The 55,053-nt window shown below is 34.1% G+C and overlaps 6 protein-coding genes and 1 long non-coding RNA gene across 14 annotated transcripts; 4 read left to right on the top strand and 3 right to left on the bottom strand.

Annotated features, from left to right (window-relative positions):
* The first annotated feature begins 10,838 nt into the window (after positions 1-10,838).
* On the top strand, positions 10,839-19,043 carry LOC122592623 (histone-lysine N-methyltransferase ATX5). Of its 4 annotated transcripts, none has more exons than XM_043764903.1 (24): positions 10,851-11,686; positions 11,785-11,840; positions 11,939-12,143; positions 12,354-12,440; positions 13,239-13,364; positions 13,452-13,520; positions 13,611-13,679; positions 13,742-13,833; positions 13,908-14,000; positions 14,135-14,270; positions 14,454-14,535; positions 14,653-14,752; positions 14,937-15,061; positions 15,384-15,529; positions 15,624-15,728; positions 15,884-15,948; positions 16,114-16,330; positions 16,417-16,503; positions 16,808-16,864; positions 16,934-17,023; positions 17,531-17,617; positions 17,814-17,888; positions 18,347-18,447; positions 18,658-19,043. In XM_043764903.1, the coding sequence occupies exons 1-24, from the start codon at positions 11,195-11,197 to the stop codon at positions 18,746-18,748; spliced, it is 2,853 nt and encodes a 950-aa protein (XP_043620838.1). In that variant the 5' UTR covers positions 10,851-11,194; the 3' UTR covers positions 18,749-19,043. The 4 variants fall into 4 exon arrangements, 3 of the variants coding, with proteins under 3 accessions (XP_043620839.1, XP_043620838.1, XP_043620840.1); XM_043764905.1 differs by having other exon boundaries at positions 11,596-11,686; positions 11,946-12,143; positions 18,658-18,985; XR_006322741.1 differs by lacking the exon at positions 18,658-19,043 and having other exon boundaries at positions 10,839-11,686; positions 16,941-17,023; positions 18,347-18,429.
* Positions 19,044-21,356: 2,313 nt separating this feature from the next.
* LOC122591072 (probable F-box protein At3g61730) lies at positions 21,357-24,451 on the top strand. Its single transcript, XM_043763268.1, has 8 exons — positions 21,357-21,436; positions 22,339-22,538; positions 22,623-22,667; positions 23,356-23,520; positions 23,617-23,664; positions 23,742-23,912; positions 24,125-24,232; positions 24,362-24,451. The coding sequence occupies exons 1-8, from the start codon at positions 21,357-21,359 to the stop codon at positions 24,439-24,441; spliced, it is 897 nt and encodes a 298-aa protein (XP_043619203.1). The 3' UTR covers positions 24,442-24,451.
* On the bottom strand, positions 23,150-28,694 carry LOC122591074. Its single transcript, XR_006322673.1, has 3 exons — positions 28,604-28,694; positions 24,726-25,409; positions 23,150-23,963 (listed from the first exon to the last, which is right to left on the bottom strand). It is a non-coding gene; the product is annotated as an uncharacterized LOC122591074 (long non-coding RNA).
* LOC122591073 (putative RING-H2 finger protein ATL21A) lies at positions 26,335-27,682 on the top strand. The gene is made up of 2 exons (XM_043763269.1): positions 26,335-27,037; positions 27,241-27,682. Exons 1-2 carry the CDS (start codon positions 26,335-26,337, stop codon positions 27,678-27,680), a joined length of 1,143 nt encoding a protein of 380 aa, XP_043619204.1. The 3' UTR covers positions 27,681-27,682.
* A 128-nt stretch (positions 28,695-28,822) lies between the features above and the next one.
* Positions 28,823-31,557, bottom strand: LOC122591070 (replication stress response regulator SDE2). Its single transcript, XM_043763267.1, has 3 exons — positions 30,826-31,557; positions 29,639-30,221; positions 28,823-29,189 (listed from the first exon to the last, which is right to left on the bottom strand). The coding sequence occupies exons 1-3, from the start codon at positions 31,485-31,487 to the stop codon at positions 29,043-29,045; spliced, it is 1,392 nt and encodes a 463-aa protein (XP_043619202.1). The 5' UTR covers positions 31,488-31,557; the 3' UTR covers positions 28,823-29,042.
* A 4,212-nt stretch (positions 31,558-35,769) lies between these two features.
* Positions 35,770-41,624, top strand: LOC122592530 (DEAD-box ATP-dependent RNA helicase 31-like). The gene is made up of 10 exons (XM_043764782.1): positions 35,770-37,113; positions 37,470-37,576; positions 37,914-37,969; positions 38,285-38,509; positions 38,604-38,810; positions 38,913-38,999; positions 39,095-39,190; positions 39,766-39,981; positions 40,198-40,380; positions 41,276-41,624. Exons 1-10 carry the CDS (start codon positions 35,876-35,878, stop codon positions 41,501-41,503), a joined length of 2,643 nt encoding a protein of 880 aa, XP_043620717.1. The 5' UTR covers positions 35,770-35,875; the 3' UTR covers positions 41,504-41,624.
* A 418-nt stretch (positions 41,625-42,042) lies between these two features.
* On the bottom strand, positions 42,043-49,887 carry LOC122591082. Of its 5 annotated transcripts, none has more exons than XR_006322674.1 (10): positions 49,324-49,883; positions 48,770-48,958; positions 47,656-47,748; positions 47,398-47,580; positions 47,122-47,224; positions 46,849-47,034; positions 44,340-46,408; positions 43,287-43,786; positions 42,451-42,525; positions 42,043-42,363 (listed from the first exon to the last, which is right to left on the bottom strand). XR_006322674.1 is itself a non-coding variant. In XM_043763281.1 (10 exons), the coding sequence occupies exons 1-10, from the start codon at positions 49,561-49,563 to the stop codon at positions 42,516-42,518; spliced, it is 3,432 nt and encodes a 1,143-aa protein (XP_043619216.1). In that variant the 5' UTR covers positions 49,564-49,887; the 3' UTR covers positions 42,043-42,515. The 5 variants fall into 5 exon arrangements, 4 of the variants coding, with proteins under 4 accessions (XP_043619216.1, XP_043619215.1, XP_043619214.1 ...); XM_043763281.1 differs by having other exon boundaries at positions 42,043-42,525; positions 43,287-43,404; positions 43,546-43,786; positions 49,324-49,887; XM_043763280.1 differs by having other exon boundaries at positions 42,043-42,525; positions 43,287-43,404; positions 43,498-43,786; positions 49,324-49,886.
* Positions 49,888-55,053: the final 5,166 nt, after the last annotated feature.

Raw genomic sequence — 55,053 nt, 5'->3', positions numbered from 1 at the left:
TTCACTTTTGAATTTATACCGGAACTCCATCCCGAAAGAATACAGACAACCCACAAAACCAAAATGTTTATTGCACCATAAATTAACATCAAATCAAGCTATCTTGAACCTCCAACCAAAAATACAACGTGTTTGTAAGCTATAAATTCTGAAAACTTAGAATGACATCTCAGAAAAATCTGCAAAAATATATTTGGCACTAAGGGGCAGTAGCTAGAAATGCAGAATCATGCTCTCGTTACATCAACTCCCGTGTTGATCCTCGCAAAAATCTGCAATAAAAAAAAATACTTACAATCAACAACTTAACTTACTTAAAAACATAACTCCATTCAATCTCATAGCCTTAAAACACCTTCGGTGTCCAAACCAACCTAGCATTATGTACTACTATTACTACTTGCATAATAAGATCATAATATTATACGGACAAATATTATAAATTTTTTTAAAAAAAATATTATTCAGGACAAGTCTACAACAAATTACAATAATAATTATTCTATATTCTACATCATATATTGTTTCAACTGTAATAATTATTTAGTGATACACTTGTATCCGATTCATTGTTATAAATTTCTTTGTAGAATAGAAAAGATGGCAGTATCATACTATCATGAATTCATGATGTCATCTCTCTTTTTGGGCTTTTGTGTTATGAAGAGGCCCCTTTTCAAGGTTTTGGGCCTATTATATGACAGGTTTTCTGTAGGTTTAAATTTATGAGTTCACACTTCACGTGTTAAGTTAACCCGCCTCTTTTTTTCTCTTCTTGAAATGGAGTGTTTTTTTCTTTTCCTTTTTTTTTTTTTTTAAAAAAATCGTAAGTGTTAAATGTAACTTTTTTTTGAAAGTTAAATTTCGTTGGAAACTTCGTGTCACGATTCGACAGCGAGAGGTCTAGCATACTTTGTTTTAACCGGGTTCGCGCTAGATAGTTCTCTCGAAGTAGAAATGTCTATTTCAAATACACGAGGGAGGAAAAACTCTCTATTAATCCGCCCGAAGACACGACGATTAATAGGGGTAAATCATGTCCTTTCATACTTGAACCTGGATATACCCAAACTAATAAAGGGACTTAATTCATATGTCATTCTCAAGACTTGAACACAATACCTCATATAAGGAGATGATCTTTCAACCACTGAGCTAAATCTCAAGGACAAGTGTTAAATACTTAAATGTAACTAACAGTGATATATGCATGTTTAATTTACACATATCGGGGATGGGAATATAAGGCTGTTAGGTACCTAAGCTTAGGTGTAGAACACTCACATATTGTTTTTTTTAATCCATAAAATTCATGGGAGCCCAAACATTTATTCATTAATCAAGAAATATTAAAAAAAATTGTATGTGAAGGGTTTCACACCTAAACTTAGGTGCCGGACAACCTTATATTCACTTTTCCCTACACATATTGGTAAATAATCTATACTTATGATTATTCATAATCTCTTATAAAAAATAATTTCCAGTACTATTTACATTTTATATAAATTAAGTGAGGATATTTATATTACATCTTAGACTTTTGCTTACTTGTTTTTATTTTAATCGTATTTAGCGTCTTTTATGTCATGTACATTTATTAAAAATTAATTTCATTAAATTAATTATAAATAATACTAAGTCAAATGCGTTAGCACACATACTAGTACTAATTTTATGATTTAAAGTTGTTACCTTTAACTTAATAGATTTAAAACTTTACTTTGTTGGTGTACTAGATTATTTTTCCGCATAATACGTGAGATAAATATATTAAATTTTTATAATATTAGTATTTATAGATAAAACATGTAGACATACAATAATATTTAAAATAAATATTTTGTATCAAACAATATAGATAATGTGAGCTAAAAAATTATGATATTATTATTATAAATTTGGTTTAATTGTATATGGTTTTGTAAGAATTGTTTGTTATATCGTTATATAATAATGATATAAAATTAAATATCAATAAAATTTGTTTTTTGGAAAATGTTTTGTACTGGTTAACTTGATTGTTTATAAACTGCCTAAATAATCCACCCTTATGTTTGAAGTAATGGTGGTGTTTGTAACACCCCGACAGCGGCGGAAAACTCGGGATGTAAGATAAAGCACACGCGCACATTGATGTTACATAGGAATACTAAATGAGTGCTTAGAATAAACATAAATAGTCAATTTCATAACCAAACAAGCATAGTAGTAGTTATTACACACAAGTTCAACAAAGATGATCAAATCAAGTACGAAAAGTCCCACGCAGGGGATACGATTGGGCATATTGCCACCAACCACAAAGTACAAGCATGCAAACTCCAACCCTAAATCCTGAAGTCTGCTAATAGTCCCATGCTACCACTCATAGCCACGATTAGCCTGATTACCTGAAAGGAATACTTAAAAGAGTCAACACAAAGGTTGGTGAGTTCGTAGGTTTGGGTATAAACAAGTAGTATAAAAGCATTTTATGTCGTCAATGGATCTCAAGTGTAAAGTAGTATGTAGTGGCTAGTGACCAACTTGCACATAAGTAAGCGAGCACTCACAATCCTCGATAGGACCGGCTAATAGTACCAATAGAGCACACACAATCCTCAATAGGACCGGCCAATAGTATCAATAGAGCACACACAATCCTCAATAGGACCGGCTAGTAGTATCAATAGAGCACACACAATCCTCAATAGGACCGGCTAATAGTATCAATAGAGCGCACACAATCCTCAATAGGACCGGCTAGTAGTATCAAGTAGTCAAATAGCCGAAGAGTAGTAAAAGTAGTTACGGCATGTATAAAAGCATGAGTAGTATTCCTTTCACCCCGAAATAAGTAAAGAAAAAGGGGCTACGAAGACTCACAGTGATCTGCTACAACGTAGTTCTGCGAGCACAGAGTATAAGCACAGATATAGTAAAATATATCTACTCGAATCCAAGTATGTCTTGATGTCAACCTAATCACAAACCATTGAGCATAGATGGATACATGTATTAGTTCTCGTGATTATTTATTCACTAAGTGTCCTTGATGTACTGATGATTTGGTTCACTAAAGATCTTTAAACGTTTGACTCAACAGTGTTTTTCATACACTAGACTCGTAATGAACGTCTTTGAACTCGCACTTTGATAAACAAGATCGAATATGTCTTGATTATACCTTAATTAGGGTTTCCTTGTACATGATAGACTTGGATTACAACTAAGTATAAAATCTGATTTCTACAACTAACGAAAATAGACTTTAAATTCGTAAGGTGTATCTGAACGAAGATAGACTTTAAATTCGTAAGGTGTATCTGAACGAAGATAGACCTTAAATTCGTAAGGTGTATCTGAACGAAGATAGACTTTAAATTCGTAAGGTGTATCTGAACGAAGATAGACCTTAAATTCGTAAGGTGTATCTGAACGAAGATAGACCTTAAATTCGTAAGGTGTATCTGAACGAAGATAGACCTTAAATTCGTAAGGTGTATCTGAACGAAGATAGACCTTAAATTCGTAAGGTGTATCTGAACGAAGATAGACCTTAAATTCGTTTGAGGACTTAAGTTTGTTTGGAGCTTAAGTTCGTTTGCTAAGTTCGTTTTGAAGCTTAACTTCGTTTTGGAAGACTTAAATTCGTTTCTAGGATACTAAATTCGTTTTAAGTGTTTTTAGGACGAATTTGGGACTGTTCAAACAAAAACGAGGGTTTTGAAGATTAAGACATGTTTACGACCCAAATTTGATCACGAAAAGGTTACTAACCACTTTTAGACACAAACCCCACTAACTTTAAACACGATTTTTACACCAAAAATGGACCAAATCATCAAGAACATACACTTGAAAAGTAAACTTTTATTTTGATGAAAATCTTGAAATTTGTTGTGGTTACCTGAAAATCGATGCTAGAAATATGTTTTGATTATCACAAGGAAGCTAAAAATGCAAGAAATCTTGGTTTAACAACTCAAAATCAAATGATGAATTTTTGTGGGTGAAGATGGTGAATGTATGTGTGTGTTTTTAGAGAGAGAGAGAGGTGAGATGGGGAGAAAATGGTGAAGAAGTGGAAAAATGGGGTTTTCTAACCCTTTTATAGTTTTCCCTTAATTAATGATTCTAATAAATGTAGAGTCTAAATGAAACATTTTCGGACTAGAATTTCTTGAATACAATCGCTTACGTCTGGAAACCTAATATTCTTATCACAATAGACCATAGACTCGTCTTATAATTCAAGATTTAAGATTGAATAGACCTTCATGTGAGCACATATTCGAAACTAGAACATATCATGGATTTATTTAAATTATTTCTAAGGCGGTTGTTACAGTGTTACCTACCATTGTGTGAAATCTTTCTCACAAATTAATATTTTAATTCATTAAAATTATGAATGACCAATTATTTATTCATTATATAACAAACATCTAAAAATTAAGATGTGACGGGTATTTCATTCAATTTAGGTATTTGATAACACCACCTTTACTTTTTTTTACTACATTTTTATCATTATTTTTTAGTAAATGGTTTTAAAATGTAACTGTGTACGAAGTATTAAGGACATTATGGTTAAAAATAAGAATAAAAAAAATATTGACATTTTAAAATTTTATTCTCAAAAGTGAATATTATCTAGAACAATCTAAAATATAAATCTCACACTTTTCTTTAGATGGATATAATGTTTTTTTTATTTTGTTTTTTTCTGTCTAAAAACAATTTCATGTTTGTATTGGTAATACTTAGTAGTAAGTTTATATTTTACTCATATTTATATATTTTTTTTAAGCAAACTATCTCTCCTTTTCAAAGACAAGTACCATAAAAGTTTAACACACTCCTAGACAAACAACTATTTCATACACCCAATTAAGTAATATTCAATGCTCTTAATGAAATAACTTATAACATACATTTTTTAACTTTTAAATTAACTACAATACCCTCTTTTACATAAATTATTATTACATTAATAACTATACCACCACCATCATCTCCATCATTTTATTTGGGTACCCTTTATTATATTTTAAAGGCTTAAACTGAATGATTATAGTGCATTTTTTTATAATATCTATTTTTATTCATGTACTTATATATTATTTGTTTATATCGTTGTATTTCTATTTTGAAGTCCCGTGACATTTATGCATATGTGAATGTTAATACAATTCATTTAGTTGTTTAAAGTTCATAAAAAGAAATTCATTAAATATATAATAATTCTAAATATAATTTTAGATGATTTAATTATTATTCTAAAAGTACCAGACCAATAAAATGATCTTGTTGTAAAAGATACTTTATTACGATGTCAATATGAAATATTTTATTGATGCATGTCAAATAAATTCAAAAATGTGTCTTCATAGAGGTTATTATTATGATAGTAAAATAGGATGATGTAGTCGTTTTTAAAAAAGTAAAATAATTAAGAAGTAGACTGAAGTAAATCTTTTGAAAATAATTAAATCAAACGGAGTGCTATTATATTTAACTAAAGAAATTTAGTAAGAATTTATAAAAAAGGAAGTTGAGGTCATCAAAACCATCTAAAAATTATAATTAAAAGTGATTTTTCATATAATGATTTGTGACTTTTTTATAAAATAATTTTAAGTGACTCTTTTATAGTTATTGAGAGATTCATTTCTTATTTTTTTTAGTTACTTGAACTTTACAATAATCATACCTATGATGAATTAATTTTGATTTTTGAGATTTAGTATAACTTTAAAACGTTTTTTCAGTAACTATGGATTTAACTTAAGTTTATCATTTATGAAATAATAAATTTTGTGAATTAAATTTTCTTCAAATAAAGGTCAACTGGTTTTACATATTATATAAAGATAAATTTATATGTTTTTAATTCCTCCTCATATTCTAATCGGATAATTGCTAGTAAAAATTTTTCAAAGGCGTGAGCGCATTTGCGTGAGGGATGTTAGCCCAATTGGATGTCACTGTGGTGTCTCGAATGCTAACTGCTAATTACTAACTACTAAATCGCTGTTAAAAAAAATAATAAAAAAAACCATTAAATTAAATGGTGTTAGAAATATAATTATCATGCAAAAATTCAAAATTATTATGAATAAATATTAGATGGATGTCCATATATGGTAACTAGATATTTGTATTGTATTTAGAGATTTGTTTATTGGAGAAGACTCTTCCTTTGTATCTATATAAACATATGTATTGGTGATGTTAATTATAGATTTCTCCATTGTTTCTACTTCTCTTGTCTTCTTTATTGTTTCTTTTTTATAGTTTCACAACATGTTATCAGCACGAGTCTCTAACCCTAAAATATTTTTCTTGCCGACAATATTTTTTAAGAACTATTCATTCGATCGGTGACTGGTTATTTACTTAAGTGTTTTTAAATCTTTGTGATTTTCTTTTTATATCATTACCCACGATTGGAGTATGCAAAGACAAGACCAAAATTTTTTTCTGTTATGTTTCATGCTATAAATCTCTGAAAACAAGTATGTTATCTAATTGATGAGGCATCATGTATTAGTAATATTTAAACTTGATCATACATATTTTTTTTATTTGAAGATTTAAGATTTATGAAGATAGATCAGTTATTGTTTTTATTTTTTTTAACTATTGGTTTCAATTTTATAAATTACGAAGGTGGTTATCGATTTGATAACTTGAGTGAGATTTATAATTAAAGAAATAGTTTTATATATTAAATCTGGGTATAGATATCATGGAGACAAGGGAGATCTCTGAATCGAGGTAGTTCAAAAGGTATGTGAGTAATACAATTTTTTTGGTTTGTACGGATTTATCGACGGCTTCGAGGGATAAGGCAAACGAATATTGTATTACCTTCCAAAATTGAGGTACAATTTTTGACCTTAAATCTTTATCAGCTACACTATCCTACATACTACAATTTAATCGAACTAATGATATATTATTTGTAGTTTGCATGCAAATATATGTGGCAATTTTCTATGCTTATCTTATATATGTGGCCATCTGATAAAGAAAAAAAATAATAAATAAAAGAATTTACTTTAGTTTATATCATATAGATTCAAAGCTTAATATGCGAATATTATGTTAGTTTTATATTGAAATTTATGGTTCATATTTATATAAAGCATGCAGTATTAAAACCTATATTTAGTTGCGCCGATTTTGTCGAATATGCTTAATTTTGTTTGATTATTATATAAAGCATCGTGTTGGGTTTACACAATACATATCTCTGTATTCTTAGTATTGAAATTTTTGAATCATACTAAGTTATGATACTACAGAGAATCTCTTGTATGCTTGTGCTTAAGTAATAAATAAAGCATCATATTAATTGCGTGAGTTATATCATACACCTGTTATATGATTGTATGATTTTTTTTTAAACTTTACGGCATGTTAAATTTACTGTTGCTTTTAAACATTAACTTGTTAACAAGTAGTTCTGTACTTATGTCTTATAATTTTAAACTCCTTGGGTGGGATGTGTAGAGTAAATGACAATATAAACTAATAGTTTTAGATTCTCATTGCTTATGTAGTTAACATGCCAGTTTTATGAGTTAAGTTGATAATGAGTTTTACTTTATTTGATCATGATAATGATAAGAGTAAAACATGGTGTTTTGCAAAAGAATATTACACATAATATATGGTAAACTAATGGATGAAAGTGAGATCCACTTGTCAAAGTTATAAGTAGTAAATTCATGTAATTGTGGTTGTTTATTACATGTCTAAACATATGCATATAATATATTTTTCTTCTACCATTATATTGGTTTTAAAATATATGTTTCGAATATTTGAGATGATCTTGCTGTCTATTTTTCGTTTGTCAAAAGTTAGGCAGACTACAAGTACATGCAATCTACAAAATTAATTTAAATAATGATCGATATATAAGATTTGGGATATACGTATTCGGTCGCATGCAACGATACTGAACTTTGATCAATGAATGTAAAGGTTAGCCTATTATATTGCTCCTTAAAGATATTTGCTAGTGTATGATTTATATGTATCATGGCAAGATGTTGATATGATTAATTTATCAATGAAATATATGTAAGATGAGTTATATGTATTTCGTTGAGATATTGCGGAGATGTTTTATAGTGACTCGTTTGGACAAAAATGTTTTGAGATTTGATAATACATGTGACTTGTATTAAAGTAAATGTGAGTTTAAATGAAAGTTTATAGACATTGATTAGTTGATTAATTGGCATGACCGGTTGGACCATTCCGGGTCAATGATGATGCAAAATATGTAAAAGAACAACAAGGTTCTTCGATTGATTATTTGGATTGTACTTTATTGCTCTATAAGAAAGTATATGCCAAGTACGATAAGGATTGTATCTTTTTGAATTGTTGGAACATATGCAAAGGAGATGTAAGTAGGCCTATACATTGTCCATATTGACCATTTAGTGTTTTAAAATCGATGCATCGTCTAAATGAGTCATCAAAGTCGCAACATGATGTTTGCGTAATTAATTGCTCATCTTGTAAGATTGAGAGCATGTTCCATATTGTATTGGCAATGATGATTAAATTGATAATGATTATTTAGAGCAAAATGAATATGATATGGGGCCATGTTATGTAACATGCAATAATATGAACTCGCATCATGTCAATAGTGTTCCTCCCCATTGAAATTGGTTTATGGTCAGAAACCACATGTCTCATAAAAGTTTTGAATGTGCAATATATGATTAAGTTGCTCCACCACAACGCACAAAGATGAGACTTTAATGAATGTTGGAAATAATGTTGGGAAAATAGACGTGCCTTGGAAATGTCTAGCCTCATGCTTTGATTCAGTTCGAAACGGTCTGATTTAACTAGACATTAGTATGGCTGTTTTGGGTATGAGTTGAAACATGAAAGAGGTGTACGTATTCAATAAATCCATCGTTGAGATATTTGTTTATGGCTTAAGTTTTTCATTGACATGATTTAGTTTTTCTAACATTAGGGGGAGATGTTCCCAACATTAGGGAAAGTGAAAAGCAGGTAAAGAAATAAGAATGAATTATCAAAGATCTTCACACCAATGAATATAATCTTAAAGTTTGTGGGATAACTCATTCAGAATATTTAGTAATTGCCAGCAATGATAATTGACCAAAAAAAGCTGCTTATGCTCCGATTGATAATGAGCGATAGAAAAGTCGATTCCAAAATTAAATCCTCGAATTAAAAGGAGCATAAAATTAATATGGTCAAAGTCGAGGTAGAAAGACCCCAAAAGAGATTGATGATGAAAAACTAGACATGAAGGTTTTTGAGAACCCCGGGTACCTAGAAATAATGAGATCTCAATGAGTTGTGACATGTCTAGAGACTTATATGGAATCGAAAATAAAAAACGACGTCGAGATTGATTGAATATGATAGCGCTAAGAGTATGAAAATTGTGAGGATCTTGAAAGCATGCATGCACAAATTGATATGATATGGAAAATTGGCCAAAGATGAAAAAACGCTATTAGTTTGAGACTGAAGTCCAAGCACTTGAGATTGAAGAATTTGGTGGAAGCAGCTAAATAAAAGTCTGGCAAAATGGGAAAGTATTGATTCGCGCCTAGTATATAAAAATAGAGCTCATTTGAAATTGAGATTCCATGAGAAATTTAAAATGCATGAAGCATGTCCCGTGATTAAAAATGATTGAAACACGTGTGGAAATTCTCGAGAATATTGTTTGTCGTTGAAATTACTATGGTTGAACTTTATAAAGAAATCTGGATTTGGTTATGATATAAATTTCATGCATTTTTTATGATTTGAATATCAATGAAACTCTGAGAGAGTGTTCAAGGGTGATTGAATTAATGAATGGGAGATGAAAGATAAGGTTTGATTTAAGAATTTAATATCTTAAGAATGAATCAATGTACATCATGACAAATAAGAGAGAAAGATAATAAATATATTTGATATTAATAATAAATGACGCTGATTATTATGAGGTCACTTGATGCTTAAAATGCCCCTTTTATGACTTTTTAGATAATGATCACATTATTGGTATTGAAACACTAATTATTCTCGCAGTTCAAACATGGATTATACATCATTTACATTGAGTTTATTTGCAATGTGTAACTCATGAAGTACGAGGATGTACTTAAATAAGATGCATGATGTATTACTAATCCTCAAACATGGTATGTGAATATATGTGAAGAGTCTAATATTTGAGGATTTCATTTGTACGAGAAGCAATTAAATTTATATTGTTAAGATACTTCATATGTCAAGCATTGAAAACATTTGGTAATAATGAGAATTTTTAAGCGATGTGATCATGAGGGGGAGAAGATACGCGTTGCACTCTTTTTTCCTTGAGCAAGGCTTTGTCCCACTGGGTTTTCCTGTCAAGGTTTTTAACGAGGCAACATCCCCAAGCGTATCAAAAGAATTATGTACTTTTTTCGCTTCACTAGAATTTTGTCCCATTGGGTTTTATCTAGTAAGGTTTTAACGAGGCATAATGTTTTTAGTCGATGGACATCCAAGGGGGAGTATTATGAATAAATATTAGATGAATGTCCATATATGGTAACTAAATATTTGTATTGTATTTAGAGATTTATTTATTGGAGAAGACTCTTCCTTTGTATCTATATAAACATATGTATTAGTGATGTTAATTATGGCTTTATTCATTATCTCTACTTCTCTTGTCTTTCTTTATTCTTTATTGTTTCTTTTTTATAGCTTCGCAACAAAAATAGAAATATGAAAATGGGAAAAAGTACATATAGTAGTCTTTTACCATTACAGTAGTATATTTTGGTATTTGCGTCTGAACGTTTTGATTTTCATCCAAACTGCCACCATTTTCAATCTTCATTTCTCGCTCTGTCCCTCCGTTTACACACACCCACCCACCCACCCACACACACACAATACGAGCTCCATTTCTATCGTTAATCTCACTTCAAGCAATTTCTTGATTTCGCAATTCAATCCCTAATTTATCCGAACATTTTCAATCCGCTTAATTGAAAAATCACCCTCTCCATTTTCATCAGTTAGGGTTTTGTTGTCAAATAGAGAATCTAAATCCCAAATTCGATTAATTTTGTACCTATTGGGGATTAATATCGGGGCATGAAATTAGGGTTTTTGATGAACATCCGTTGTTGTAATTAAACAACAAAATATGATAAAACAGACTGTGAGATCCAAAATGCCGAATATCAAACGTTGCGAATTGAAAGAAGAAGCAGCAGCTGAAAGTGAAGAATTTTACTATAGTTATTCAGATGCAGATTGTTTACCTGGTTCTTACTATACCAATACTATTATTTATGATAACAATAATACTCAGTTTTTAGATTTTAGTACTAATAATAATGGTGATAATTCTTGGCATTGGAGTAATCGGTATATCGATAGGGAATCGGTATCAAAGAAACCCAAGTTGTTGAGTAGTGATAACGTGGATAGATGTAAGAAGGATTTGAAAGGGGCTAATGGCCTTCAAGATTTTCTTGCTGGTGATATTGTTTGGGCCAAATGCTCGAATAGGTATCCCGCTTGGCCCGCTATTGTCATTGATCCGATTCATGAAGCTCCTAAAGCTGTATTGAATGCTTGTGTTCCTGGTACTGTTTGTGTTATGTTTTATGGGTATTCGAAGAAAGGCCAAAGGGTAGTCCTTTTTTGTTCCCTACCTTTTTATATATTTGTTTATGAGAACTTAGTTATTGTTTATACGTGAAATGGTGATTTAGAATGTTTTGATGTTAGGATTATGCATGGGTGAAGGATGGAATGATATTTCCGTTTTTGGAGTGTATGGAAAGGTTTGTACTTTAATGCTTATATAAATGTAAAATTGTGTATATGAGCTAATGTGTTAAAGGAGACAGATTATATGATGAACTTAAATTTTTTGGTTTAGTTTTCAGGGACAGACTCAGTTATATGGCTGCAAGCCTGATGATTTTCGTGCGGCAATAGAAGAGGCTTATGAAAATAGCTATTTGAATTCAAGCTATGTGGACAAGGAAGAATATCCTACCACAACTGATTTTTTTGAGGTCCCTGTGACTTTTGTTTCGGATCAGCATTACGTGTCTTACAACTCTTATTACAACTATAAGCAGGTAATCTGTTGCAGACCTATCTTCTTTAATTGTTGAACCAGAGTTTTGGTGAGTTATATGCTTGTGTGAAAATGTAAATGTGTAATGCCTAGATTAGCTAGATACCTAGAAAGAAAGTGAAATTATATTGGTATATATATACGTCTGTGTTTTTATATTCTAAGTTCTTTATTGAGCCTGATATGTATACTGAGTCATCTTTTTCTCAAGGAAGAATGTTCTACCGAACCCGATCTTTTTGAGGTCCCGGTGGCTATTGTTTCGGAGCTGCATCCAGAGTCTTATCACCGCAAGCAGGTAAGTAGTTGTAGACAAATTTTCTTAATAATTTTTCATACATCTAAATGTCAGAAGTAAGGTGAAATATTTTTGGCGTTCATGTAGCCCTGTATTTTATATAAGAACTTTTTGATAGTTAACTTTTTCTCAAGCCTAAATTACTCATGTGCTCACTCTCGGGTAAAAGTATTTAATGTATCACTTCAGCTTGAAGTATTTTTGATGTATTGTTGTCTGAATAGACCTATGTTAATGTCCACTATGAGCATATGTGAGCAATCCTTGCTTTCAAGAATGGTGATTAGCATCTGTTTGGTGCATGTTAGTTTTACCCATTACTTTGTATGGTGGTTCCCTTATCAGCTTGTTATTATTAAATTTTTTTATTGTTTTGCTAAGGAAACTTCTTTTTACTTAGTAGATCCCTAGGAGAATTTGGGAAGTTTATTTTTTTTGTTTTTTGTTTCTAGATTGTGTCTTTGTTAAGTAGTGATGTTCATGCAAAAGCTTTGTTTGTTGAACTTGGAGGCCATGGGTGGGTGTTGAGGAATTGTGTCCCTAAAAGGAGAATTATAAGTTGGGTTCTACCCATGTTGAAATTCCGGTCAGTCCTCTGCATATGCATACACAAAATCTGTGAGACTTGTGCCAATGTGGATGTAGGTCATTACTTAGACTAAAACCACTCAATTCTTTCCTGTGATTTTTGGATGTTTACCTTTTTATTACCATGTTAATATTAATAACGGTCACTTGTCAGTTCAGTTATGATCTATAGAAGGACATCTTGAGTTGACGTATATACATGACTTGCAGAGTGGCTATATTAAGAAGGAAAAACAACCTTGTGGTGGCTGTGGTTTGTTATTTCGCTCTAAAGCACTGAAGAAAGTCTATGGAATAACCTATCAACAGGAGGCTTTGTGCGAACATTGTTTAAAGGTTTATACCATTATTTGGCACGCCTCATTGTTTCTACACCTGTCTCCTTTCTATGCCCGTTTAGTTACAAACTTTTTTACTACACAGTTACGAAAATCAAAACAATATTGTGGCATTTGCAAGAAAATCTGGCATCATTCTGACGGCGGAGATTGGGTGAGATTCTATTGCATCATTTAGATGATCTCCATTGTAGTCTATGTTTGATAGCTTCTAACTACTTGTTTGGTTATCTTGTTTATCTAGATATTGTGTGATGGCTGTAACGTTTGGGTACATGCAGAATGTGCCAATATTTCCAGCAAAATTTTTAAGGTATATAGTTTTAAATAACACTTAGTTCTGGATCTTTATCTTACACGATTTATCACCTGAAGGATCTGGAGGAGATGGACTATTACTGCCCAGAATGCAGAGGAGAAGTAACGGTTGAGCAACTAGTTGTAGATAATTTGGAATCAGACCTCAGGTATCAATATTTTTCATGAATGTATCTGTTTTTCTGGTTGTTATATATTTGATGATATTGTATATCTTCAACAGATTTACTGAGAATATCAATTGGAGTATATTGCCTGACAAAATAAGTGTCATTTGTACTGGCATGGAAGGGATATATTATCCAAAATTTAATCTGTAAGGCTTAACTTGATCAACTTGTTTCTGAGCGGACCTATATTTCTAAGTTATTCCAATATGTTTGGTTCTCATTACATGTTATCTGTATTCTAAGATAATCTTATAAATATATTTTTCTCGTATTTTTTCAGAGTCGAATGTAAGTGTGGTTCATGTGGATCAAGAAAACTACCCCCCAGTGATTGGGAACGCCATACTGGCTCCAACGCAAATAACTGGAAGACTAGCATCAAAGTCAAGGGTTCTATGGTAACACTGGAGAAAACGGTTTGTTCCACTGTCTCATCTAGAATGCTTAGAAACCATTTGACTCTTTACTAGTTTGTGACACCAACTGTGTGCTCTTCGAAAGATATTGCATTTGAAATAATTGTGAAACGTTGCATTCTTACTGCATATTACCTATTACAGATACCATTTATATATCTATTAACTTTTAACCCATTGCAGCTTTCTGGGCATAATGTTACTAATGATATGGTTGCCTCTGCTTTACCTTTCGATGAAAAACAGTTGTACTCATTTCTTCAAGGTAATTATATTTATGTTTTATATTTAGCTTGTTATATTCCTTTAGTTGCATACCATTGTTTGTTTGGAAGCTGAGCATCAATTATTAAAGTAGCTATCAACTCTTCAAAATCTGCAGAGAAGTATGAGCCCGTTTATGCAAAGTGGACAACAGAACGATGTGCTATATGTAGATGGGATGAGGATTACGACGTTAATGCAATTATTATCTGCAACAGGTCTTCCTAATAATTAAGATTGTATGCTTTTTAAAACCAGACATAAATATGCTAAATAATTTAAACCTATTTTCTATAACGACAACGATACGTAGATAGTCATACCTCTACCCGAGGGTAAAGAGGCTATTCTGTAAAAAAAAACTTATGGCACTCAGAGCTTATTGTTTTCTTTCTGGAACAGATGTCAAATAGCTGTTCATCAAGAATGTTATGGCGCGAGAGATATCCATGATTTTACATCATGGGTTTGTAGAGCATGTGAAACGCCAGAGGTTAAAAGAGAGTGTTGCCTCTGCCCTATTAAAGGCATGTCATTTACTTTGCATTCAGTCACATTTACTTTTGAAATAGCCTTCTGGGTTGTGCTAAATTTGATATGGGTTAAAAGTTCATGATGTTTATGTTTTTATTTCCTATAACAATAATTAATCATCAGTTATGTACAATTGTTTGTAAAGTTTAAGAATACACACCCCGCCTTGTACAAAATGGCACACTTCAAACCTAGCTTGTGCTGACTCATTGCAATGCTTGATTACTCATTATGCTGCCTTGGTTTTATGAGATTATTATGACAATCATCATATACAAATGTTGTTTATGATTTTTTTCATTGTATTAACAACAGGCGGTGCTTTGAAGCCAACTGATATCGAAAATTTGTGGGTTCATGTTATCTGTGCATGGTTCCGGCCCGAAGTTTCTTTCTTAAGTGATGAAAAAATGGAGCCTGCAACTGGAATTTTTAGGATTCCACCTGATTCTTTTGAGAAGGTAGGAATACAATCAGTGTAAATGTAAAGACGATGCATAGTTCAATGTAACATTATTGTCTAAATGTTCCTTTTTTATTGTTGTTAATTTGCAGACATGCGTCATCTGCAAGCAGGTTCACGGTTCTTGCATTCAGTGTTGCAAGTGCACCACTTACTTTCATGCAATGTGTGCTTCAAGGGCCGGGTACTGTGTGGAGGTAGGTTTTCTAACTTTGCATATGTATTTGATGATATACCTAATACTAGCTTTATAGATATTTTTATGTGCCTAACTTGAGCTAGTATGATATGCCACTATGAGCTTAGAAAGTAAAGCCTCAGTTATTTTGCCTTACTTCCAACAATTATGCAGTTGCATTCATCAGAGAAGGATGGGGTATATAACATTAGATGGACTCCATACTGTGCCGTTCACAGGTAGTGCTATGACTCGAGTCATTTTTATGGCTTTTCATCGTTATAGCACAAATAGTAATTCTGGGGATCATTGAAAAAAATGTGCAACACATTTCAAATCTCTTTAAACGATCAATCATTTATTGCTAAGATCACATGTCCGCCATTCTCTTGGTTTTGATGCAGAACCCCAGCAGATACTGGCATTGTCATCAGGACGTCTTCCGAGGTCTTTTGTGCAAAAAGTTTTCTTGAAAAGCAGAATCAAAAACAGAGTTTTAGGAGTTCAAGACTTTCATTGTCTACCAAATTGGAACTCTCTGATCCATCAATGGCAGATAATGATGAGCCTGAACCACTCTCTGCTGCCAGGTGTCGCATTTACAAAAAATCAAGTACCAAGGTTGTTCATCCCAATCATGTCGTTTCATTATATTATTTTTAATGGAATAATCTGGTGCTCACTTATTAGCTATTGTTTCGTTTCAGAATGGTGCAAAGGAGGGTATATTTCATCGGTTAATGAGGCCAATCCAGCATTCCATTGATGCAATAGATAGTTTAAACTCACACAAGGTAATTGACTCTTCCTTATATATCACCAGTAATTTTGAAAGGTGGAATGAAGAGCCACGTTGTGTAATACATTAATTATTGTGAACTTGTAACCCTCTAAGATCGCTCTTTAGTTCATTACCGAGGCAAAATAGTGATTTTTGAAATGTGTGGCAGACATGTACACTTTATACAAGTAGTGTTCTTTTCACGGGATCAATGCTATTTACAAATTAAGTGGCCGGTACCATTGTTTCAAAAGTCAATTCATTGTATACCTGTGTGACAAGACAGCAAGTCATTTTAGCTTGTTTTTTATCTGCAGGAAGTTCAAGATTTGAATAGTTTCTCTACATTCAAGGAAAGACTTGATGCTTTACAGGTATATCTTCCATTGGCCAATATACCATTTAGGCTTATATGGTGTTTTGACAGATCTGTTATAATCTAGAGGACAGAAAAACATCGTGTCTGCTTTGGAAAATCCGCAATACATGGATGGGGTCTCTTTGCACGACGAAAGATTCAAGAAGGAGAAATGGTACCTGCATTGATTTTTCACTACTCTTGAAAATTACTTCTGAAAGAAGAAAGAATGTTAATATTATTTTCCATTTGGCTCATCTAATTAGGCATTGTTAACAGTTTGAAACTAAAATTATATTAAAGATAAGTTCACAATATTGTTTTGGTGTTCTTATTGACACAAATATGAAAACGGTCTGGATATCAAAGTTGTAACTTATATCTTTTTTTGATGTCCTATAATATTGACTAATTTTCCAATTTGAAGTTTCTGATTATATAATTCCCAATTATCATATTATCAATTTTACACAAAATGGATGATAGTTTGGTCATTTGACTGACGCCAAAAAATTTTATAGTTCGCACTTCTCATGTTATGGAGGGATTGTAGTAATCCTTTATAAATTCCCATATCTGCTTGTAATGGTAAAATTCTAGGTAGGGAGGTAGTCTAATTCAACCAGGGAAAAAATGCCTATTTATATATTCTTGTAACATTTGTTTCTAAATGTGTCTGCAGGTCCTTGAATATCACGGTGAGCAGGTGAGGGGCAGTGTTGCCGATATGAGGGAGTTGCGCTATCAATCCGAAGGCAAGGATTGTTATGTGAGTTCAGTTTTTCCTCTTCTCATCTTTCTTATTGCCAGTAGCTATATTTACCTGTTATTGGTAAGGTGACGTGTAATATAGAAAGAAACATTTGTATAACTATTGATGCTCTATTTTAAGCATGAAATTTCACGGCCAAGAGTTTTTCTTTTTTTTTTTTGTATTGTTGTGACTGAACTAAGATTTTATGCAGCTCTTTAAGATCAGTGATGACGTTGTAATTGATGCCACAAATAAAGGGAATATAGCGCGATTGATCAATCATTCGGTATGGTTTCTATTTTAAGTACCAAGTCTACTCATATATATATATATATATCCGAACACATGATAACCATATAACATTTGCAACGTTTAAAACTTGTTAACATAAACCAATTTTTTGGCATTGTATCTGACCACTTTTTGCTTACATGTCCTACAAAAATGAAGTCTCTCTAACAAGTTTACGTTGATGATTATTTAATTTATTATACTAATTAAGGTGGAATGTACAACGGGTGATTTAGAAGTTAATTTTAAGGTGCATGAACCAAAAGTATTTGCGTCAGTATATGAGGTGCTATACAAAAAAAAGAATTTTAAGCATCAATATGTTAGAAGTAAAATTTTTATTTATTGTTATTAACAACTATCGTTTAAGTTGTGTAATTTTGATGCATTTTGTTGTGGTTAATTGTTCTTATATTACTTGATAACATGAAAAATGGTCAATTTGATTTGCAGTGCATGCCGAACTGCTACGCTAGGATATTGAGTATGGGTGCAGATGAGAGTCGGATAGTTCTAATAGCCAAAACCGATGTAGCAGCGGGCGATGAATTGACGTATGTCTTTCTCAATCTCACAGCATCTCACTTTGCTCAAGTGTTTATTTGTCATACCATATCTGATTATCTGGCAAAAAAGGGTCAAATGGAGAAAACAAATGTATAGACTAATTAATAATTTAGAGAACCTTGAGCATTATGTGATCAGATCACAGACTCGGTCAAGTGGTGCATTAATCCCTTAATTATGTTTTTTTTGTGTGACAGGTATGACTACAAATTTGACCAAGATGAACAGGATGAACTTAAAGTTCCTTGCTTATGTAGAGCTCCCAATTGTCGACATTTCTTGAATTAAACAAGCACCACCCACAGGACAACATTTATTAACTTCTACATTTTTGTACAATAGAGCGTACACCCTCTTCTCGAGGCATCAAAAGTTGAATTTACAGAATGTAAAGCATCTACGAGGCATTAGAAGGTGTAAGTCCTATTGAATGTATAGATCTTACTGCCTCTTTTTCTTTGTTATTAGATGAACAAACATCAGAGAAATATGTTTTATGTAAATAATGATGCCAGTTCTTGAGCTTCTCTACAAGTTATGCAATATGAAAACCTCCTATTGGGGTATTCATGTCTCTTAAAAATTATGTCTATAAATTGTAAAATTGGTTATTGTTTTACAGTTGTATTGGATATCTACAACGTTTAAGAAATATACAATCTGTTAATTGAAACTCTGATCCAGACGGACACTATTGAACCCGAGTAGATTCTAATCGAACCAATACAGGCCATCCTTGGTTGCTCTTGATCTATCTGTTTCTCAACTGACTTTTGGGGGTTAAGCTTTTAGAGATTTAGTACAAGATTTATCATAAATTAGTGTTTGGTTCTAGTCAATCTGTCAAGTACAGTGACCCAAAATTATTATTATTATTATTAATTTTGGTTTTTTGATTTTGTGAACATGAAATGAAATTTAATGTTTTGTATTTCAAGTTAAAACATGCTTGTGTTTTATACTCGTACATCGTACACTACCAGTCTTGTGCAATCCCTTTTGGTATCCCGAATCCATTACTTATCGCTAGATGTATATACAGATGATATTAACACATTTTGTTTCTAAAATTTAAAACTACTAATACCTACAATTTAAAAATTACGCGAGGATGTTTTTATTACAATTTTTTTCACGGAGAATGCTGTTTATACCTTAAGTTAGCCAGTGGCTACTATGACATATTGAACCATATTTTTTACTTGAATGATCATATTGAAAATTGAAATCACATTGAGACCTAGTTTTCCTTTTTAGTTCTAACTTGTAAATAAAAACACAATACATATATTTAATTCCCACATGTTTTTATTATTATTAAAAAGATAATACATACATCAAATAAGTTAACAGTAGCATTTAAGGAGATTAAAACATATTATCACCACTTCACATCACATTCTACAACCACTATGACGAATGTGGTAAGATATCCATGTCGAAATCCAATATGATGGGTGGTCTACACGCCAAATCATGTAAATTGTATGTTACTTGCTTGTAACCACCAAATATGCTGGAGGTTTTATCACTGTTGTTTCTTAAACTCTTTTTTCCCCCCTATTTTGACGATTGTATGATATTGTGTATAAAGAAAAAACTAAATATATTTCTTCGGTGCTATATACCCTTATAGTATATGTGGCAAAAAGGTTGATGATGAGCATCTTAAATTTGTCTAGATATGGCTGTCTATTAATAATGTGAGAAGCATAAGTGCATAACTTAGTCCCTCAACTTTTGTGTCTATGGGGGAGTCCAAGCTCGAAACCCAGCCCTTCCACTATTCGTGGCAAAAATGCACCCTGCAAGTTACCAACTAAGCTACACGTCATTTGGCGTCCTTAAAATATTGGTTGTGGATAATATGATGGCTAAGAGTAATGTTATATCCTCCATTTTTATGACATGTGCCCAAAACATATTTATGATCTCATCCTTTCATTTTCCAATGAAATAAAAAATATTTGCCAAAGACTACCAAAAGAGCACAAATTTGGCTCGGGAATTCTCACGTGGGCTACGTCATAATCATAAAATAAGGAAAATTTGTAATAACATTTTTAAGAACGAATTTATTATCTCTTGACTAATATAGAAGAACATTATATATGGTGAAAAGTCTTCATCCTTTGAGTACATTTTTTTTCAAACTTTTTTGTTTAATTAAATTTTATTTTAGAAAAGTGAGTATGAGGCTGTTATACATTCAATTTGGGTGAAAAACCCTACACATATCAATATTTTAATATTTTGAATAAATGTTTGACCCTCATGATTTTTATGGTTTAAAAAAAAGGTATTTGAGGGGTTTTTCATCCAACTTAAATATCTAACAGCCTCATATTCCCTTCCCCCATTTTATATTATACTTATTTAATTTTATTTTAGAACAATGTTTTATATTATACCTATTCCTAAAATTAAGCGTATGTTTGTGATGAGATCGGAACTTCCAAAAACTCCCTGTTAATTCATCCTCACAAAGTGGGAAGTGAAACTCGAATCACGTAGATCCTCTTGATATTTTATAATTCTCAGTCACGGTTTCAACAAATAATCTTCATTTTAGATCGAATGGATCTTATGAATTATAAAAAGGGGTAAAGAAAATAACATTATTTAAAAACTCAAAAACTTTCTGACCAAATTTATTTAATGGGCTTTGCCAAGGGTCATAATAAAACCAAATTGCAACCCTTAATTGGGCCAGCGAGCCGAAAAATCAGTTCCGTAAGCTAACGGATTCATAAACACAAGTAGTGTGTGTTCTTCCCGCCTTAGACTATATATACACATCATTTCTCCTTGCCAAAAAGGAAAAAAATAAATTAAAAATATTAGTAATTTCCAAAATTCAAATACCTCACTTGAATTTGAATTTAGATCAAACAGAATGGGGAAACGATTGCGTGTTTCGAAATCGATTTGCAGCTGTGCGTCTCCTCGTCTCACTTCTTCTTCTTTATTCTCCTGGTATAAAATCAACAACATCGTCGTCGTTTCATATCAACAATTTGAGTTTATACATATAAATCATTAATATCTCTATCTCTATCTGTATCTATATATAGTTTGTGTAGCTACGATTTGAAGCTCTTGTGTTCCGATTGTTGAATTATAACGATTCCGTTAACTCAGTCTCTGTTATTGCTTAGTTATACTTTAGCTAATTAAGTGTTAATTTGAATTTGAATTATAGATTGAGGCTTAATTCCTTACTTCATCGAGCTCGTAAATACACACACACACACACAGATATAGGTTTATATTCTCTGATTTGAATTCACGACGGTTAGTTTATGATTAACGAACCTTTCGAAAGTCAATTCAGTTGAGCGATAGTTACAATTGTGTGTGATTTAGCCGTACGGATTACATCGACACGATTTACGATAGAGACAATTGATTTAGTGTAGACTTAAAAGTTGTGATGTATATAACTCTGTGTATGTATAAGTAATGAGAAACTTCAGGAACTTCAAAATTTTGAATCAGATTTATGTGAGTTTCGTTTGAAATTGTTGTTTTAGTATCTATTTTGTTACGAATTTCGATATTGCGACTACCGTATCCGTGTTTGTGTGTGACTTCTAATGGTAGATAGAAGGAATTTCATAATTTTGGATCAGCTTAATGTGAGTTCTAGTGGAAACCATTGATTTAGTATCTGTTGATATGATATGAGTATTTGTTGTAGATACAAGTATCTCTAGCGTATCTGTTTTTTTGTGCTTCCGTTCGGTATTGATTTAGATGTAGATGCGGCACTCTGTATTTCGTATGTGTATGTGTGTTTTAGTGATAGTAAAAAGGAATTTCATAAGCTGGAATTAGCTTCATCTGTGTAATTATGTATTTCGGTTTAATGAAATTAGGCATGATGAGGACACATGGACAGAAATTGCCAAGCATTTGGATGGGAAGTCTTTGGTAATGTTGGCATCAACCAGCAAGTGGTTCTTTAAGACTTTGATGCACGATAGTGTTTGGAAGTATGCTTGTGCGCGTGATCTTGAGGTTCCTGATTGCTATAAAACTAAGTTTAAATGGATCAAACTCTATGCCTCCGCATTTGGTAAACATAGAGCCTCTTACTATATGCTTTACATTACGCATCTTGTACTTTCCTTGTGGATAAGATGTCTATTTCTCTGTGCAGATGGGAGCCATTCTTACGCCTTTCGTCAGAAGGAGAAGCATATTGGTAACCTCTGAGTTTAATTTGAATGAATTTACTATATAAACGTGATTACTACTAGAAAGCATAAATACCAAGACTGTGTTTCTGTCACACATTTGAATGTCGATTTATATAGTTACATTCCTAACCTGATTGCCCGGGGCAGATGTATTTAATCTTCTCCAACTATATCTGGTACTATGTTTGGTCCATTTCTGAAAATACATGATAGGTAGCTGTAATAACGTATATTACTAAATTCGGTTAATTATACAAGACATAATTAACGTTTGATGCATACCACACATTTAAATGTGAATATCTGCCACTGAAAATGCATTGAGCCATCTTCAACAGTGCTCTGTACTCATCCATTCGGATACCATGTTTCTATCTGACAATTTACTGTAACTGGATAAGCCATCCATAGACTAAACTCAGTAATGTATTATCTCTCATATGTTGTTACTGTGTTTGGATCTTAGTCTTAGATCAGATAAATATCATTTTGACAATAAGTATATGACATTTCTGCTTTATTATGTTAAATTACAAAGTGTATGCAGAAATTACAACCATAAAAGACGATCCAAAAACTACTAAAATTGATCCAGTTCCTTACATACTGTATGATGGATAAGATAAAAGGGTAAATAGGAAATCCAAAAGATTGAAACGTCATTCTCTTGTTCATTTGTAACCTGCATTTCAGATTGGATGAGAATTGGTGCATTTTGCTTCGACTCGTCAGATGCATTCCTCATGGAGAATCTCATCCGCCCTACAAAGCTTCCAAAAGAAATGACTACGCAAAATATGTTGAAATCTTGTGGATCTTGTGTATTGCACAACATCAAAACTGGAATATGGATAGCAGGTAATCTCTAGAAAACCTACCAGAAAAGTCTTCAATGCTTAATTATTATTCATACAATTCTTTTTCTAATTCAACCAAATGGCATGTTGTGTTCAGATTTGCAGCTTGTTAGGTGCCCTGTCTGTGACCAGAGCACATGTGATGGTGAGATAAAACTTGCAACAAGAATCAACCAAAACTCTTGTACTGCAACTAATTTCTCAAGTTTTGGCTTCTTGCAGGAACAATGCAGGTACTGGATGCTAGACACTTGGAGCTGTTCCTCAGTGAGGGTTACCAGAATGGAAGCTGGGAGTACAAGCTTGTAGGATCTCATGATGTCAGAAAAAAGATGGATAGTGCTTCTGGTTGCATTTTAGACATCAAGAATCTCAAGAGTCGATCCACAGCTGGTAAACGTTGTTCCTTAGCAACTAATTCAATCAAGTAAAACTTGGTACAAACTACAAAAAGCACGGTCAATTTTATCATAATTGTCATGGATTATTTCCCTAAACTATATCATAACCCATACTGCAAGTCTACAATTGTATTGTCTCCATAAAGTATTCAATTTCTTGGTGTCATATTTAAATAAATGTAACCGAGATTAATTTTTTCACAGAGCTGTTCAATCTCAAGTCATGGGTTGGGAGTCCAAAAGACTGGATGCCAAAAGCTATGGTAACTTACCATGCAGTTGCAATCAACACCAATCTACAAGCAAATGAAGGTATCCTATTGCAATTCAGTATTCACTATTCAGTTTAATTGTCAATTTTCTGTCTTACTTTCGCTTCTAATTGAACACTGAAAGTTACATACACCAACCTAAAGTGGGCTATTTTGTATTGAGAAGCAGGTCTACAAATGAAATACCATGTAATGACTGCTGACACTGGTGAAATCATGTCGATTCGTATATCTCAGCAACTGCTCTAAATACTAATTTCAGAGAAATTTCGTCATTTATCGCTTTTATGTAAAGGTCAGTTACAGGGACTACTTGACAAACCTTTATAAGCGTCCCATAGGTAATTAACAGTTATCCACATGCATACAGACATACACCCCATCAGAAAAGCAAAACCAAATAACAGAACCTAAAAGGAATTATTATGCAAATTGGTAATGTGGAGTCAGATAGATACTCATTGGCTTTTACCCATACGATACCACTTAACATTAAAGAATTTATGGTAGGAAAGATAGGATATTGAGTATACCTGTTCAGTATTTTTCTTCCATGAAAGATTGTGTAAGCTATTATGTGATGAATCGTACACATGAATTTGCAGTTGAGTTGAGAGTACCATTCTTTACATTTTGTTTTTCTTTCATGTTCAAGTAGATAATCGTACTGGTATCTTAACTGTGGTTTCTTTGTAACTTTGTGATGGTACAAGTGTAAGTGGTTTAGTTTAGTTCAGTTGCCAGAGTCTAAACCACTGTTATTTGCTTCCAATATTCTTGAATGGGCCTTTGGTTACATGGTCACATCAAATCCTATGTTAAATAGTACTTCATCTTAAGTAAGAAACAGCATGAATGTCCTTCATAAACATATAAGTTATGGATACGAATCCTGTGGCAAACAATTTGCAAATGCATGTGACTAATCTAGATCGTTCTGTCGTACTAATTTATCACTCTGGCTTCGATTCGTTGGATCTGGTGATTTTGGTCTTACCAACATGTTACATCAACTACATTTTTCCCTTCTGAAATTTTTTGGATTTTGTATAAGACACATGAACTGCATTAAAAGGTCCTATGTTCAGTCCTTTAGCTTTTAAACTGTTTGACTTTGCCACAATTAAAGTGATGGTAAATTTATGATGATGCAAACCAAAATGAAATCTGGAACTCTTTTTTATATTCCACATAGCGATCGATGGAACCTCTGTTTTCTGAAAAAAAATAAAATAAATAAATAAATAGGAATAAACATCAATAATCAATTCATAACTGTACGCGCGCATGTAACTAGTACTCATCTTTTTACCTAAATTTTATGTTCTTTCTTATATATCATTGAATATGCACTAGTACTGTAGAACAATGGCTAATTTAAACACATGCCAAAGAATCTATTTCCACTCATTCTATCTTTTAATTTTAATTTTTCATCTGTCGGATTTTTAGGCATATTTTTAGCCTTGTCAAATTAGACACATTTATGATTTGTGTTTTCCTTGTATGCAACTCAAAGCATTTGGTTGCGGATTCTAATGATCTAATCTCACTCTGATTTCTGAACATATAACAAGATGTATATATTTAGATGTAAGGCGACAGTTGCATTTCAGGAAAGAAGGAAAAAACTCCATTTTTTCAAATTATACTAATAGCTGATTACTAGATGACATCGACTTGAATAACCATTGAATAAACAATACTTTTCTCGCCTTCATCTTTATTTCTTGTTATAACGATCTTACTTTAGAAAAAACTCCATTTTTTCAAATTATACTAATAGCTGATCTTACTTTATAACGATCTTACTTTAGAAAGTCCGATTATGATAAAAATTAATTAAGAATATAAGCATACGACTTAAATCCAAAACCAAACCAATTTATAAGATAACAAATTGATGTTGACCTATATTTCCAAATGATGTGCCGATTATTACATAGAAAGGGCTCTGGTCAAAAAAGAATGGTGACCATTGACTTTTGTTATGTATAAACAAATACAGTATAATGTAGCTGTTTATAGGTGCAAAAAGCCAGAAACATTTGACATGAAAAAAGTCAAATCGTTGAATTAGTACAAAGATTGTTCTCATTAAACATATTAACCTTCTCTTTCCATATTCGGAATGAACAATCAATGGAGGGTCTCAAGGTCTTCTTACATCCACTAATCGTAACTGTTATCCTAATAATTCTTCCTCCCTTGTTAGCAGCGCCATCATACGACTGCCCCATTTCCTTTTGTGGCTCAAGTGCATACTCAATACGATTCCCCTTTCGGATGCTAGGCCAACAACCTGCCATCTGTGGCTATCCAGGATTTGATCTACGTTGTAGTAAACAAGGAGTGATGCTTTTAAATCTCCCAAATTCAGGGGAGTTTGCAGTAAGAAACATTGATTATCGATCTCAAGTGGTCCAAGTTTACGACCCGTTGGGTTGTTCTGCTTCTAGGCTTTTGACTTTGGACCTCTCGGGCTCACCTTTCTTAAGTTCCTTGGGTCGAAATTACACTCTTTTAAGCTGCCCGGTTGAGGTCACGATGTCTCGTTACATCCCAGTTGGGTGTCTCAGCAATTCTACATTTTCTACTGTGGCTACCAAGTCTGTGAGTTTTGCTATAAGATTGGCCAACAGAACAGCATGCCGGATAATCGGTTCTGTATGGATCCCAATATCAGCGTATCAAGATCAAGAAGGGCTTACATCTAACCTAAATATGGATATATCTTTGACATGGGATAACCCTAATTGCCAAGATTGCGCAGCAGTTGGTGGGATTTGTGGTTTCACAAATACCACTATGCAAGATATTGCATGCTATGAAAATCCTGGAAAGAGTAAGACATACTTTCTTAGATAAAACCTGAAATTCTTTCAATTTTCCTTGGTTGGATAAAACTGTAACCAGTTCGTCTTGGTCTAGTTTTGGACAGAACTGCCCAAATAGTCAACTAAGTCAAATCAAATGTTTTAATCAAGAGCTAAGCCTAAGGTATGGACTAGAAGCTAACTAATCAAATGTTTTCATTTGAATTTTCAGGCAGTAAAAAAGCTATGATAGCTTTAATAATTGTATCCATAGCCCTGGCTCTACCAGCCATAGCTGCCTCTATTGCCATGGCATGGTACATATGCAGGGACTACAGAAGAGCAGCCACCTGGATTGCAACAGCTGCAACCCGCAACATAACCACAGTAACACCAGAGAACCCAACCATTTCTCATCATGGTTTGGTCATTGGTCTGGACCAACTAACCATAGAGTCCTACACGAAAGTCATATTAGGTGAAAGCAAACGCCTTCCGGGACATGACGACGCAACATGTTCCATATGCCTATCAGAATATGATGTTAAAGAGATCGTCAGATGCATCCCCGAGTGTAGACATTGCTTCCATGCAGACTGTATTGATGAGTGGCTAAAGATGAAAGGGACATGCCCAGTTTGCAGGAATTCGCCATCTCCAGCTCGAGTTTAACGTATAGCATCTTCTTAATTCATTATTTTGTTCTATACTTAATGTCAGTCAAATACTTTTGTTCTTTGAAGATACATGACAAAGAATTTTATAGCAGACCACAGTCACAGTCCATTCAAGTGTGAAATTAAAATCCAATAGCGAAAATCCACCTTAAAGCGCTAACTCAAATAAACTCAACGAGACTATCGTAGGTAAATAATTGTACAGCTATTAATTTTCTGATCAAACAGGTAATACTTCTATCACAATGTAAAATTTACAATTCACCAAATACATGTTCAACATAATGTTAAAATATCAGCACAAACCCGGATGCAATTAATAGGTGGCCGGAAGAAAGTCAAGTAGCAGAATCTGGAACATTTACTTATTTAGATATAAATTCAAAGAGGCAAGCAAATGGCGGTTGTTAAGCATGGTTGTCACTGACCAGTTCAAAGTCAAATATAGAGACAACGACATAAAATCTCACCAGTTCCGTTTTGTACCTTATTTTTGTTAATCCTTGTATTTACTATTTTACTACAACATATAGGTGTGATTGCTAGTGTTCCATGATATTTCTCGGTTGTGACGTGTTAGAAGATATCTTAGGCACATATTTTTAGTAAAATACTTTCATTTAACTATGTGTCAAGCCATAAATTGCATTCTGTTTGGATAGACAGGAAGGTTATACGTCTACCTGGGCAAATCATAGACCAACTAAGCATCACAACATTAGTTGAACAGGATCTGTTCTATAGACTTGTACCTCTGCAACCTTGATTCCTATCAAGACCAGCTAAGCATCTAAGACTCTATCTTTCAACAGGACCACATCATGATCACAGTTTATGATCTTGACCAACTAGCAATCAAAGCCTAAACAAAGAAAATGTCTAAATGAAATTAATGATGCCATACATAGTGACACATACCTGTTAAAATGCCATGTAGATGATCAGATGCATACAACTGCATAAGCAGGTTCCACATTTGCAACAATTTGTTGCATAGTTGCACGAATGCACGGACTCCTGCCCAAGATACATGTTAATACTACACTAAAATTGCAAAGTTTGGTTGTTTAAAGATCAAAGCTCATGGGCATGAGCCCGTGATGTGCACATATACAAAGACAAAATACAAAATGAGCAGAGAAATCAATATCAAACATTCAAAAATCAAAACACCCGATCAGTTATGATATACACATGTACCACTGATACTGACATTGTTATACACATTTATAGAGAAGTAGACATGTCTTTTACCTAATTATGAATATTAAGGAAGTTGATACATAAGATCTATAGACGAAACAGCGCAAAGGAACCTTCCAAAATACAATACAAAACCAAGTCAAGCATTCTTGAATCACTTCTTAGCAAGCAGCTTTTTTGGTAGCATCTCTAGTGGGGTGGTTTTCAGAAGAAAAAGTCTGGCTGCACGTTCTTGCAAAGTTCCCCCACACTTTAATCCCCTTTCCTGAAGCTCAGATTTTAGCCTTTCCATTCCAAGAACCTAAAAGTAAACAAAGAATAAATTATGTAAATAAAGCATTTGCAACATCTTGTTACAAATAAATACTCGTTCTTATATCCTGAATCCTTTGGTAAATTCTAAAACTAGCCAGGAAAGATATTTTCTGGTCGATACCATACTCTTTTCTCAAAAGTGAATTATGCCTATACACCTCACATTACTTGTCTGAAATATACACTCTTTACCAGAATAATTTGAAGATAAGATGAAATCGCCTCAACACGGAAGAGAATGCATTTATTTAGTCGTAGGCATGACACCATAACTGATGATTTCGAGTCACAATGTACCTTACTAATTAAAACTGTGACCCACATGAGAAATTGAAAAGACAAATTTGTCAACTTCGGAGGGCTGTATTTGCAGAGAGCCATCAGAAATTGAAATGGACAAATGCAGGGAAAATGCAGAAACAAAGTGATGCATACCTCTATCTCAGCTGCTGAGTTGAACTCATCAAAATTTAATGGCTTTTCCGGTTCAGGACAATCACTCCTTGTAGACAGTTTCTCTTCGTCAACTATTTTAGAATCAGAATTTTCAACTTCTACATCATTAGTTCCAGCCTCTTGCCCATCTGATATGCTTGTAAGTTTACACTGTTTTTGCTCCGAGTCATTGAACTCGGGCTTGGTGAATTTCTCCATTTCGAGAGAAACAGAATCATTTAAGTTGTTCATTATGCTCTCTTCATGTACCACTGGTGCATCAGCTTCTTCATGAAGAGAAACTTCATCTTTTGACTCTTCAACAGATCCCAAACGTTCTTCTGCAACATTCTCCTTCTCTTCTTCCGATGCACTCTCAGATGAACAACCAACTGAAGATTCTCCTTCAACTTTCCCGCCATTGACAGATGCTAGACTTCCATCCGCATCCTTATGGGAATCAGATCGGTTTTCATTGTTTGTTACACCAGATTGATCAAGTTCATCAGCCATCTCTTCATCATCACTATCTTCCTCACCCATGTCATCACTGTCACTGTCATCAACTTTTCTCTTTCCCATCCTACAAAACGAAAACATACACATATAACGAAGTTGCAAAAGTATAGAAAGTGTTACTTTTTTGACATCCACCTTTTATAAATCCATATCCCATAGAACCCTGAGTAACTAACAAGCAAATCTATACCAACTTCAGAATCTAGCATAAAACACAAGTCCCTATAACATTTAAGCGAAAAAAAACAAAAATCTATCGTCACAGTTATACTCTTAAAGACAACAATGGGTGGATTTTGATGGTAAAACTAATGTTCCCCACAAATGTACAAATTCTCAACACCATACTAAAACAGATAAAATATATATTGCATATTTTACAACTATTTACTGCCTATTACGTACAAAATGAACAAGAACCGAATTTTTCATCACTTCAATAAACATTTCAAGTTTAATACTTTAATGATCAAGTCTCAATAATTCTCTACTTAAAATTGCTTATTAACTTTAGCCACCTCGTAACAGTATAATAGTATTACCTAACTATTTTCCTTGTAACATGAAAGCACATCAATTATGACTTCGTTTATCGTTTTTCAAATACACAAACTTAAGCATCTACCTAATAATAATAATAATACAAAAATAAACAAAAACACACATACCAAATTTTAAGTTTCTTCGATTTAGACACACTCCCATTACCCTCCTCCACCTTCCTTTTCGACTTCAAAAACCCGCTCGACAATGATTCCCTGACCGACTTCTCAACGTCCTCCATACATTTCCTCGAATCGTTCCTATACTTTTCAACATACTTCTCTGCCCCATCGCCGTTCCCGCCACCCGCCTTTTTCGCGAGTTTACTCTGCTTCTTAATGAAATCCTCTGCAACTTTCTCAAGCTTCCTTTCTGTCTCTTCAGCCAACCATTCTTCCATCTTCTTTTCAGCATTCACGTGCCTCAACCTCCGTCCACTCATATCACGACACGCGTCGAAGTTATTCGTCTTCTTTTGCCCGGCTTTCGTCGCCGCCCCACGGAGCAACGACCCGAACCCGCCTTTTCCGCCGCGCAGACGCAGCAGAAGATGTAAAGTTGGTGAATTTGTTTCATGGTGTAGAACGACGTCGTCTTGGAGAGTCTTGCCGTTTGAGATTAAGAGCTGGTGGTGAATTGGGATTGAGGTTAGGGTTTGGATTTGGGATTTGATTTGGGAAATTGGGATAATTGGGGTTTTGAAATTTAGGGTTTGTGATTTTCCGTTTATTAGTTTAGTGATTATTTGATAGATTTGTGATTGTGATTGTGATTGTAATTGATCCATTTTTAATTTTTTCAATTTGATCGAATTGATTTGATTGTAGCCTTGTGGAGAGGATGATTTGGTTGGTCGATTGTTGGAAGTTGGAAAAGGAGTTTGAAGCGATAGATACGGTGGATTTAAGGGTTCGGGTTCGGGTTCGGGTTCGGGTTCGGGTTCGGGTTGACAGGTTCAGGTTGATGGGTTAGTGGGTTAAAAAACTCCGACCCTAACTTAACCCATTAAAAGTTTCAGGTCAGAAATTTCAATCTTGACCCACAACCTACTAACCCGCCAACCCATAACCCAACCCATGTGACCTGATAAGCAAATATATATAAATATAAAATGGAATAAGTAAACCAATATAAAGCTTTATCATTGATGGTTTAAGCTGAAAACGAATGGTATAAAAAAGAAAGAAATGCGAGTGTATTGTTAGTACTTGACATAAAGTTAATACACTTACCGTCTCATATTACATCATTTATCATCTCACAGAATTTTGAATCCTCATTTCTATTTCAGATTTGAAGTTAATTTAGGTTAAAAATATAGAAAATGAGAATGGGACGTATGGATTAATGTAATGTAGAGTATGATATATTATATATAATTAAATTATTTTAAGGTTATCGGGTTTGGGGGTCGACCTGATAATCCAACAACCCAACCCGGACCCAACCCAAAAAAAATCAGGTTGGTAGATTGGTGGGTCGAAAATACTCAACCCTAACCTGATTTTTTTCGAGTTGGGTCGAAATTGACAGCCCTAGATTTATATACGTATAGTTAGGCGGCTAGAATGTAAACCAGCTTAACGAATATGAACTAAGCTCCTTGGAATGTTATAAAATCAATTTTCGATAAGTTTTAGTGTTTTTACATTTGAATACTTATAACTTGTAAGAGCTATTGTTTAATATCTCGTTGTTTATGTTAAACTTTAACATTTTCTTTAGAGTTAACGACACAAATCGTCCCTGTGGTTAATCGAAACAGTCATCTTTCGTCTCTGAAAATACAAAACCTCATGGACCGTCCTTATTTGGATAAGAACCTTCACCTTTCGTCCTTTGACTATTTGACCATTAACCCCCCCCCCCCCACGTGCCTCCCACGTGATGGGTATTTATGTCTTTTTCCTCCCCCTTTTGTCTTTACTCTCTTTTTCTTCTTCTTTCTTATCTCCTGCAAATCTACCTATATATATTATATATATATTTCCATATCTATACGTTACCACCATCACCAAATCTTCATCCATCTATAAATTTATTTCTCAATGATATCATATAAATATATCCATGTATATATGTATATCTATATCACACCAAATGGATACATTCAGATCTCTTACATATACACAATACACATCTAAATGACTATATATATCAAAATCTATATTAGAAGACACAAGCAAATAGCCAAAGTACCCATCTATATCTATGTATATGGAGATCGAAGGTAAAGAAAAAGGAAGAAAGGTAAATCGACTTCAACGTATCATTGTTTGCCGGCGATAGACTCTCCGGCCACTACCTACCAAACGCTCAGAAAACAAGTACCGCAAATCTTAGATCTCCGACAAATTGAACCACCACCACAGATCTCTGACCACGATGGTGGTCTTTCTGTTCTATTTGTTTATGACTAATCCAAGCGATCTATGTGTATGTATAAATGTGTGTATATATATATTATAGATTTAGATGGATGGAGAATTTGATATATAGACATATAGAGATATGATACACATATCCATATACATCTGAAACTGAAACGGTGCTATGGAATTTGCCATTCTATATCTCCATTATTTTTGTTATATATTATTATTAGTATTAGCATATCATTATCATTGTTATACAATAATCGGAAGAATATCATACAAACTGAGAGGTGTATGTTTTTTCTTTCTTAGTTTCCATATTTATTTATTTTGAATCTGTTTATGTGTGTATATATACAAATTTGTTTTTTTTTGGGAAATGAGTTTATATATGAGGATGATGATGCTTAATATAATTATATAAACGATCAAGTTTGGTCCTTTAGGCTTAGGAAAATACTAAAATACCTCTCACGTGTGAGGCACGCGGGGAGTTAACGGAGACGGGTTGACGGTCAAATAGTCAAAGGACAAAATGTGAAGGTTTTTTCCCAAATAAGGACGATGCATGAGGTTTTGCATTTTCAGGGACAAAAGATGATTGTTTCAATTAACCATAGGGACGATTTGTGTCGTTAACTTTTTTTTTTTTTTTTTTCCATTTTAACAGCAATTAAAAAATTTTATTATAAAATGCTAGTAAGAATCTAGCAATTACACGATCCAACAAACAAACGGAAATATGGAACTTTAACATTTAAGGTTAAGTTTCTAACCTTCTCTAATATCAATTAATTTTAATTATTAAGACTATAATAATGAAATGGGTAATGATTAATCCTTCTAAGTTATTGGTCTAAAAATCCTCCTAATTAATAAGATTGTAACATGTGAAAAATCAAGGGATGAAATTAGAAAAGAGAATTAGTGTTATCCACATGTCACCATCTAAAGTTATTAAGAAGATTCTTAAACTAATTTTTTAGAAGAATAAATTATTTTCCTAATAAAATAGAGAGTTTTAATGATATCTTTATCTTTATACATAATAAAAAAAAAAATTTGTTTTACAAAACTATTTTTAGAAAACAACATTATGTGGCATGTTTATATTTTTTTCCAAAAAAATTATTTTATTTATGATGTCATATTTAATATTGAATATCGTTAAAGATAATTTGTTCATTAAATACTTATTTTAAATTTCTATTTTTATTTAAAAATATTTTTATGTTTTGTTAATGCAATAGGTACTCGTATATCTATAATCCCTAATAAAATATATTGGACTATCTATTTTAGAAATTCAACAATCTATTCAATGTCCTCATATTGCCCTTAATTCACACGTTATCTCTAATTCTATATCTCTAAACACAATCAGACAAACACCTTACCAAGATCTAACACACATTCACTTATTTCTCTTCTTCCTATTACACACATGCATATCGAGTCCCCCACTGTTTTGTATTATTATCATCGTTTAACCGTCGCAACGCGTAGACACCAACCCTCGTATATATAAATTATGTTAGTCAATTTAATATCTCCAAACCAAGTTATAATATGTCAATAACAAAAATTACATATATATTTTTTTTTATAATTTTTTTGCTTTTAAAAATTTTAGTTAAAATATTCGGGTTAAACCTGGGTTTATTTGCTAGTTATGTTATAAATTTAATTTTTATTTGACTTTTTTAACTTAACAAACTCTTTTATTAGCCAACTAAGATAAGACCAATAAATACAAAAGATATATTATAATATAATTTTAAGATTGATAATCCAATGATAAAAAAAATATATATAATGTCATAAAAAATGTTTTCTTTTGTATGTATACCTAATAAAAAGGTTATAAAAAAATTGTTAGGATACTATAGAAAAAATTAAACCTTATGATTAAATAGTACAAAGTATGATGTTGATGAAGTTAAAAAACCCCACGAGCAAACACTATAAATGAATGAATGAAAGTAAAGTAAAGTAAAGTAACTCACAATGCTGTTTTTTATGGGTTTTGGGTCTTAATACCGTATTCGACGGTGTATGGAGGAGGTTGACATGTAGACAACCTTACCCCTATCAAAGGTAGAGAGGCTGCTTTCAGGTTTTACCATAGGTAAAAAAGGACCTCCAGTCTTACTGGGCATGAGGATCGAACCCATGATATTTGTTTTCAGAGGCATGAACTCCAACCACTGATCCAATGGACTCCAAACACTATAAATGAATGAGGAAAGAGAAATTATACGAATTACAGCTGAATCTAAACTGCAACTCTTATATTTATGTGAGGTTGATTATTTGTTTCTATCACATAGAAAAAAATTCAAGAGGATAAGAGATTTTTCCTAAATAAGTACCATAAAATATTGAAATATTTATTAATTTGTATTAGCTTTACAGTGTATCTATTGATTCCTATGAATTAACCGAAAAAGTTGTAGAAGTCATTTTAATACATTGACATTATGCATAGACAGACCAGAATGGATATAATAATGGGAATCAATATTAGTTCCAGTTTTACAATGTAAAATAAAATACTGTATGTTTTTTTTGGTAAATTAATCAAAAAAATTTGATGCAGTTATCACTTGCCTGTAATAATACCTACCGAAACATATTTTAATACAACTAATTAACTAAATATCTTGTACGTCGCCGTTTAATGCATTGTAACCTTATCTTTTGTATATCCATTTCATATCTTAAACCCTCTTTTGACAGAGGGCCTAAAACCCCCCCATATATACTCCTCCTATTCCTTATCTCCGGCCACCGCTGTAGCATGCCAATTAATGTTCTTGCAACGCCGGACTTCCGTATAATCAGCAGCTCAGTTTCACTTCCTGTAACCCTAATCACCATGAACCACTCATTATCGTCAAGAACCAGCCCTGTTGCTTTTTTCCCCAATAATAATTACCAGTCAATTTCGTCGTGCAATAACTTAGGGTTTCCAAAATTAAATGTGATTGGCGAAAAGGAGTTACTCGAGTTTAAGGTAAAACAGGGGAGGTCTGAAATTATGGCTGCTGCAGGGAGATTAGTTGAGGATGATTGGGTCAATGATTTGACTTCTGGTGAAAGGCACTTGTATAATGGTGGTGGTAGAGGCGGCGGTTCTAGAGGTGGCGGTCGGGGAGGTTATACTCGAAATGATGATAGAAATAACAATGTAGGATATGGTAACAGGGAAAGTAGAGGTGGCGGTAGGGGCGGTTATACGCGAAATGATGATAGAAATAATAATAATAATAATAATAATAATGTAGTAGGATATGGGAATAGGGAAAGTAGGGGTTCATTTGGTGGTGGGAATCGGGGTGGTAGTACGAGAGCAAGAGGGCGATTCGGGGGTGAATATGGAGGTAAGGAACAAGGGCCGAGGAGGGAGAATGGGAGGGGAGGAGGGGGAGGGAGAGGGAGATTTGGGGGTGAGGTGCAGAGGAGGAATCATGGTTATACTCGTGGTGGTGATTCGAGTAAGGAGAGTGGGGGTTGGGGTTCGTTTTTTTCGTCTCCTCAAGGGAGAGAGCCGTATGTGCGTGATGCGTATAGAGATGATCAACGCTCCGGGTCTAGTAGGATAGATGATAGGTTTGGTGGTAGTGGTAGGGAAGATCGTTTTGTGTCGAATAGGAGAGGTGATAGGTTTGGTGGTGGTAGGGATACAAATAGAGAAGATCGATTTGTGTCAAATAGGAGAGATGATAGGTTCGGTGGTGGTGGTAGAGGGAGAGGAAGTCGTGGTGGTGGTGTTAGAACGAGTGTTAATAGGGGTATGGAAAGAGGAAGTTTGGTATTGGCGGAAGAAGAAGGGGATGTGAACAATGATGACGATGAAGAGGGGGATGCAAAATTAATGGATAGCTATAGAGAATTGTTTAGTGATGAAGAAGAAATTGATGACTTTGAAGACGACGAAGAGGATGTTGAGGAGGATGTGGTCTTAGGAAAGGGGAATTCTGTGAGTTTACCAAAAGTTTCTGGCGAAGGAAATGAATCTTATCTAAGTGAGAGCAGGTGTGTGAAACGGGCCTTTTGTGTTTGTATTCCAGTAGTTGATTATTCTTGCTACAAAATACACAACTGAATGAGTTTTTTAGTACAAACTATTCTAAAATTAACTTGATTTGTTCCTTTTTGTGGTCATAAGTTTGTTGTTTCTAGTCGTTTAAAACATTTGATACAAGAATTTGTGGAGGAGTAGAATTACTTCTGCTTCCTTATGTTAATTCAATTATGATATTTATATATTATAATTACTCTAGTACATTGCTTGTTTTAAGCCTATTTTCAGAGAACATAGAATTATTAGATTATCCTTTCAGGGGAAAGATTTGAGTTAGCTCTGAGTAGATCTATACTAATGTCCTCAGGTTTGATCAATGTTTGGTTTCACCCTTGTCTCTAAAAGGAATAAAGGATGCTGGGTATGAGAAGATGACCATAGTCCAGGAAGCAACACTTCCTGTCATCCTTAAAGGTTTGTGTGTTCTGAACATATAATAATATTGGAGGAGTCAGTTTATCAGTAATTTTTCATATTTGTTTTGTTTGAATTACTGTTATATATAAGCGTTGCTGTAAAACGGGACTGTTATTACCGAAAAACATTTGATTACTTCATTAAACCTTATGAGACCTCTAAATGATCGGTAACCTTTATATCAATATCCACTTGAGTTTTGTTTTGAGAAGCAGAATTTTCGACTCCAATATTAAAGTACAGCCTCGTCTTTCTCAATTGTGATGTAGGTGTGAGAATTTGATTGGTGGAATTTTGATGTATGACCATAATTTATGGGACTTCTTTTATACAGGGAAAGATGTGCTGGCCAAGGCTAGGACAGGTACCGGAAAAACCGTCGCGTTTCTGGTAATACTGCTCCCTAGAATATAAATCCAATAGCTTCTTTTGATCAACATTGCTTTCTTATACACGTGGCAAAATGGGTGGGTTGAGTTTTGGTCAAAATGGTTGACTTACTATATTTCAGGTCAACATTTCTTACTAAGTAAATCACTCGATATCTCTACCTCTACTTTCTAACCACGAACCAGATCTCTTCTTTACGGAATATTCACTTTTTAATGAAGTTAAATCTTATGAACTTGGATGCTTAAAACCAAATAAGACCTCCTTAAGAAGACATACCTTTCTCATTCTAATATATATTTTCTTTCGTTTCAGCTCCCGTCAATTGAAGTAGTCGTGAACTCACCACAAGTTGGCCGTGATGAAAGATGGCCCCCAATCGTAGTCCTTGTCATATGCCCTACCAGAGAGCTTGCAAGTCAGGCTGCAATGGAGGCTAATAAGTTGTTAAAATATCATCCTTCTGTTGGTGTTCAAGTCGTTATTGGTGGCACCCGCATTGCTTCAGAGCAAAGGCGCATTCAGGCAAACCCGTGTCAGGTCAGCAGTTGTAGTATATGCTCGGCATCTTTTTATATTTTCTTCATAGTTATCACCTTATCGGAAAGTAAAATTCTGTTGCTTCTCTCTGCAGATCCTAGTGGCGACTCCTGGAAGGCTTAAAGATCATATTATGAATACGTCTGGATTTGCCACTCGGATAAAGGGTGTGAAGGTTTTGGTTCTCGATGAAGCTGACCATTTATTGGACATGGGATTTCGTAAAGATATCGAGAATATCATTGCAGCTGTGCCAAAACAACGACAGACACTCCTATTTTCAGCCACTGTCCCACCTGAGGTTTCTTTCTAATTCCAGTGTGGTAATTTCTGTATATGATTTATTGCGGTTCAAGTTCTTGCAAATCAAGAAAACATCGTGAATGTTTCTTCTAATGTGAAGGTTCGTCAAATCTGTCATATTGCTTTGAAAAAAGATCATGAATATATCAACACAGTCGAAGAAGGTAGTGAAGAAACGCACACACAGGTAACACCTAAAGAAGTTCTTTGGAAGTTTATGTTAATCTGTTAGATCAACCAATGTGTTAAACATGGTCTATTTTTTATTTTATATTTTTTAAGGTGCAACAGAAGCATATGATTGCTCCATTGGACAAGCAATTTTCACTGCTTTACACTCTTTTAAAAAATCATATTACGGATGATGGTGACTATAAGGTATTTTTTTTTTCTGAACCTTAAAACATGTCGTCTTCGTTTGTATATTCCTTGCTGGTTTGTTTTTATTTTGATTTCTTGCTTTTTACTGCTTATGATATAGACATCAGCCTAGGATTAATTATTGGGTATATACAAAAGCGAATCTGGACTGAAACCGAGTGGACACTAACCTCAACTAGTTGTCCAGTTCAGCTCAGGTTAGAGCTGGTTATGTCCCAAACTAACCTATGAACTCAGATATGGAAAATTCAAACATAAAATGGTGTTGTTTCAAGTTTGAGAAAATACCAATATTTGAAAGTATTAGATTGGTATGTTGTTCGGAGTTGAAGTCCTGACTGATAGTGCCCACACCTAGGCGCTAGAGATACCTCGAGGGCTAGTTTTAAATCAATAAGTTAAAAACTATATAAAAAAAATATGATTGATCATCTTTGGGTAGCCATGAATTTCATTTTTTCCTATATTCGCTTTTTGACTCTCAAATAAATGTATCCGGTATACTATTAGTTATGGATGCATTATTTGAATTTTATAGAACTAAGTCAATTATTTGATTATACTTTTTGCAGGTTCTGGTGTTTTGCACGACTGCCATGGTCACGAAATTGGTTGCAGACATACTCAGTCAACTGAAGTTAAATGTCCGAGAAATACATTCCAGAAAGTCCCAAAGTTACAGGACTCGGGTTTCAGATGAATTTCGAAAATCAAAGGGTCTTATACTGGTTACTTCTGATGTGTCTGCACGTGGAGTGGATTATCCAGATGTAACGCTTGTTATTCAAGTATGACCTTTATTTCAATATGATTTCAACAAATATACAGTTTTAATCCTAATATGTTAGTTTTATTGAATAAAGTGATTTAGTACATTGTATGCATTTAAAGTACTTCTGTGGGAGGCTTTTTAGTTGTTTGACCCATTGGGCCGAAATTGCTTTGCTGCCTCTCGCTGAAGTGTATCTGGGTGCAGCTACTTACATACCTTGCTGCACTTGCAGGTTGGGCTTCCGGCTGATAAAGCTCAGTATATACATCGGCTTGGAAGAACTGGGCGCAAAGGGAAGGAAGGGGAGGGAATACTATTGCTAGCACCCTGGGAGGAATTCTTCTTGTCTACCCTTCGGGATATACCAATTACAAAAGCTGACCTACCTCTCATTGACCCAGACACAAAGAAAAAGGTCAGTTTTAGATTATACTTTTACACATGTAGTTCATAGTTGTTAGCATGTCAAAGTTACTTTAAGGGGATGTTTTAAATTGTATCTTGAAAGAGATCGACTGACATGAAATAGTAAGAACTAGATAATCTGCTATTATATGAGGGGCTGCAGCAGACTTTTCTATGATGCTAAGCCTGTTAAAGATGTTATAAGATGGCTTAATAATGGTTTTACCTTTAAACTTCTTTTTTGCATGGTTTAGTACCCTAACTTGGGTTGACTTGTTTTAACTCTTTTACGAGTAACTTATAAATCGCTAAAATGGTGAACCTTTTAGGAACCATTATCAAAAGTCTAGGGTTAAAATGATTTTTGAGTATTGACTTGTGTAAAAGTTTATAATTCTTTTATCATTTTAATCAAAGGTGAGAGACTAAACCATGTGGAAAAAAGGTTAAGAGTTAAACCTCAAGTATAATGGAAGTTTGATGGTTAAACCATTATTAAACCCAATCAGATAATCAGACGAGTGCTTGAAAAATTCCGATTTTTCAAAACTTACATTTGTTTGGGGAACTACAAAGATTACATGTAAAAAAATAAAAAGACCTTCAATCTAATTGTTTAAATTAGTTTATCGCAACTGCTCTCAAACTATCCGAGATGGCGAGATGTATTTAATCCTTAAGCGATCAGGTAATCAAATCATTTTTTACTATACCCACAGGGTAGAAGCTCATTATCAGACTTGCAATCACAGTATGCAGATAATCAAATCATTTTTTACTATACCCACAGGGTAGACTGCTTGAGTGCTTCATGCATAATTGTTTGTAGAGCTTTTGAATTTTGTGAAAAATACACATTCATACCCAGAACAAACACTCATTGTGTGTATTGTTGTGTACCCCAGGTGGAGAGGGCATTGTCATATGTGGACATGAAAAATAAAGAATCAGCATACCAGGCCTGGCTGGGCTATTATAACTCTAACAAAACTGTTGCCAGGGACAAAAGCAGGCTTGTGGAACTTGCCAATGAGTTCAGCCGAAGCATGGGGCTTGATATTCCACCAGCACTTTCCAAACTTGTGGTCGGTAAAATGGGACTAAAAAACGTTCCTGGTTTGCGATTTAAATAAGATTTAGATGTTGTAACATAATATCTGAACTAATATTCGCAAGGAACATGCAAATTTTTTGTAACGAACCAATTTGTTTCATTTCTTGTAAATTAGTGAAAACTCAAAATCATTCTCTTCACTTCCACTGCTATAGGCTTCTAGTTTTCGTTTTGATTTCTTGTTTTCAAGTGGCTCACTGCTATGGGATTCCAGCTCTTGTAAACATTGAACAGGTTATGCAAATGTCGATTCACTCTAATATTATTTTGGTTTCTATTAAAACACTATCTATATATGAATTTGCAAATTATCAAGGACATGTGTCAATTTGTGGATGTAAAATGGCATAAGACCTTTCCTTTGGGCCTTACATCTGGTAAGAAATGTCTCGATAGGTTGGAAGCAGTTAGCAATAAACCCATGAGCAAAATCTATACAAAATTACAAGACTCTGCAAATGGGCATACGTACGAGGTCACAACATGCTGCTCTTTTTTTTTGGCTTATTACAATGGCAAAAGGTCTATCTGAAAGACAATTGTAAATTGAAAGACACATGACGTAAATTCTATCATATCATTAATTATAAATGCTACATGACAAAAGGTCCATGGAAATTGGTACGTGTTTTTCTGTACTAAAAACCCTAACCATCATCAGTAGAAAACATGGGGTAACAATTGTAAAACCAGGTAGAGCCCTACAAAGTTCTACATCCCAGAAAGTTGTAATTGAGTTAAAGCTACATATTTTGCCGAGGTCGCCCCTGTAAGTCGATAACGGACAACAAGAACAAGAAATCTCTTCCACATGGCAACCTCCCTTGAGCATACTTTTACATAAAACCACAGCGTGCTTGCTAGACCACAAGCTACAACCTAAAATTTGCACAACTGACCAGTGAGTACAGATGGCCCTTTCACAAATATCAGGAGCCGCTTCTTTGTAAACTTCCGATAACTCACCTTTTGTGAATCTAAATGTGTCTTGTCCGGTGAACGATTTTGAGCAACAGGTGGTGTAAAGAAAATTATACTCTCCTGTGGAAAAACAGTTGAGAAACTTCAAGTTCCGCGTACAAGAAACTTTGGCTATCTATATGGTATTCAATAGAAGGCATAATTGGACAATAATTCCCTGTGCAAACCTTCATAGCAATTGACTAGACATGTAAATGAAAATGATTCGCACTATCTATCAGATATCTAAAGACTAAAATGCCTCTTCAATGGAAATAAGTAAAAAACCCCTCAAAATACTTCATATGGAAAAAAGATGCAGCTTTCATTTTATGGACGAAGTATCAATATACAATATGATAAGCTTTAAAGAAAAAGCTCATAGTGACCATATGTCCATATCAGATAACTGCTAAGCATATACCATGTTGAAAAAGAGCCATATTACATGAAAATAAAAAAAACTGAAGCTAACAGTTGGCAACATTACAGTATTTTGGAGTGATGTAGTAAAAAGTAGATAGCATCATAGCAGTGCTTGTTACTTCCATGCATGAATGGAAATTAGCAAAATATATTTACAGAAACTATTGAAATCTATGAAAAATAAACAGAAGGAAATCTGTTTAGTTCCCCAAAAGAATTGTGCATAACTCAAGGGGCCATGCTTATTTGTTACGTAAATTTTTTTTTTAAGATTGATTCATTGACATGTTGCACAGATAATAAGCCTCAGATGTAAAAAACAGTAAAAAGAAAGACAGGCATTTGGTTTGTGTCAGAACAGCATGACAAATTTCTAACCACCAACAATTCTGAGGGTAGTATTTAATGAAAATTACCTTTGATGATGGGGTGACGACGGTTGATCTGGTGAAGACCGCTGAACAGATGCCCCATGTATCCTATGTTCACGACCTCCCTCACTCCTTGGTGACTGCTCATTCTTACCAGGAAAACCTGCAGATCCGAAAGAACCAAACTCAAACTGCTCATTCTGCGAAGCAAAACCGCCATTTTGCTCAAATGGATATACCATCACAACAGCAGTACCGTTTGACCCAATCGGCGGGACTCCAGAAGCTGGCAAAGGATACATACCATAAGTAACATTGCCAGGACCATTTTGACTTGAAATGGAATCATATCTCTGTGAATTCAATGACCGACTCCCGCTAGAACCCAAACGGGTGGTTGATTTATCAATTTGATTACGACTATGGTTACGGCCAGAACCACGTGATTTTGAATTAACGTTCCAGTTGCCTTCTCTTTCACCATGATTATCACTTCTATCATAGTTATAGTTCCCTCTGCGAGGACGATCCTTAACACCAACCTTCTGAAACAAGAGCAAGGAGAAAAAATTACTAGACCGAACACCAAATAGCAATAAATGCTATAGAACAACAATAGAAAAGATATAAAGTAACAAGATCATCAAAATATACGCAATAAAACAGATCACACTTCAGAATTAAATCACCTTTCAGTTTGGCTATGTAAAATAGATGAGAATACCAAAGAAATAATGTTTATTAATCGAAAGTGTAAGAAATAAAGAACTCCATACTTGGCAAATAACGGAAGTAGAATACTTCGCTGTTTTTGAAATAACTAAAATACTCTTCAGCAACATAAAATAAGATAACCCTAACTAAAAAACTTTCTATATAATAATAACGTGTGAAATTTTTGGAACGGAGAGTGGTTGAGATATAAATCAATACAGCATTTTCGATCAATGAAATTATTTCCCGATTGGTTTTAATTTCAAAACATTTGACAAAAACATCTTCACTCTTAAAGATCATAAATATATGAGATTGTTTACTAATATGAACTATTTAATTACAATACTCCTACACAAAGAGATGTGCAGAGAAACTTCTTACAAGGTTTGGCAGATACGTGCCAGTACCACTACGATATCTTGGCATATCTTCCACATATTGCTGATAAACATTAGGTCTATTGGGAACAGACTGAAGAGGTGCAACAGGAACGAGACGTGGTCCATAATTCATGAGCTGTGTGACAAGGTTCATGTTGGGCAGTGGTCTTCCAGGCCCATCCCAAGGGACACGACCCTGTAAATAAGCTGGCGGTACCATAACGGGTGATGGATATACATTGGGCCCATTTTGACGTGGACTCTGGCAAAACCGACCAAACTGTAGATTCTGCCAATGGCTAGCAAAATCACTATTTAGAATATCAGAGTTGGATTCATCTGGTGACTCACCAGCAGTTGCCCCTCGCAAACTGAAGTCCTCTGATTGCTCAACTCCTTCAGGATGAAAACTTTGACCAATATCACCATTCTCAGCACTCTCAACATGGCTAGCTGGTGCAGCTGATGATCCATTTTCTGATGGAACGTTATAAAACGGAAGCATCGTAAAGAATGGAACAGGTGGCCCGGTGGGATAAAAGGTCAAGGGCGGTCCCCCAGAATTGTCCAAGCGTTGTCTTGGATTAGACCCAATAATCATTGGAGCCATCGGGATAACGGAACCTGAACCACTTGTTTGAGCTGGTTCCGTATTATTCCTGTTTGGCCTTGGCAGAACTTGTTTGAGTTGGTTCGGTACCAACTCAGAACCCAAATTCATCGGTGTGACCGGGACCCAGTCCTGATCATCATCCTCAGACTCCGTATAGATGTTAGCTGTTTTCTTACCTCGTTTTTCCTTCGTTGACTTGTTGACTGTTGATGTTTCATCCCACGAACTCTCAGAAGATGTTTTACTTCTTAGGGAATTACTATGAGCAGCAGACGAGAATCTTGAACTCGAGGCTCGTTCATCTAAATAAGCATCATTTACTTTAAATTCTTGATATTGGGAATGATCCGAATGAAGATTGTCTTGCAATCGGTCACGTTTATCCTTGTTATTCCTTTGTTGACTTCTCACCAGCCCGCCAGAACCACCAACACGACGAGGTGGTGGCACGTAATTCATTCCAGTAGAAGATGATTGAGATTTTACATCATCTTGTGGAACAAATTCCGGGTTCACACGATCAGGTTCACGCCACAAGTCGTGATTATTATCATCACCGGACTTCATTTCCATACTACTGACATTATTTTCGTTAAGAGGATCAACCAAATCTTCAGAATTTGAGTTCATTCCAACCCCCGAAAAGTAATGAGGAAACAAACTGTGAGGAAACTGCATACCTGAGAATTGAGGATCAATAAAAGGCATATTTGTGGGAATCATTCCGGCCATATTTCTTTGTGTGTATCCTAATGAAGATAGAAAAGATGGAGACATTGGGAAAGGTAAATGACCCGATGCTAAATTTACTGGCCCGTTGAACCCATGAAATGTATAAGATGCCATCATGTTCACAAGATCTTGCTCCTTTTGATGCATATCTTCACGATGATACATATTTGATTCAATTGTAGGCTCAAAACTTTGATGAGGTTGAGCATGGGATAACGATGAAGGCTCATTTTTCTCGCTATCAGCTTCAACATTTTTCCTCCTATTGCGATTTTTTTCAGTTTCGGGCAGTTTGTTACGGGTCTCTTGAAAAGGAACATATTTATATGTATCGGTTAGTTCAGGGCTCGATCGTGTTCTAGCAAATGGAGACCTTTGAATGTCATTGACCAACTGGCCCAATTTCAAGTTCCGTTGATTTTTGTTAGCATGAACTGCAGTGACAACGTTAGTTTTGGGTGAACTTGACTGATAATTGCTAGAATGAGTATGGTCAGTCTCTAACTTCTTGCCACTCGAATCCCTAACTGGAGCATCAGTTGACAGTTTAAAAGTCAATGAATTGGTAACTGGTACATCAGGACGATTACCATTCCCATGGCGGTCCCATGTGTTGGTGAAAAACTGATTTACTTCCGCAACGAGATTTTCCTTTGGGCAATCAAGTAATCTTGCCAGCCTATCGGCCCCATACGCAAAAGCACTACGTATTCTGAAAAAGTTACCTGGAAACATGATAATAGAAAAACTAAGCGATAACTAATAAATCACACATACGAATAAAATGATAATTACTCCCAGAACCTCACACATCAGAGTAATAACCTTGTTTGAAGAATTAAAATCAGAAAATCAGTCATTTAAAGCTAAACATAGTTAGGGACTTTTTAGTTTATCCAAACTTACTCGCTTCTTAGGGTCTGATTGTTTCAAGTTGAAACATTCAACCCTGAATTATCAGAACCTTGGTCACTTTTTGTCAAACACTCAACACTGATTATTAAAACTTAAAGTAGTCGGGGTTGGTAAAAATAGAGGCCACATATAATGTAACTGAAATTCGCTTGCATTTTGTGATAAAGAAAGAAGCAATATGTATTTAAAAAAAAAAAGGTAAATCAGTTTGTTTTCCATATATATCAATAATATAGCAATAAATATATACCTTTACTGACACTTCGTCCAAGATTGTTACTCACACGCAGTGGATCAATAACGTTAAAATATTTGGAAAGAAAAGGTTGGCCTTGATTATCCTGACCAGCTGGAAAGACAGCATAGACAGAGCTACAAGCATCAAGAAACACTTTGTTAAGCAACAAGTCTCCACTGTCCTTCCGAGGTGGTTCCGCTGCAGTGTTGCAAAAAGAATAACCATCATTTGAAGATACAAAATAATCAGTCTACTTTCGAGAAGAAAATTGTTAACAAATATTACCAGTTACATCTGGAAGTGAATTTATGGGTACAGGACCCCACAAGCTAACACAGAAGTTGTCCCAATCAAAATTACTGAAGAACTCTAGAAAACGATAAAGCACCTGAACGTGAAATGGCAACATTCATAATTATATTAATTAAAAAATAATCAAAAAACAAGAAACTGCTCAACCATCCCAAGCTTGTATGAACTGATTATTCCAACTATTTGTTTTTTTTATCAAGTCACAAAAATCATCCCAAAAAATAAAAATATATTTGTCAAGGTGACAACCTCAAGAGGACCCGTAAAGGAATTGTTGAAGACATGGAATATGTAAAGAACCAAGGTCTCAAGGGCATAAGTTGATATAAGTCCATGATGAGCACCAAGAATACGACTCTCGTAGTAACACCAAGCTTTAATCAATATAATGCTACGCTTAAACAAATGATTCTGGTTTATCAGATTGTCAACCTGCACCAGCAATATAATTCAATAAAAAACCTATAAAATGAAACATAAAACTATATGTGAAAGCATCACACTAACCTCCTCTAGAAAGCAAAGTGTACAAAGTCCTCCGAGCTGATTAAAGGAAATATCTACCACAATATTCTCCACGAGACACTTTATAATCTTCACCTACAATTTTATCAACACATGCCATTATGCCAATACCAATCAATATCTATGACAATAAATCACGAAAAGAGACTGAAAAGCTCCTTAGCAACAAACTAGTGGGGTCGTGCAGGTCGAGTAATGGGTCAACTGTTTTGCATAGAAGCAGCCAGCAGGTAAACTTTAAGGCCAAGTCAAAACAGATTCGATCGATCTGCCAACATTTCTTTGTCCATAATGGAAACTTTACAACTAGTTCTCATACATAATATGATCATAAAATATGTTTATTAGAACAATGACCCACTTAATTCATCGGGAAATTTCGGATGTCGTCAGCAGTTAACTACAGTTTGGGCAACTTTCAACCATTGGATGAGTTTGGACCACTAATTTTTTAGCTGAACTATATGGTTCTAACCATATTGCCTGTTTATCAATTACAACTCAAATTGATCCATCTTTTCATTATTGGATTGAAATGAGCCAACGACCACCTCTATCCCAATCTATGACGTTTCTTTCACAGCTACCGCTCATGTTAAAATTACCCTAGACTTACTTCTCCTAACACCTACCATGGTCCTGTAATATTAGTACATTATTAAATGTGGGTCGCAACTGAGTACCACAGGCCGCTTGGTACAAGGCCAATATTGGTGGGGGTCAATAAATGTAAAAGTAAAACTTCTCATCTTAGAGTAAGTGGATTTCAAATGTCATAAATAAGCTATAAGAGAATAGTGAATTTCACAGATAACAATACAAAAGAGAAAAATAGAAGTTGAGCAGGTTTTAAGTCATATATAAGCTTGTAATCCAATCCGCTACAAACCAGCGTTTGCACAATATAAAACAGCTTGTCGTTGATGGAAATTCAAATACCAAGGCATGCGTAAGACTTAGACAGAAAGCGATGATATGGTATCAAGGGATCACGACACCATATTCCAGCTATCAAGAGAGTATGATAATCACAACCATATAGGTAATTGGGGGGACGGTATAACAATAAACAAAAAATAATGAAGAATAAACGTACTTCTGCTTGAATATATTGCACTTCCGTAACATGAAATTCTGCATTCTCATTCTTCTCCTCTGTCTCTAACAAATCACAAACTTCTCTAGCCCATGAATCTTTCAAGTTTGGATTGTTGCTGAAGGCAGTTAAGTCGATATCCCCATCAGGTAGATACGTTTTAAGAGGTACCGACCCAAATGTAAAAACCTACAAACCACAAAAGAAAATACCAAAGGGGAGATGAAGAATCAGAACTACTTTGACCCTCAATAATAGGAAAACTAAATCATAATTACTTCATGCCAAACACTACTTAATGAGTTCATAACTTCATACATGTGTCGGAACATCCCTTTAGTTACATGCTCTTCAAGTAAATAGAGCCTCTATTCTACTATGTTTTTCATAACTGCTTACCATCAAGCCTTCTTAGTTCTTAAAACCATGTTCAACATCTACAACACATTCGAATTCAACACATAGCATACAGTTCCTAGACTAACATAACTAGGAACACGTCAATGTACAAAGTTACAAACCATTACAAAGTCATCAAGGAAAAAGAAAAAAACCTGACAGGGAAAACACTTCATAATAAGCCGTTGCACGTAATCAGCAACAGCATTTCTACGCTCTTCAGACGGCTGATTTGGTTGTATACGAGTAATAAGCTCGGCCGTTCTCTCCTCAGCCTTTAACCATCTATCTGAATCTAAACTCTCTATCAATGGACCAGCATTGGGCAATAGCCCATTCGGCAACAACAAACGCCCACCACCACCCATCTGTGACCATCCCTCGATCTCGCCCATACACAACTATTTAACAAAAATACTACTTTCACAACAACACTAAATCCCAATAGCCCAGCTTCTTACTATCTCAGAAAAATGCGAACTTTTTTCTGTCCCAACTAAAGATTCACTTAAATATCCTAAAACAAACATACATACATACATATATGCCTATGTATATTACATACACATATAAAATCTCACTAAAAAGGTGAGACCAATGATGATTATATACGACAAAGTGTAAACAATTGCGGCGCTAAAATTATGACCCACATTAGAGAAATAAATAATAAAGGTTCCTTTTTTATAAATTTCGAGAACCCTAAAAAACAAACCCTAATTTAAAACTAACTAATTAAAAAAAAAGTTGAAAAATATCTGATCATAAAAATCGGTGAATAAGATTGTCAACAAAACCCTAACACTATAGATAGATGTGTGTATATATATATATATAATTGAAGATTAATTAATATTGATACAAATAAAAACAATCTGGGTGAATTTGAAGGAAAAAAGTTTAACAAAATTGGGAATGAAAAATTAAGAATTGATTGATTGTTGGGGAAAAGAAAAGGGGATTGGGGGAATCGGATTGAGATATAGATATATATATATTTTTAATAATATAATTATAATTATAATTACGAGTATTTATTAAATAAATCTCTCTTGAATATTTGTGGGGGGTTTTGAATTTTATTTATTTATTATTTTTGAAGAAATTGGAGAGATTTAATTTAATTTTAAGTAATAATAAGTAATTGATATAAAAAGAAAAGTCGGAGAGTTTGTGTTTAAATTTAAACGATGAGATTCAACGTCTGCGTTTACGGACTGTAATAATTGTGGATGCGCGATAAAAGTAGAAAGACAAAAAAAAACACCGGTCATCTCACAATATTTGGGCGCTGCCCCAAAAAAAATAACGACACCTGAAATTTACAACTCATGGTAATTAAGAAATTTATGTGATAAAAGGTAAAGAGACTCAAACTTTCGTGTGAAAAGTAAAAGAAATAAAGTTATGCGACAAAAAGTAAAAAGGTTAAAAGTTTCGTGCTAGAAATGGAAAAAGTTTGACGAAAATTAAGAAAACAAAAGTTATATGGTGAAAAGTAAGATAACGAAACTTTCGTGACAAAAATTAGAAAAATAAAAGTATAAAAAGTAAATAAAACAAAACTTTCGTGCGAAAACTAAAATAAGCGAAAGTGATGTGGCAAAAGTAAAAGGGCGAAAACTTTAGTAAATTTATGTGATAAAAAGTAAAAAGAATGAAACTTTCGTGTCAAATGTAAGAAAAATGAAAGTTTAAAAACTAAGTAAAACAAAATTTTCGTGCCAAAAATAAAAGTAATAAAATTTTGTTACAAAAAGTAAAAAGGTTAAAAGTTTCGTGTAGTTGACAAAAGTTAAAAAAAAAACAAAAGTTATGTGGTGAAAAGTGAGATAATGAAACTTTCGTGACAAAAGTTAAAAAAATAAAAATATAAAAAGTAATAAAACAAAACTTTCGTGCGAAAAGTAAAACAAACGAAACCGATGTAGCAAAAAGTAAAAGGGTGGAAACTTTTGTAAATTTAATTGATAAAAGATAAAGAGAATGAAATTTTCGTAGCAAAAGTTAGAAAGATAAAAGTTTAAAAACTAAATAAAACAAAACTTTCGAGCCAAAATGTAACACTCGTGAGTTGACCACGAAAACTTTTAAGTCAAAATAAAATTTTAAACATGAAAATGCGACCTCGTATTTGTGAGTCGCATCGTATTTCAAATTGAACTCGTATTACAAAAACGACCTCGTAATTTTTAATGTAGCGTCGTAATTGCGTGGCCTCGTATTTTATGTCTGGCATCGTATTCGTGTGTTAGCATGGAACCTTTCTATCTTACCCTACATATAAATAGTCTTATTTTCCTCACACTCTCATTTTTCCACCACCTTAGTCTCCTAGCAAAAACACACACACACCTTTACTACCCCATTTTCCCTTACTACCCAATCTTTACTACCTCACTTTACTACCCCAAAATCAACAAGTTTTATGAAAATCAAACCTTATTTTGTTTAGATTTAGTTTCAATAACAGTGTTTTTACGTCCTAAACATCATCACAAACATCTATTTTACAGATTTAAGGTATAAAATCAAAAACCTTTTTATGCTCTTCTTTTGGTATTTTTCGGTTTTTCTTTTAATACACACACTACACCCACCAAGTATTGAACTTTTTACGTCCAAAATGTTTGGAATCGTATACTACATCTTTTGTCAAAGTTTCGTATGATTTCGTTAACAAAATCTTAAGATATAAGAATTTTTGTACACTTTTTTATAAACTTTGTTCAAATGGGTTTACGGGTTTAAGACCGTTTTCGAGTTTCCGACTTTAGGATTGTTTTCCCATCATTTTAGGGAGTCTAAAAGTACAATCTGATATTAAAAACACCTTTTAGATCGAAATAAACGATTAGGGTTTTCTAGAATGAATTTTGGGGAAGAACAGCCAGTTTGCTACACCATCGATTTGCGACCTCGCATTTCCAATTTAGCCTCTTATTTTCAATTTACGACCTCGCATTTCCAATTTAGCCTCTTATTTTCAATTTACGACCTCTTATTTCCAATTTAGCCTCTTATTTTCATCCAACTTAGCCTCTTATTTTCAATTTAGCCTCTTATTTCCAATTTGGCCTCTTATTTTAGCCTCTCAATTTAGCCTCTCAATTTCATTTTGTCTTTTAGTGAAATACTAACCCAGATCACTAGCCTCTTACTTTAGCCTCTCAATTTAGCATCTTATTTTAGCCTCTCAATTTCAATTTTGTCCTTTAGTGAAATAAGACCCCAAATCTCAAATAAGACCCCGAATTCAATTTAAGAACCCAACTTTCAATTGAGACTTCGGATTTTGATTACTACCTTGATTTAGTCAATTTTAGTCAACTTTGGTCAACTTAGTCAAACTCGTAAATTGGTCAACATTAGTCAAACTTGTAAATTTTAGTCAAAGTCAAACTTGAGCGCTTTGGGACAACTTAGTTAACATTTGGTGGCACGTTATGAGCACACTTTTCTATAATGAATACATACTTAGTTGTGATAACTTGTAACAGATTGATTGCATACCGGTTACTTGCTTTCTAACATCTTGTGTAGCTTAAAGTTGTTGCTAGCTGTCAGGTGAGTTTTTGTAGCCCCTTTTTACTTACGTTTTGGGGTGAAAGGAATACAAAATGTGTTTCATTTATTTCGTAAATTGTTTTCATTGCTATTCGATGGCTATTAGACTACTGTTCGATATTGATATACATTATAGCCAGGTCATGTCTATGACCGTAAGCGGCTTCATATTGGTATTCATTTGGCCAGGTCTGTGATCGTAAGCGGTTTCACTTTAGTATTTAATTAGCCAGGTCTATGACCGTAAGCGGCTTCATATTGGGATTCACTTAGCCAGGTCTAGGACCGTAAGCGGCTTCATACTTGTATTCATTCTAGCCATGTCGACTGTAAGGGCACGCTTATATGTATTCATGCTTTATGTATCATAAGTAGGTCTATAACCACATCATACTAATGTTATTCACGTATTCTATTAACGGCATAAAACTTATTCTATCAATCTATTAATGTTTTCAAGTGGTTATTCAAGTAAATTATTTGTGATTCAAATGAGGATTTCAAGCATACAATCATGTTTTCAAACCTACAAACTCACCCCGAGTGCTTTATCTTGCACCGAGTGTAACATCCATGTGCGTGTGTGCTTTATCTTGCACCCCGAGTTTTCTGCCTTAGTCGGGGTGTGACACAAAAGTAAGAGAATTAATGTTATGTGACAAAAAGTAAAAAGACGAATTAAAAAAAAAAAAACCAAGCAAGCTGAAATTCGACCAATGTTATATAGTAAATGGTTATTTTGTAGGAAAAAATTGGACAAATGATAGGATAGTACTTGTATCACTCACAAATAACTAGATTAATATCCTGTCGGTGACCAGGTTACCAAATAAACTTAAAAGGGTGTTATCTAACAATAAAGTTTATTATGAAATCGAGCATAATGTTAAAATAAAGTCTTAAATCTTATACACTTATAACATATATGAAGTCGGTTTGATATATTCTAAGATTGTCAATAGTTGACCTTATCTGAAATTCGACTTGAAGCTGAACGGAAATCTAGGTTAGGATTGTGAAATATGGACTCAGTAACCTGCCAACTTGAATTTTTAGGGTCGGGTTGACCTTTCGGGTTAATAGGTCAACCCCTTAACCCAAAAATTTAAATTTAAATAATGTTATTTAATAGGTCGACCCACTAATTCATTTGACCCACAACTCATAGCCCATTCGAAGTGAAACTAATTCGTCAACCTGTCAACCCACCAACTCGTAGGACCTGAGATAAACCCAACAACTCATTTAACGCGCCAGCTGATGTGCGTCCATTTTGTGATTATTTCCCATATCATTAGGTCGTGTTTTGGTGCTTAAATGAGTTAAGAAATGTGAACTTTTGGTACTTAACTGGATGTCATGTTATGATAGGTTCACAAGGCGTGCAAGTGAAAGCAAATGTATTTACTCAACTTAACACAAAGCCACAAGACTTTTGGACAAAGACTAGCAAGCGGATCATGAAGAATTTGAGGCCGACATGAAGCATACGACCACGTGTTAGTATTTTGGGCATAACTTCTTCATACGGACTCCGTTTCTAATGAGTAAGCTATCCACGGAAAGGCGAGAGAAAGACCTACAACTTCCATGTAGACCCTGAAGCCTCCAACGTTGTTCATTTCTCTCTAGCACCGCTGGAAGTGATCCCGGAGCTTACCAGCGCCGCCGGGAGTGCATGAGCGCCATTGGGACACCTTGCCGCTGGGAAAGTCGGTTCAACTAGGGTTTAGTCCGAAAACCTATAAATACCCCCTAAACCCTAAGAGCCAAGACATACTTCTTCCAGACGACTTGTGGGTCGTTTACAGGGCATTTTCACCGTATCTAAACTTTCCTTACACCTCCATATCACACATATAATCAATCATCAATCCTTAACATCATCATAATCATCAACCACTTTCATCAGATCTAAACCCTAATAATACCTTCATATCTTCCGGAAGACCGAGCTTAAATTCTCTACAACAACAATCACTAGGTCAAATTAATTAAGGTTCGTGGTGTTAATTCGAAGGAGCGACCAAGAAGGATACGGACTGCGTGACTTTGATTTCCCTGTTATTAGTTTGATCTTTCATTTACTTTTATTATTATTGTTAGATACTATTGCAAGACTTGTTTGTTTGACAATTACTATTATGGATTTATCTATTTTAATAATGGTTAGTGTTATTAGTTTTGCTATGAGTAGCTAGATAGTTATGCATCTGCCTGGTTAATGTGATCATGTCTATGTAGTGATATTATTTGCTTATAGTTGTTGAACCGTGTTTATGCTTGACCTAGTGTTGGTGCAGTTTTCGTGCACCTAT

The sequence above is a fragment of the Erigeron canadensis genome, chromosome 3, assembly GCF_010389155.1.
Source record: "Erigeron canadensis isolate Cc75 chromosome 3, C_canadensis_v1, whole genome shotgun sequence".
In the NCBI taxonomy this organism is placed as follows: Eukaryota; Viridiplantae; Streptophyta; class Magnoliopsida; order Asterales; family Asteraceae; genus Erigeron; species Erigeron canadensis.
Note: the sequence above shows the minus strand (reverse complement) of the source record. Positions and strands in the feature narration are given on the sequence as shown.

Coding starts and splice junctions, on each gene's coding strand:
- LOC122592623 (XM_043764903.1), top strand. CDS start 11,195: ATGATAAAACAGACTGTGAGATCCAAAATGCCGAATATCAAACGTTGC. Junction 11,687..11,784: donor ATTCGAAGAAAGGCCAAAGG/GTAGTCCTTTTT, acceptor TTTTGATGTTAG/GATTATGCATGGGTGAAGGA. Junction 15,949..16,113: donor CCATACTGTGCCGTTCACAG/GTAGTGCTATGA, acceptor GTTTTGATGCAG/AACCCCAGCAGATACTGGCA.
- LOC122591072 (XM_043763268.1), top strand. CDS start 21,357: ATGGGGAAACGATTGCGTGTTTCGAAATCGATTTGCAGCTGTGCGTCT. Junction 22,539..22,622: donor ACTCTATGCCTCCGCATTTG/GTAAACATAGAG, acceptor TTCTCTGTGCAG/ATGGGAGCCATTCTTACGCC. Junction 23,521..23,616: donor AACTGGAATATGGATAGCAG/GTAATCTCTAGA, acceptor TGTTGTGTTCAG/ATTTGCAGCTTGTTAGGTGC.
- LOC122591073 (XM_043763269.1), top strand. CDS start 26,335: ATGGAGGGTCTCAAGGTCTTCTTACATCCACTAATCGTAACTGTTATC. Junction 27,038..27,240: donor CTATGAAAATCCTGGAAAGA/GTAAGACATACT, acceptor TTGAATTTTCAG/GCAGTAAAAAAGCTATGATA.
- LOC122591070 (XM_043763267.1), bottom strand. CDS start 31,487: ATGGATCAATTACAATCACAATCACAATCACAAATCTATCAAATAATC. Junction 30,222..30,825: donor TCGAAGAAACTTAAAATTTG/GTATGTGTGTTT, acceptor TTCGTTTTGTAG/GATGGGAAAGAGAAAAGTTG. Junction 29,190..29,638: donor ACTCAGCAGCTGAGATAGAG/GTATGCATCACT, acceptor GTTTACTTTTAG/GTTCTTGGAATGGAAAGGCT.
- LOC122592530 (XM_043764782.1), top strand. CDS start 35,876: ATGCCAATTAATGTTCTTGCAACGCCGGACTTCCGTATAATCAGCAGC. Junction 38,811..38,912: donor CAGCCACTGTCCCACCTGAG/GTTTCTTTCTAA, acceptor TCTAATGTGAAG/GTTCGTCAAATCTGTCATAT. Junction 39,000..39,094: donor GTGAAGAAACGCACACACAG/GTAACACCTAAA, acceptor ATATTTTTTAAG/GTGCAACAGAAGCATATGAT.
- LOC122591082 (XM_043763278.1), bottom strand. CDS start 49,563: ATGGGCGAGATCGAGGGATGGTCACAGATGGGTGGTGGTGGGCGTTTG. Junction 48,959..49,323: donor TGAAGTGTTTTCCCTGTCAG/GTTTTTTTCTTT, acceptor TGTGGTTTGTAG/GTTTTTACATTTGGGTCGGT. Junction 47,035..47,121: donor TTCACTTCCAGATGTAACTG/GTAATATTTGTT, acceptor GCAACACTGCAG/CGGAACCACCTCGGAAGGAC.